The 63140-nt window shown below is 58.9% G+C and overlaps 2 protein-coding genes across 8 annotated transcripts; both read right to left on the reverse strand.

Moving 5' to 3' along the window:
* Positions 1 to 3728: 3728 nt before the first annotated feature.
* Positions 3729 to 20384, reverse strand: NUAK2 (NUAK family kinase 2). 4 transcript variants are annotated; one of them, XM_008268521.4, is made up of 8 exons: positions 20010 to 20383; positions 11530 to 11650; positions 9144 to 9295; positions 8834 to 8899; positions 6560 to 6679; positions 5955 to 6087; positions 4954 to 5535; positions 3729 to 4027 (listed from the first exon to the last, which is right to left on the reverse strand). In XM_008268521.4, exons 1-8 carry the CDS (start codon positions 20229 to 20231, stop codon positions 3843 to 3845), a joined length of 1581 nt encoding a protein of 526 aa, XP_008266743.2. In that variant the 5' UTR covers positions 20232 to 20383; the 3' UTR covers positions 3729 to 3842. The 4 variants fall into 4 exon arrangements, with proteins under 4 accessions (XP_008266743.2, XP_008266744.2, XP_002717609.2 ...); XM_008268522.4 differs by having other exon boundaries at positions 3729 to 4024; positions 20010 to 20382; XM_002717563.5 differs by having other exon boundaries at positions 3729 to 5535; positions 20010 to 20384.
* An 8372-nt stretch (positions 20385 to 28756) lies between these two features.
* Positions 28757 to 39967, reverse strand: KLHDC8A (kelch domain containing 8A). 4 transcript variants are annotated; one of them, XM_008268517.4, is made up of 6 exons: positions 39811 to 39967; positions 38565 to 39106; positions 36001 to 36165; positions 35597 to 35812; positions 34894 to 34995; positions 28757 to 33990 (listed from the first exon to the last, which is right to left on the reverse strand). In XM_008268517.4, the coding sequence occupies exons 2-6, from the start codon at positions 38938 to 38940 to the stop codon at positions 33797 to 33799; spliced, it is 1053 nt and encodes a 350-aa protein (XP_008266739.1). In that variant the 5' UTR covers positions 38941 to 39106; positions 39811 to 39967; the 3' UTR covers positions 28757 to 33796. The 4 variants fall into 4 exon arrangements, 3 of the variants coding, with proteins under 3 accessions (XP_008266739.1, XP_008266738.1, XP_008266741.1); XM_008268516.4 differs by lacking the exon at positions 39811 to 39967 and adding an exon at positions 39576 to 39747; XM_008268519.4 differs by lacking the exon at positions 39811 to 39967 and adding an exon at positions 39417 to 39555.
* Positions 39968 to 63140: the final 23173 nt, after the last annotated feature.

The raw sequence follows: 63140 nt of genomic DNA on the forward strand, positions 1-63140 counted from the left end.
GACCCAGAAGAAGTTCCTGGCTTCAGCCTGGCCCAACCCTGGGCATTGTGGCCATCGGGGGACCGGAGGATGGAAGATCTGTGTGTATGTCTCTCTGTGTGTGTGTGTGTGTGTGTCCCTTTCTGTCTTTAACTCCGCCTTTCAAATAAATAATTACAGTTTTCCAGAAGAAAAAGAAGCAGGAGGGTCCTGAGAAGTCCCTGTCCTGCATAGACAGAAGCGGAGTCCCGGGGCGGCCAACCTCTGGGAACGAAGGTCTCCCCCCTCCCCACCGGCTTGCTCCTCCCATCCTTGACAGCCAGGCCCAGCCAGGCAAGGCCTAACTTGGGCTCAGCATCACGCCTCCCCGGCTTCTTTACAAGCAACGAGCCAGCTGTGGAAGGAACTGCTTTCCTAGGTAATAAAACCCGAGAGCCCCTAGAGCGGGGAGGAACAGCGACGATCACGATCCTCGATGTTTCACACGAAGCAGTAACTCTTTCTAGCAAGAGCTCCCGAATCTCTAGCTCAAATCCTCCCCCAGCTCCAGCGCCTGTGTGCCTTTATCTTGTCAGTCTAAGTGCCCGGAGCCTACCCCACACCTCAAACCTGCGAGCAGACACCGATCCTCGCTCCAGGTTGCAAGCCGAGCCTCATGGAGCGACTCCGGGTCCCTGCCCTTCACTCCCCACGTCCAGTGCCAATGTCAACCCCTCACTTCTTTACTGCTTCTTCTCCAGTCCAAGTGCCATCGTCTCTTTCCAGGACGGGCTCCCTGCTGGGGCCACTTGCTTCCAAGTTAGCTCCTTGTACACCCGTTCACGACAAGCGGCTGGAGAATGCTTGGTCTCGGGGGCCTCCACCCGTGGGGAACCATGCTTATTCTTCCAGGCCACTACCACCCCACCCCTGCCACTTCCTGCTCCTGCTTCAGGAATGCCCAGGCTCAGGGCAGGCACTGTGGTGCCGTGGGTCAAGTCACCACTTGGGACAACTGCATCCTGTATTGGAGTGCAAGTTTGAGTCTCGGCCACTCCACCTCTGATCCTGCTTCTTGCTAAGACAAACCCTGGGAGGCAGCAGATGATGGCCAAAGTACTCGAGTCCCTGCCACCCACATGGGAGATCTACAGGGATGGAGTTCCTGGCTCCTGGTTTCAGACTGCCTCAGCCCTGTCTGTTGTGGGCATTGGGGGAGTGACCCAGTGATTGGAAGAACTCCTCTCTCACTCTCCCTCTGCCTTTCAAATAAATGAAAATAAACAAGTGGTAAATAGAAACACCCAGGCTCTTCAGCCAGTCCTTTGTCCTGGGCTGGTCCTGCAGGCGAGGTGTGCTCTTAGCTGAGTCACTCTGCCTGGCAGGGCAGAGGCTGCTCCAGGAGGCGCACAGCCCACTGCAGGTTCTATGGGGGCTGCTGCTTCCCACACATCCGGGCTGCTCTGGGCTCCCCTTTCTCCTCATCCCCCCGGGAGGGGGTCCCCCAAGGGTCGGCCGGATGGAGCAGAGGAAGTGCAGGTCCCCCTGACGTGCAGACCGTGCCTGCCTCCCTGTGCACAGGGAAGCCTCAGTACCGCCAAGCCAAGCTTGCGAGCTCGCGAGCTCCCATTCATGGCTGCCTGCGCCTGCACCTGCCCGGGGAGTTCAGAAGGCCCTCTCCTCCCCTCTCCCAGGTTGCCCTCCCACCGCCACTTGTTGTCTGCGTTCGTCACATTCCGGAAGCACTGATGTGGCACTAAATATTCCTGCAGCTTCAGCCTTTCCCCCTGGGGCCCAGCGTCCTCTCTGAGCCTTCTTTCTGGAATGTTTTTGGTATGAAGCATCCTGGCAGGTGAGGCTCAGGATCCAGCGGCCTCAAGTCCAGGTCCCTTTGGAGCTGAGGTCATAGATATTCTCTTCCCACTGGGACACACCTCCCTGCCCACCCCTCCCTTGAGGAGGTTAAGCAAACAGACCACAGGGGGACACAAACCTCAGGACCAAACACCTGGGGGCCCCCCAACCCCGCTGAGCCAGAGCTGGTGGAAGGGACTGAGCCCTCCTCCCCACCCCAATCCCGAACTCAGGTTTCCGTTGGACTCAGGCCCTCGCTTCGCTGTGAGCCCCCTCTTGTCACCCCCACCACCGCCCTTTCAGCTTCTCCCTGGGCCCACTCACTGCCCTCTTGCCTGGCTCCCTCTGGGGGGGTGAAATGGCTGTATTCCCGTGTCTGGAAAAGGGCTTGGCGTGTCAGAGAGGCCCAGTCAATATCTACAGTTCCATTCCCTTCTATTCCTTTATTCCATTCTCCAAACCCAAGCCCACTCTGTGGGCTCCGGCCCCCCAAGACTGGCAGCTCCCAGGTCTGGGTGGAGGCCTGGTGTTGCCACTTGCTCAGCCGGACAGCCTACAGAATGCTTTCCGAGCTGGCAACGCGGAGGTGAGCGTGCAGTGAGAGCCCTCACGAGCGGCCCCCAAGGGCACTCACAGCTGGCGGTGCCTGTGCAGTCCCGGGGCCTGGACTGAGGACGCTTAGCTCACTAGCCCTCCGGTGCACAGCCTCCTACCTTTGTGGTCCACGCCCACAGTAGGGCTTCATTCGGAAGGGGAATGAATGAATGAATGAGCACCTGACCTCTGCAGCTGCATGGGGTAAAGACCCACCCTGGGGCTTCACTGGGGTTGCCGGCAGCCTAGCCCAGAGTCCCAGCACTCCCGCATCGGACATGAGAGATGTCAGGCCCAGAACTCCCCGGGCTGTGGCCTAAGCAATTTCTTCTTGGTGCTGCCATCTTGACCCCACAGTTGCTTCGCCCTTCCCCAAACTCGGTGACTTTGCCAGCTCTCTGGGCAGACGGACAGGAGTGCTGTGGCGCAGGGCACAGGGGCTGGCCAGACCAGGAACCTGGGAACACCAGAGCAGGTCAGGGTTGGGGCTGGAGCCTGCTTGGGGCCGGAGCCAGCCGGCTGCCAGCCCCAGACTTTGTCCTCATCCTCTCCGGAGTCCACAGCCCTCAGAGCCTGGGAGTTTCTCAATGGAGCTGGCGTGCCGGGAATGCTCTGCAGGGGGCCGAGGGGGCGGGCTGTGGGGGGTGGACATTCCATGCATTCCTGACTTCCTCTAGGAGTCTGGCAGAGGGGTTGGGGGAGGGGAGAAGCTGCCAGGCACTGGAGGAAAAGGGGATTTCTGGGGGTGGATGTGAGAACAGAGGCTGTGGGAGACAGCAGGGGGCTCCAAGCCGGTGGGGGAGGGGCAGGAGGAGAGGAAGGAGAGGGTGGGGGCGGGGATCTAGTTGTCTCTTTAGAGCCCTGGGCTGCTCCCCCGACCACACCGCGCTGGGCTGGCTGACGCTGGAGCTGCTTTGGGCAGTTCAGAGCTGGGGGGCCTTTGGCTTTGTTTTGAATAAACCTTCTCTATTTCCCACGGGGCAGCCCAGGGGGAGGCTCACAGACCTGTGCCTCCACTCTCCGCCAAAGAGACAGAGGGAGGCCGGCTGCCAATTGCCTCTCTGGTTTTAATGGAGTGGCTCTTCCCCGTTACACAGCAAGCAGAGCGGGATCATTTGGTGGACAGTCAAGGTGTGGAGTGAGGGGAGCGGGAGGCCACCTCCCTGCCTCCAGACACCGCAATGGGACATGGGGAGTCCCGGACCCTCCCCTCCCCGTGCTCAGAGGGGAATCATCGCAACAATCTCCCTCTACACACGCAACTCAGATGTCTTCACGGGTCTCCCCAGAACGCGGCATTCACATTAATAAAATCAGCAAGATTCACTTTTTTTTTTTAATAACAAAACAGTTGAGATCATAAAAATAAATAAGGACACTGTAGGGTCTGAAAGCCCAGAGATGCATCCATCCATAGTCCAGAGTTCGGGAGCAGCTTAGAGGCAGAACTTGTGGGTCTCTGAGGTCCCAGGGGGCGTCCGGAGGAGTCCGGCCCCCTTGAGATGAAATCTGCACAGCAGCCCGAGCCTTGCCAAGCCTTTGAGGTCCATAGCAGCGACTGGAGGGGGCTCGGGCTCAAGGGGGAAGGGGAGAGAGCCGCGGCCGCTGCGCTCTCTGGCTGCTGGGATAAATAAGGAAGGGTTACTGCAGGCCACCCCCAGCACAGCAGAGGCGCCACGTTCCAGTTCTAGTGGCCGGCGGTGCGCGCGTATGTGTGTGTGTGTGTGCCAGCCCCACTCGGGCACAGGAAGAGTAGGGAAGAGGCTGCCCTTGGCAGGCGCCACCTGGAAAACTCATTCACAGCAGGTGAAAGCGACGGGCACGGCTAGGGCAGGCGCTCCTTCTAGGTCTCCCTGCTTGTCCCCTGTCCCCTAACCCGTGCACAAAACACAGGCAGAAGACGCCCAGGCCTTTCCCTTGCGCCTGCTTCTCCACTCTTTCTGCCTATCATCTTGGTTCCTGGGGCTGAAGGCATCAGACCCCTACCATGCTTCCTTTGCAGGCTGCCTGCCCGCCCGCCCGGGGCTCAGGCACCACCCCCTAGGGTGCCGCCAGTTCGTTGCATCTTGGAGCCTGCCGGGCACCCTCAGCTGAGCTTAGAGCAGACCCCCAGGGCCTGGCGGTAGGTCTGTGTCACCTCCTGGCAGTCCGTCAGAGAGAAGCAGCTTTCCCCCAGGGGGTCCTGCCTCCAGCGCCTCAGGCAGCTGCCAGGACCCCCCGCGGGGGGCTCCTCCAGCCCGGAGAGGTTGTCCACAGACACACAGCCCCGCAGCGGGGGCTCTGGGAGCCGCTCGGGCAGGTCCAGCTGGTCGAAGGACTCGGAGGACAGGATGCTGTCCTCACTCACGGCCCCTGAGGGCCGGCTGGCCCGGGGCGGGGCTCGTGGAGAGGCCAGTTGGTCCAAGGAGCCGAAGGCGGTGGGGGCCGTGCGATCTGAAGCCTCGCGGGAGAACTTGCCGTTGAGTTTGAGGATGCCCTTGGGGTGGAGCAGCCCTGAGGCTGGGGGGGCCCTCTGCACCGGGGGGTCCCCGCTCACAAACACGTCACCTGCATCCAGGAGATCCCCCGAGTCGCTGGGCTCCGGGGACGAGTAGTAGCCGGACTCGCGCTGCGGCTTTTTCAGGATGCCTTTCCTGGGGAGCAGGGGTTCCGCCCGCCCTGCGCTGGCGGGGCCCGGGCCGGGCTCCCGAGGATCCGAGGAGACTGACAGCTTCTTCTTCAGGATGCTCTTGGGCAGCTTGAGGTTGCTCTTGCCGGAGCGCGCGGCGGTGTCGTCGGCTGGGGCGCCCTGGCGGGCCTGCGCCACGTCGTTCTCCTTGCGCGACTTCTTGAGCGAGTGCTGGCGCTCCAGGCCCGGGCTGGTGCTCGCCGCCCCAGGCGCGTGCTGCTTGAAGAAGCTGCACACCCTGGCCCCGTTCCCCAGGAGGGGGCGGGAGGAGCGCCGGAGCCAGTCAGCCACGGAGGTGCGTGCAGAGTCGCTGCCCGGGTGTCCACCCTCGTGCGCGGCCTCCTGCTCCCCGACGCGGGTGGCGTAGCCCCAGTTGACCCACCAGTGACCGGCCACATCCTCCAGGGTGGCCCGGCGGGTGGGGTTCACCATGAGCAGCCACCGGATCAGGCCGCAGGCATCTGGAAGACGAAATGCAAAGGCATCGGTCAGTGGGTTGGTGGTCCTGAGAGCAGGACAGCAGGGGCCGACCAGCCCTGCTTGAACTAAGACAGTGCTCTTGCCCACTTCAGACATGGGCACTCCTGCCCCGGGCCCCAGAGGTGCCACGGCCCAGGCTGGCTCCCCACTGGGTGTCCCGGGATTGACTGCTGTCACCGCTCTGCTCCACCCCCTCTCAGGACGGTGACCCCGTCATTAGCCCTTGTCTGTGCACACTCTCCTCCTCTCCCCCATCATAAGACAAAGGATTCCTAGGGACGAGGACAGAAGCAATAGGAAATGGGGCAACTGTAGCAAGGAGATCTAAGCTAGACTTTAGGATGCACTTGCCAAAGACAATCAACCATGCCCATAAGGGAAGGAAGTGCCATCCACTCACCAGAGGGCTTCGGGGGCTCCCGGTAGGCCCCATCGCTGATCTGCTTCACCAGCGTCTTGTGGTCCTGCCCGTCGAAGGGCATGGTGCCGTGTACCAGGATGTAGAGGAGAACGCCCAGGGACCAGCTGTCCACCTGCAGGAGAGACAGAGGATCAGCCAGGATGCCCGAGCAGTGCCGGGCGGGTGGCCGCCAGCCTCACCCTCAACACCACGGAAGAGAAGGGACACGCTGGGACCGCGGAGTCGGTCACCAGAGGACGAGCACCCCCTCAAACCTGGGACACGGGGCACCGAGGCTCTGGGGGAGACGCTGTCTGCAGCCTCCCCTTCCCGGCCAGGGTGGGGTGGCTCTGACGGATGCCCCTCTTGCGTCACATGGGGGAGCTTGGACTGGAGGTTGGGGCGAAGTCAAAGGGGCAAGGGACCAGATGGGAGTCGGGGGCCTCCGTTCTAGTTCCAGCTTTGCCACCTCTGGGTTTCTGAGCAAATGCTGGCCTGGCAAGCAGCGGCTCTGGGGGAGGACCGATTGAGTTCCAAGTGGAAAACGGGCCCGTATCTGACGTCACAGCGGATGGCTGGGGCAGGCCGGCAGAGGACGCACTAACCTCTGGGCCCGTGTACGGCCTCCCGTTGACAATCTCGGGCGAGGCGTAGAGCGGGCTCCCGCAGAACGTCTGCAGGAACTTGCCTTGGTGGTAGAGGTTGGAGAGGCCAAAGTCAGCAATCTGTAGGGTTGGGTCAAACATGGACACGGTCAGGCCAAGGCGTGGGTTGTGCTGCAGCTCTTGGCCCACCCCTCTCCGGAGCTAGGGGAAACCGAGCAAGAGGAAACAGACCCCAGGACCCTATCCCACACCGGGCACTGTCCATGGAGCTCAGGCCCTGGAAGAATGAGCCCTGGGGAGCACAAGGTGGCAGAGTGGGGACCCCTGGCTCGTCACTGGCTCCCAGCTCCCTTTGCTCAACTATGGGCTACCCGAGTACTCCCCCTGCTCATGCACACCCTCCTGATCCTGCAAGCCCACCCCCCAGGGAGCCCTCCATTGCCCTGGGATCTTCCCCTGGGAAGCCCTCCAGGTCCCCCTGCTGCCCTGAGCCCCCGCTCATCAGTGCTGCCTCCCAGCCACAACTGCACACGCCCATGCTGTGCCCCCCTCCCCAGCACAGGCGAGACCCCTATGAGGCTCCGTGGGCACTTACTGACCAGAGGAGGGTCAGCCCGACGGCGGGGGAGAGCCAGCCCCTGGTGCCAACACCAAGGCCCTCAACAGCAAGCTGGAGGTAAGCAGGCTGGAACTGCCCCTCCTAGCAAGGAGCTCAGATCTCTGTCCACACCTGGGTGGGAACGTGGTGGCTGTGACCTGGGGTCAGCCCAGTATAGCCAAGAAGCAATGGTGAGGGCAGAACAAAGACCAGGCTGTGCCTGTGCCCAGGCCAAGGCCCCTTCCTGCAGGTTGCCGTGTTCTCGCTCCTTGGGGGACCCTTTCCCATCAGCCCTCAGTCAGAGGCTGAGGCCAATGCCCGGCTGCTCATCACCCCGCCACCGCACCACAGGCCCATGTGTGCCCAGGGTGGGGAGGGTGTTTGTGAGACTCGGGCTCCTTTCTTTATGGCTTTATTACTTGTTATCTATCCCAGCAGCGAGCAGGCAAAGGCCGTAGGAGGCACATGATGGGTATGGGTAGGAAAGCTCCTGACTGTCTACATTATGTGGGTTTATCGCTCTGGCTACCTTCCTCCTGGCTGGCATCAAAGCAAGCCCCACCTGCTCCGGGAATTGGCTGGGTAAGGCCAATGAACTCAGTACCAGAACTCATCAGGGCGCAGGTCAAGAACTACTGAAGAAATTGCATCCTGGAGGCTAGGGCTGTGGTGTGGTGGGTGGGGCTGCCACCTGCAGTGCCAGCATCCCCTGTGGGCACCGGTTCGAGTCCCAGCTGCTCCACTTCTGATCCAGCTCCCTGCTAATGCACGTGGGAAATGCCCAAGTGCTTAAGCCCCTGCGCCCACATGGGAGACCCAGAGGAGGCTCCTGGCTCTTGACTTTGGACAGGCTCAGCCCTGGCCATTGTGGCCATTTGGGGAGTGAGCCAGAGGATGGAAGATCTTTCTCTCTCTCTGTCTCTTTCTCTCTCTCTTTTTAACTCTGCCTTTCGAATAAATATATCTTAAAAAACAAAAACCCACTATGTCCTGGATTCAGGAGGACTCGGGGGGGGGGGGGACCACAGCGTACAGTCCCCCCAGGTGCCTGCAGGGCCAGTCTCCCTGCCTGAGACAGCTCTCGCCACCTGGCCCTGAGGTCTCAGCTTATCCTATCAACAGGAATTTTCTCCTTAGCTAAATTTCACTTCCCAGACATGGCAGCGCTGCGGCTGCATGAAGCAGGAAGCTGGTGTTCGAGGGCCTGTCCTTGGGGACAGGTGCCAAAGGGTTACCTTAGTGCCGCAGACTGAAGATGTGTGTGTACGTGCCAGTGTGCATGTATGGATGGGGCGGGGACGTCTCAGGCCACGCACCTCTCTCTGCTGGGCACAAGGTCACATCAAAGCTAACCTTTGATCAAGATCCACCAGCCTTGTGACATCAAAAGAACACATATCTGGGAGTTGGAAACTTTGGTCCTAACTAGCCCAGCTCGGCCACTCGCCAGCCCTGTGCAAGCGGCACCCTCATCTTGTGCCCTCTGTTCTCCAGCCGACAAATGATCTATGGTGCGGATGAATGAGGTCCCAACCAGCACCGACACAGAAGTCCGACCTGAGCAAATTCCAGCAACTGTAGGAGCCCGCTAAGAACCTAGGGCTGCCTGACTGGGGACAGGGCAGAAGAGCCAGGGAGGGGAGGGCAGGCTTCAGGAAACGCGGCAAGGGGCTCACCTTGACATTGCCGTTGGCATCTAAGAGGATGTTCTCCAGCTTGAGGTCTCGGTGGACAACCCCGTTCTGGAAGACGCAGGGGGTACAGTCAGGGGAGGGTAACCCGGGAAGGGACGGGGCTGAGGGGGTCTCATCTGAGCACAGGATGGCCCCCCATCCCGGCCGAGGGACTCAGAGCCAGAGAAACCCACGTTTCTCTGTCCCGGAGCCCAGAATCCAGTCTGGCCTGCGGCGCTGTCGCCCCGGGTGACCCTGGAATCTCTCGGGTGCAAGCCAGCCCCCGAGCCCCACGCACCGCACCCTGGCTCACCTGGTGGCAGTAGTGCACTGCGGAGACGATCTGCCGGAAGAAGTGCCGGGCGTCGCGCTCGCTGAGCCGCTGCCGCTGGCTGATGTAGTCGTACAGGTCGCCCCGGCTGGCGTACTCCATGACAATCACGATCTTGCTGCTGTTCTCGAATACTGTGCGGAGCAAGGACGCCAGGGACGTCAGGCCCTGCCAGAGCGCACTGTCGTCCCCACTCCCCACCCCGGTCACACACCAGACGCGACCTCCCTGTAGGGATGTCTGCTAATGGGGCCGCAGGCTGGCGAAGAAGGGGAAGCGAAGGGCCTTGGAGCAATGACCTCAGAAGGGTGGCGGTGGCACACCCTCTCTCTCCCTGGAAATTCAGGCTGTGAGGTTCTGCAGCCTCCCAGGGGGCACCGCTGGCTGAGAGCGGAAGGCTCAGAACTGCGTACTTTTTCACCATTGTGACATTGGGCAAATCTCTTCCAGGTGGAGCAGTACGAATGCAGCTTTGCTGGGCGATCTGAGACAAGCTACTCAACCACTGGGCCTCGGTTTCCTCACTGGAAAAGTGGGATAATCATGGCAACTACACAGGACCAAGATGGGAAACAGATTTAAAAAAAAAAAAGAAAGGCACCATGCAGAGCCCAGATACCCATTCCCCGCATTGGGGAGCATCCGGGCCAGGGCCCCGTGGACGAGGCCTCACTTACAGAAGCAAGCACTACACATTTGGTAATTAACAGACTGCCTGGGTTCCTGGCAGTCAGCCCACCCACCGCTGGCCCCCCTCCACGTGTAGGAGAGGGGCCTTCTTGCACTGCTGGCCCTGTCCTGGCTCCAGTCTACTGGTAACGTCGGGTGTGGTTCACCAAACTGGCCCTTCAACTGGGTGTGTGTCAGAACTTGTGGTCCCTGACACTGCATCTTCGTGCTAAACGGGTCCTAGGAGTTTGGCTTGCTCAGCCGGCCCCAGGGCCATTGCTCTGCGACCTGTGAGCAGGAGCTGAGAGAGGATCTTCCCTTCAGAGCAGACCCAGCTCCCAGGCAACAGGATCCAAGGCCGGAAGGGCTGTGTTTGCTTCCTTCCGGGAACACATGGGTAAGTGGCCCTGACCCATGGTGGCCCTGCCTCCTGGGGGTGCCTGGCTAAGACCCCACCCTGTGGTTCTAGATATCACTCGGGGGTGCATGCAATCTCTGTGCCAGGAAGTTGTGGGTCAAGACCCAGCCAGGGTGCATTTTGGAAAGCAGCAGGGTTAGAGTGCCTCGCTCCAGCCCACAGCGCTGCAGCATACAGGGGGTTGGGGATGAACCTGCGGGAGCCCTTCCACACACAGCTGCGACGACCCTGCGTCTGCGGAATCTGGGGTGCAAGGGAAGCCACATCCTGAGTTCAGAGCTCAGTTCCCAGACCCAGCCGTAGTGTGGGGGAGACGCCAGACACACAGGTGCACGCACACTGCCCGCCTGGCTTCGCCAATGCATTGTCGTCTACCCCCTCTTCCCTGAGGGAAGTCCCCAGAAAGACAATTAGCCTTCTCAGCCACTTGCCTGGACGCCCATGGACAGGCTCAGGTACCGGGGCCAGGCCAGTGGCTCTGCCCTGGCTCTTCCTATGAACAGAACCTGGGAGTACAGACTTCTTTGTCCTCCCCCCCCAGCCCAGAATATTCAGACAGAGGGGCCTCCTGCTGCCACTGTCACCCCGTGTTCCCAGCCACTTGACATTATGGAAAGGCTTGGCACAGACAGGTGTGTGGGGGAGGGCGCTGCCCCTCTTCCCCTCCGCACCCTGTCTTGCTCGCTTTGTTGTCTGGGCCACAGGGCGGAGGGCAGCTGGAGCGGCGGGACCAGCACTGATGTCAGAGGAGAGGAGGCTGGAGCGGCGCAGAGGCGCGAGCCAGCCCTGTGGCGGGAATGACTCAGAGCACGGGCCAGATTCGGGGAGGCCTGGCTCTGGGAAGCACAGCACCCACACGCCGGAGACGGGTGCAGTGTGTTTCAGAGGCCCCTGGACTGCTGGGGATCTCACCGGGCTGGGAGGCAGTGTTCAAAGAGGGAGCCATTCCTTGAGTACCTCCCAGGAGCGGAGCACTGGGTGACGTCATGCGGTTCGATGTTTGCAACCACCCCGTGACGCAGGTGGGCTCGTTCCTTCTTATAAACGAGGAAGCCGCAGGGCCACAAATGAGGAACCAAGGCCCAGGCGCATGCAATGAAATGAGCGGCCGGGGGTCAGACAGCTGGGTTTCAAATCCAGGTACTACCCAGCCTCAAAGCTCGTGCCTTTGTAGGTCTTTGAGTCATCTGCTCCAACCTCTACTGCACACGTGCACACACGCACACACACACGCACACACACACACCGCGGTCCCCAGCTCCACACGCCCCAGCGCCGCACCTTCATGGATGGCAATGATGTGGGGGTGGTTGAGCGACGACATGATCTCTATCTCCCGTCGAATGTGCATCAGATCCTGTTCATCTTTGATTTTGTCCTTCCGGATGGACTTGATGGCCACCTGGGAACAGAGAGCACAGGCGGCTGAGGATGTGCCTGCAGCTGCTGCAGAGGCCACAGGACACCCCCAGAGAAGTCCCCTGCCCCGTGCCCAGGGTGGGTGACAGACAGGCTGGGGAGCCCCTCTCTCCAGAGGTCCCCACCTGGGTTAGGTGCAGCGGGGCCACCGTACCCTCAGATGGACAAGGAAGGTGGCCTCCCGCGTGCCCGAGGCTGATGCTTCCGGGTTTACAAAGGCCACGTGCACCTCGAGCATAACACCGGGCTCGCTTTTCTCGCTGGTGGGTCCTTGGCGCTGAGCACAGGGCCCAGCACACAGTAGGTGCTGCACAACCATGGCATTAGAAAAATGCACTGGGCCTCACAGCAGCTCCGGGAGGTTGGCACAGCAAGCATGGCCAGTGCATGCGGGAAACTCCCAGATCAGGAACCTGGGACCCAGGGAGGTTAAATGACCTGCCCAGAGCCAGCGGGTCACTAACTGGCACCAGCGGGGCTGGGGTGGGGGTGGAGGGCAGTTAGATTACCGGCCCTCCGACTCCACGTTTGGTTGTTTCAGCCAAGTCACTCTGCCTGCTATAAACAACCAGTCTCTAGCCAAAAGGTGGAGACAACCCAAGTGTCCATCAATCAGCGAACGGACAAACTTGGTATATTTACACAGCGGGATATTACCCAGCCAGGAGAAGGAACGAAATTCTAACCGTTCCCAATGGACAAACCTCAGAAATGTTACGCTACATGACAGAAGTCGGTCACCCAAGGACACACACTTTATTATGCCACTTCCATGTGGTACCTAGAACAGGCAAGTCATGGAGACAGAGCGCGGGACATTGCAGGGGTGGGGTGGAGGGCGCATTGGGGACTTATTATTTAATGGCAACAGAGCTGCTGTTTGGAATGATGCTAAAGTGTAAATGGATAGTGGTGAGGGTTCACATATCAGGAATGTGCTTAGACCGCTGAATTTTTCACTAAAATGGCACATTTTATAATATACATATATATATTTATTTATTTTAAAATCACCTCTAATCATGGAAGAAAAAAAAAGAAAACACCAAGAGCAGTCTCTCCAAGCCAGGTGATTTCCCTGCTTCCGGGAGAAATGCCAAGTGAGGGTGAAGCCCTGGGCCGGCCCTGCGGCGGGGACAGGAAGGGCTGAGTGAGCCAGTGGGGAGTGCGGAACTGGGGGAAGAGCCTAGCAGCTCTAGGTGTCATTTCTGCTGCACCCCACCCAGCAGCAGGGGCGGCGACTGCCAGGAAGGGAGCTAATGACAGCAAGCGGCGCCAGGGGCCTGGAGTGCGCCACCAGGGGACCCGGGCTTCCCAGGTCCCTGTCCCCGTGGGCAGGACCCAGCCCGGTCTCGGAGCCTGTTTCCTTTCCTGTGGATTAGGCAGGTGCGCTAAAACGTCCGACGGGGCGTCCCTGCCCGGATTCTCCGAACTGAGCCCTCGGAGGGTCCCGGGCCCCGGGCGCGCGGCGTGGGGGCGGGGTGTCGGGGCCCGGTCAGTTCCCGGCAGGTGCTGCGCAAGGGCGCAGGGGTGAACACACGCGCGGCTCTGGCGCTCTGCAGACACCGCCCGCGGACACCCGCGCCCCCGCCGGTGCCCCCGGAGGGCGGGCCTCCTCTCGGGACTCAAAGGGACCCAGAAGAAAGGAAGGCCCGGCTCGGGGCGGCCTCTAATCCCCCTTTCACAAGGCTCCGGAGCAGACAATGGCTTCCGCCCGCGCTCGGCACAAGAATGCGGAACAGCCCTAATCCCGCCCGAGGAGCCGCTCACAAAGCCCCGGCCGGCCGTCACCCCGGCAACGCCAAGGCGGCGCGCCCCGCGCCCCTCGCCCCTCGCCCCTCGCCCCGCGCCCCGGAGCGGGAGCGCGCGGAGGCCCCGCGCTCCGCCCGCCCGAGAAGGGCAGCGAGGACAATGGCTGGTGGGAGGGATGGTCACCATGGAGCCTCGGCCCCGAGACGCGGGAGAGGCCCCGCTGCAGCTGCAGGGGACGGGGCTGCCCGCCCACCCCACCCCCCACCCCCACTCCCGCCTTGGGCTCCAGCCTGGCCTCTGTCCCCAGCGAGCTCGGGGCTGTCAGTGGGGCGGCCGTGTGGGGGGAGGGGTGAAGGGCTCGAATCCGCTGCTTCTCCCACGACCCTCTGCAGCCCACTGCCCCTCCTGGAACGGGAGAGTTTACTGAACTAGTTTCTCTGTAAAAATTCTTTGTAAAATCACAAAGTGTTAGGAGCTCTTCAGAAACAAAGGGCCATAAAATGTTTATCGGTGGATAGTCAAAACAATCGTGTCCAAGCAGGGATCTCATCTAGGCAATGAAAAGCATTTCAGATCAGGGGCATTGTGGAGCATCCCACTCGGAGCGCCTGGGATCCAGTCCTGCCTCCGCTTCCCATCCAGCTTCCTGCTGACGCGCACCCTGGCAGGTAGCAGGTGAGGGCTCAAGCCACCCATGTGGGAGACCAGCATGGAGTTCCTGCTCCTGGCTCCTGGCTTTGGCCTTGCCCCGCCCCAGTTGTAGCCATTTAGCGGGGGAATCAGCAGATGGAAAATCCCTCTCTCCTTCTCACTGCCTCTCCCTTTCTTTCTGTCACTCTGCCTTTCAAATAAATAAATCAACTAAAAAAAAATTGAGAGCTTGTGATGTACGCATATGCAAAACTAGGCACATCCTGCATGTACAGCGTGAGTGCACAAACATACAGTGAGCTAGTCGTCAGACTTGGGGGACAGAGCCCTGAAGGCAAAGCCTCAAAGAAATGAGTCTCCCTAAAGGAAAGGGGTGCTCAGGGTGACACCTGAGCCTGGCTGGGTGGAGGAGCGCACGTAGAATTCTAGGGTGGATCTCCTTCAACGCTGGAAGCCAGAGATTTTACACCAGAACTGCTAACCTGCAGTGAACACAGCCACCCTCCTGTAAGCCTGTATCCTAGCCTCAGGGGTAGGGGAAGGACCCCTACACACACACACACACACACACACACACGCCCAGCTATCGACACTTGGTCCCAGCTGGGCTGGACTTCCCAGGGAGGAACCAAGTTGTGTCATCAGGCCTCCACCTAAGCAGGCGACTGACGGATCACTGCCCTGTGGAGCTTGGCCTCTGCTCCCCAACCCATCCCAGCCCCACAGCCAAGCCTCTGGCTAGCTGCTGGCTCAGCCTGTCAAACTAAATTAGACACACCGCCAGCTCAGGTCTGGACAGAGCTCTGCATACGGCTGACCGGTGACCATAGGTCACAAATAAATATTTGTTGGGCTGATCTGTGACTGATAGGCACAGTGCCCAGATAAGATTTTCCCCTCTTCTTCCCAGCCTCGGGAGGAGTCGACCTTTTAAGGACCTTTGTTCTCATCTGCAAGGTAGCCGGAGAAACTATTTTCTAGAATAAAAATAAGCTGACGAAAGCCAAAGAAGAGGACAACAGCAGCTGCATGGATTACCCAGAAGCAGGAAGGGCACGTGCCCTGGCTTGTCCTCGTGTAATTATTAATATTGCCCCTTCTCTCCAGAGTATCGGAGTTTATGCAGTGTACTACGGGGCCTCCCTGCTCAGACTGGAGAGGACAGTCAGGCCCAAAGAAGCCAATGCAGGCATAAACACCAGAGCCGGGGAGCGAGCCACGAGCCCGGAGCCCTTATTTCCTCTATCGAGCTCTGCAACTCAAGACAAGGCACTTACGTGATCGGTTAATTGGACTGGCTGGCTTCAGTGTCCTCGTCTGACAAGTAAAGGGTTCTGACTCTCCAAGCAGCTGCTAATGCCTGCCGGGGGCTGGCACTGTGCTAGGGGCTGGAGATTCAGTCGCCGCCGGCCGGCCCTCAGCCCGGCGGCGGCAGAACCGCGCAGCCACCTCCGGTCCCTGTGAGCCGTGCCAGCTGGGGCTCTTGCTGCTGAGGGGCTGCGGAGGCACGGCCCGGAGCTTGCTTTGCTTGGAGGAGCATGGGAAAGCAGCCCTGGGAGAAGACGGGTTGAGACTTTGATGGATAACTGAGGTGTGCTAAGCTGAGGGTATTCCAGGCAGGAAGAAAGCTTTGAGCAAAGGATAGAAAGGACCGCCAAGCTCCCCTCAAACTCCAGCGTCTACGCCGAGTATCTTCAGAAACGGGTCACCTGAGGGCTGGCGTTGTGGCGCAGCAGGTTAAGCCAACACCTGTGATGCCAGCTCCCAGCCAGGGGCGTCCCGGCTGCTCTACTTCCTATCCAGCGCCCTGCTAACAGCTCCTAGGAAGGCAGTGGACGACGGCCCAAGTGCTTGGGCCCGGGCTGCCACCCACATGGGAGACACAGATGGCGTTCGAGGCTGGACCAGTCCTGGCTGTCACCAGCATTTGAGAAAGTAAACCAGCAGATGGAAGATTTTTTTTCTCTGAGTCTCTCTCTGTCACTCTGCTTTTCAAATAAATGAAGTAAATACTTTTAAATAGAAATGGCTCCCCTGCTACTGCTCCAGGACGGGGCCTGCTCAGAGCATCTATCCTGCGGCCACAGAACCCGAGCGTTAGTTCCCACTGATACCATTCCAATGACTTTCTTGCCTCTGTGCCCCAGCGTGCTGGAAAGGCAGCAGGTGTAACTCCCTGCGCCGCGGTGCGAATGGCAACACTGAAGGTCAAGAAAGGGCACCAACTTTCCCAAGGCTCCCAACACGCGCATCAGAGTCAGGACCTAAAACGGAAGGTGTCGCCCGCAGAAGATGAAAGTGGGTCATCCTTGGAGACACCCTGTCCGGCCTCCCACCCTGGAGAAAGGCGTGCTCCACATCTGGCCTGGGCCAGGCTGTGTGGGACCACCAGCCACCCCCACTCCACTCACAGTCAAACCTACCCGCTTCTTTGCAGAGGTGGGTGCTGGGGTTCAGCTGGTAAACACCGCCTCCCTCCCAAGAACCCAGGTACCAGGAGAGAGGCTGTAAGCTGGACATTGCTGGTCATAGTTGTTGCCCAGAGCCACAGCCAAAATTTTTGACTCCTCTCTGGCTTTTCCCAGAGCAGCTGCTGTCTGGGAGGTGGGGCAAGGAGGTGGAGGATGACCCACTTAGATAGAGGAGGAGAGGTTGGGCCAGGTTGGCCTAGACTGGGCAGAGTAGAGGTGGGCACGGGGGTGGCTTGCCACACCACCAGACCTGCCAGACGACAGGCCAGGAGCAGGAATGGGCTCTGAGGGGAGCCTGAGCCCCACAGTGTGCCGCCCCCCCCCCCCCCCCCCCGCCATGCTACTCTCCAGCCCCCTCTGCCAGTGTGCAGGCAAGAGCTTCCCTGCCCAGCCCTCTTGTGTGGCTTGGCTGGAACCCAAGGACAAGAGCCGCCTGCAGCCTCCCTCCCCAGTGCTGAGCAGGCAGGTGCAGGAGGAGCCGGGAGGGCAGCGTCCCGCCCAGCAAGCCTTTGGCAGCTGGCCAGGCCGGAGCCCTTCTCTGGAGCTGGGGCCAAAGGGGAGCTAAGGAGTCTGAACAAAGCAGAAGACAAGGCAGTGTGGCTTTGGGAAGCTGAGCACCGTCCACCCGCTTTCTCTGGGCAGGATGGATCCAGATGGCAGGGGCTGGGGGGGGGGGGGTGAGAACACTGTGCTGAGCACTGTACACAGATCACCTTTAACCCCCGGAGAACGCAGGACTCTTACAGCGCCACTTTACAGATGGGAAAACTGAGGTACAGAGTTCCCACGGCCGGGAAGCAATGGGGCTGCCATCTGAGCCCTCTTCTCTTAACCCTGAGCCTCCTAGACAGGCCTGATTGAAAAGCTGGTTGTGTAATTCCGCTACCCAGGATCCCTCAACAGAGTCTGTGTGTGTGGGGGTGGGAGGGGCGGTTCCCCGTGCCTCCTCCCACCCCGAGCATCGCCTGGGGCGCTGAGAAAGGCCGCAGAGTGGTTGGAATGACAGTGCGCAGAAGCAAGCCCGGGCTCATCTCAAGGCCAATTCCCAGCCCAGGACTCAGCCCCTGGTCATCCAGGGCCTCAGCTGGACACGGCAGGAGCTGACCATGCAGGCTTGCCACTAAGCAGACACCGGGCAGACACCACTCCTCTTGGTCTGCGTCCCCACCTACCAGTGGAGGAAACAGACTGCCTCATTTGCAATACTTTGAAATCCCACGGGGCAACTCTGTACATAAAAGGCAGAGGCGCCCTGGCATCGGAGCGTGCCCGCTTGCCCTGCCCTCATGGTGCCCCTGGGAGGTCAGACTTCCAGGCAGAGGGTCGCGGAGGCTTTGCCGGACTCTACTGATCTGGGGCCCAGGCACGTGTTTTTGTCTTTAGGGGGAGGGGAGCTGGGAGAACCACAGGAGGAAGTGTCATCTGGGTGCCAGGAAAATATCCAAGATCCAGAGCAAATATTTGTTTTTCCTTTGATGCCCTCCTGGAGCAGCTATTAGTCCTGTCCACCTGCCCCTCCTTCCCTCTGCAGGTCCCATCTGGCCCCTGGCAGTTCCACCCAGGCAAGGTGAGTGGGAGAGAACACGGGGTAGAAGCCACCCCGCAGGCTGTCCTCGGAGTGTGGGGGCCCCCCAACAATCTCGGGTAGTTTGGGAGGAGGTCTCGGGCAGCTTTCTTGTCTCTGATTCCCCCCACCCCGGAAGCACCCTGAGAGGTCTCTGCTCAGGGAGGGTGATGGGTGTGAGCGGGGGAGGGGGGGGGATCCATCGGAAGCTGCTTTCTGAGGGGAGGCCCCTAGCAAGTTCCTAGCAACAGTGCTGGGTGGTCTGCTGGTCTGGGAGGTTCAGAGGAGGTCCCCCGCCCACCAACCTTGGCTCCTTAGGCACAGCAAGAGGATGAGGCCAGGGAGTTTCTTCTGAATCCTCTCTATTCTGATGTAATAAGGGCTGGAATCCCGCCTAGAGCTACTGAGGTTTGAAAACTGAAAGCTGGTTTATTTCACTCCAAAGTCAAAGGAAAACTGTCTTTATCACACACACACACACACACACACACACACACACACACTTTCTCTATCACACACACACAGAGTGATGGGATCTCAGTGTGAATCCCAGCTCCTTGATTCTGGGCACGCCCCACCTGTCCCCTGGACCCAGTCCCCGCCCCCCCCCCCCCCCAGCAAGGGGCACCCAAGCCACGAGCAGCTCTTTTCCAGCTAAGCCCCTGACAAAGCCTGGGCCCAGCAGCCTCGGGCCTGCAGCCTCCCTGGGCCTTCGCACGTTCTGGAAAGAGAAAGAAAAGGAAAGCCAGGAAGCACACAATTGCCCAAGAGCTGTAACCTGGCAGCAGGCAGCTGGGGACCGTGCCAGGCGTTAGCCGGAAAAACACCCTCGGCCTCATTGATGGGGCCATAATCCAGCCCTTTCCCCAACATCGACTCCCTTCACCAATGAAACCACTTCTTGAGTTTCAAACCGGCTACTGGCTGCAAAAGCAAACACACGCTGGGAAGGCGGTGGCTGCCCTGGCCAATGGGACAAACCCTGGCCACACACACAGCCCAACCATCCTTACACCACCTGCTCTAAAAGGCTTGTTAAAAACAGGTTATATGGCCCTATCCTAGGCTTGTGAAGAAATTCCTCTGGGTGGGGAGAGAAGGAGTTTAAGCACAAACTCTAGGTGACTCCCATGCACACGGCACTCAAATCTGAGAGCCACAGGTAACCACTAGCTTTTGGCAAGTGTGCCATCCAGCCAGGCCCGACCTCGCCAGATACAAATACTAGTTCTCACGGCAAGGTCTACGTGTCAGCAACAGTTTAAGTTCGCTCGCCTATCTTATTCAACGTTCAGAGCAGCCTGTGAGGTAGGTTGTGTTTTCTCTGCTTTTGCTGAAGGGGAAAGTGAAAATAATACAGAGGGAATTGCTCCAGGGACACAGAAATTACTCTGACTGCCGCGCACACGCTCCAAATCAACAGGCCGAGTTCCTGAAAAGGCCCCAGTCCCGTAGGTTTCATATTTCCCAGAATCAAAAACCCCGTCCCAGTGAGCTTCCATTCAGTCTCAGAGCTGGAAAGCTGTCCACCTTGTGCACACTCAGCCCTGCGCACACCTCCGTGGCACGCGGGGCTGCCGGGCTCTTAGGGATGGAGAACTCCACGCCTCATCCACTCAGCCACACGCACGCACGCTTACCAAACCCCCGCTAAGAGCAGGTGCCTCCTGCTCCGTCCCATTCCACTCTGTTCCAAAAGAAACCCAGCCCAAGTCCCATCTTCCCTAAGGGGCACGCGGTCTGGTGTTGCTGAGGTTTTCGTCCCCCGAGCCCCGTCCCCACCTACAATCGCAGACCGCCGCGGCCGGTCCCCGCACGTGCACACACACACGCAACCCCGCGCGATGCAGCCGCGTGGCCCCCGGCTCGCCGCCCCCTGCGCCGCGAGAGGGAGCCGCACTCACCAGGCGCCCTGAGCTCTCGCGCGCCTTCTTCACCTTGCCGTAGGTGCCCTTGCCCAGGGTCTCCAGGAACTCGTAGCGGTGCCGCAGGTTGTGCTTGTGGTGGTGCCGTTTCACCGCCTGCTTCTTCATCAGGGGTTTGGGCGACTTGATGAGCCCGTCGGCCAGGATGGCGGCAGCCGAGGAGGCCGAGCCGAGCCTCCGGGAGAAGGTCAGCGACTCCATGGCGAGCAGGAGGCGGACGAGGGCGGGGAAGGCCTCGGTCGGTTTCGCCGGGAGCGCTGGAGCCCGCCGCGCAAGTCCCACACTCGGACCGCGAGCCCAGTGCCGCACCCGAGCGCGCTGGAGAGCGCCGCGTTCCAAGTGGCTATAAACGCAGTGAGCCCGAGGCGCTGGCCACGCCCCACAGCGCCCATTGGCCGGGCCTCCGGCGGCGCGTGACCAGAGCGGCCCTCATTGGCTTTGCTGGGCCCCGGCCCCGCCTCCTCCCCGCGGCGTGTCTAACCAAGATGTCAATGGGGCCAAGGGAGCCCTACCCCCCTGGGCCCCTGAGGGACAGAGACCAGGCCCCCGGGGACTGCAGTGGAGGCTGCTCGGCTGAAGGCCCTGGGACCGGCTCTCTGAGCCGCTGGGTCGGAGCCACCTGTTGTTCCACTGTGCTGCCTTCTCAGTTGGCAAGGGGCAAGGAATGAGAGGGCGCAAGAGGCCAGGGGAGCGCGTGGCTGCATCCCTCTGGGCTAAGTCGCTTGACCACTTTTGTAAGGAGGTGTGTGGGGGATGGATGGGACAGGCTGGGCCGGTGGAACAGAGGCCGACTCCAGGCAGGGGGGCATGATGCGGTGGGGAGCCGTTCCAGGGTCCTACTCCACTGGTCCGCAGTGAGACCAGCCTCCCCCGACCCTGCGAGCCGGGCAGGGCTCACGTCTTTTCCAAGGGGGCTCCCTCAAGAGGTGGTGGAGTTTATGAAGTGTGGGCAGGAGGTGGGGCCAGCCTAAGGAGATTTTGGGCTCCTGCTCTTCAATAGGTATCCCTAAATCTGGGAACATCTGTTCTCCCAAAGTCTTCTTCGCTGTTGTTTTGGAGATCTGGTGGTAGGTTGGGGGCTGTTTTGGTTTTATTTTTAATAATTAATTAACTAATTTGAGAGGGACAGAGAAAAAGAGAGAACGAGATCTCCCATCTGCTGGTTCATTCCCAAATGCCTACAATGGCCAAGGTTGGGCTGAGCTGAGCCAGGAGCTGGGGACTCCATCCAGGTCTCCAATTTGGGTGACTGGAACTCAGGACTTTAGCTGTGCGTCAGCAGGAAGCTGGATCAGAAGCAGAGTAGCCAGGACTTGAACCAAACCCTCCAATACGGGACATGGGCCTCCCGAGTAGTGGCTTAGCCTGTCGCATGACAACACTGGCCCCTTAACCAGCATCTTTATCTCTGTGCCAAACACCCACCTTCCTCCTCCCTCTAAATGGGGAGAAAGGGACATTTCCCTGCTGGCTTTTTTGATAACTTGATCATGCCCAAGCTCACACAGCCGGTGAGAAGCAGCAGAACCAGGGCCGCTGCTATGGCACACTGGGTTAAGCTGCTGCTTGTGATGTCAGCGTCCATGTGGAAGCACCGGTTCGAGTCCCAGCTACATCACTTCCCATCTAGCTCCCTGCTAAGGCAGCAGAAGATGGACCAGGCACCTGTGCTCCTGCCACCCACGGGGGAGGCCTGGAAGGAGTTCCTGGTTCCTGGTTAATGCCTGGCCCAGTCCCGACTGCTGCAGCCATCTAGGGCCTGAACCAACACATGGAAAATCTCTTTCTCCGTCCCTCCTCTCTCTCTGTTGCTCTGCCTTTCGAAAAAGAAAAGGATTCAGACCCCGCCTACGGGCAGAAGGGAGGACAGCAGGCCTTTGTCCCCTTCCCTGAGGGGATCCAGGCCTGCAAGCAGGCAGGGCCCCTGCTTGGATTGCCGCTTTGCTGGGCACACAGCCTTTGCCCCACACCCCAGAGGAAGGTGCCTGCAGCTGTGCAGTTAGGGCCTGCTCAGCATCCAGGAGGATGAGGGCCCCAGGGCTGGGTTTTCTGTGTCTTGTCCGCCCACGTTCCTGCTCCCACCAGCCCCTTGATCCCGTCTAGTGTGAGTAGCGGGTGTCCCACCCCCTCATGGGGCCCCTGCCTGCTTTGTGACCTTAGGCAGAAACTATCCCTCTCTTCCCCAGATCTGCAAGGCCTTGGGGGGCCAGAGCTAGTTTGGCTTTCTTCCCTCTACCAGACACACGCCACTGTTGGTCGGGGTTATCCATGGAAATGGAGTGAGGCCCAGTGGGCAGTTCCCTTGACCTGCTGCTTCCTTTCCTCTTGGGATCTGTGTCCATTTCTGGGGGCCCATCTAGACAGATTAGGACTCTTTAAACGAAGTGTGGGTAATGCTTAAAAACAAAGATTTATTTATTTTATTTGAAAGTCAGAGTTACACAGGGGAGGGGAAAGGAAGAGGAAGAGGGGGAGAGAGAGAGAGAGAGACCGAGCTTCCATCTGCTGATTTATTCTCCAGATGGCCATAGCGGCCAAGGCTGGGCCAGGCTGAAGCCTGGAGCCAGGAGCTTCTTCTGGGTCTCCCATGTGGGTGAAAGGGACCCAAACACTTGAGCCATCTTTTGCTGCTTTCCCAGGCCATTAGCAGGGAGCTGGATCAGAAATGGAGAATCTGGGGCAGGAACCAGCACCCATATGGGATGCCGGCGTTACAGGTGGTGGCTTTACCGGCTACACCACAATGCTGGCCTCCAGCAAGGGTAATTTAAGAGGAGGCACAAGGCTGAGTGTTGGGAGACTCAAGTTCTAATCCTGACTCTAATACCTGTTCTATGGCCTTCTACCAATCGCTTCATTCTACAAGTGCTGGTGAGCATAGGTGCTGGGCCTGGGGATATAACAGTGATACGATGGGCATGGCTTCTGCCTTCAGAGAATCCCCAGTCTTGAAAAAAAAAAAAAAAAAAAAAAAAACAAGCAAGCGGGTCCTCCATGGAGGGAGGAACGGAATGCCTTGGGGATGTATAAGAGGCGGGAGCTACTGGCCCAGAAAGGGAGAGGCTGGTCTGGAGGGCTTCCTGGAGGCAGGGCTTTTAAAGCTGAGACAGGTAGCAATTCACCAGCTGACCAACATTACCTCCTAAGAAAGGTGAAGAATCACACGGGTGAGCCCAAGCTCATTCCCGTCCAAGTTCAGCCTAGACTATAATGACTATTCCCCGAGGTCTGCAACATCTAGCCTACCTCTGGGCACCTAAAAGCTGCTCCGTAGATGTTTGTGGGCCAAAGGGATGCTCAGTGGAATCCAAGGACTGGAGTGAAGGCGGCTACCTGCGTCTGGTCTCCCTCCATGACCAGCACCCTGGTGACAGACAGCAGTGGGGGCCCAGCGCCTGCAACCTCTTGGACTTCCCTCACCCCCATTTCCGCTTCCGTGGCTACCATCTGCATCCCACAAGCCAAGGATGACTCCAGAGAAGAGATCTCCCCTGGCCCAGCCAAGGTGCAACCCTGGGCCTGAAGGGCAGGGTTGTCGTGACGTGGCGTGGCTGCTGTCTGTCCATAGCAGGCAGCGAGCGGGCCAGACAGGCAGACCCAGGGCCGGAACCGCACGCGACACAGAAACGCTCCTATCTGCTGAAACCCGACTCTGAAATTCCTTATGGGGTGGTCTGGTGTGTGGCAGGGCGATCGTGTCTGACGGGGACTGGTCTGTCTACTGTCTGGGTCTCGGGAAATTCCTGGGACACGCTTAGATGAGCAGATGTGCTGGGCTGTGTGGGCTGAGTGAGCTGCTCCATCCTGCCCGTGCCCCCATCCAGTCCTGGCAGGAGGAAGCCTCTCTCCACCGCCAGGCTCAACTGCTCCTTGATTTCCGAAAGCCATGCATTGGGCTGCGCAAGCCCCATCCCTGCCCTTACACCCTCTGAGTATGTGTACTGGGGTGGGGAGGAGCCACTCAGGGGAGGGTGCACGCAGGTGAGGTGCAGCAAGGCCGTGCTTTGGGAGTGGACTAGGGGTGGGACAGGGAAGGCCAGTGGCAGACAGGTCTGAGATGAGCCCGAGAGGTGACTAAGAATTAGTCCCCTGCTCTCAGGAAATGTACGGCTCAGTAAGGAAATAAGGTAAATCACCACGTCCCGGATAATGCAAGGCTACAAGTGGGCAGACCCGTAAGAGAGGTCCAGTGCCACTGGGGCTGAAAGGGGCTGGGGGGCTTAGCTTGGAGCTCCAGGGAGGGCCCCACTTGGGGCCTTGAAGGCTGGGTGAGATTTGGATGAGGGATGTGCTGGGGGGCGGGGAATGGGGTCAGGGGAGGAGATCCAAAGAGGGTGGAGGTCTGGGGGGAGGACAGAAGGGCAGACAGACCCACGCTCCGTGTTTGATGAGCTCTAGGGATCTGCAGGGCCCCAGGGCGTCTCTTCCCTCGGAAACATCTTAGTGTAGGTCCCTGGGCCCCTGCTCCCCTTTCTCTGGTCCCAGGCAGCACATTCTTCCCCCGCCCAGAGCTCCAAGGGTGTGTGAAGGCCCTTGGTATCCCACCCCTCCCCCAGCCCTGCCCCTTGGGGGACAGAGGGCAGTGATGACCTTCCCCTTCGGGGGCTACTGGAACTGCCTAAGTAGGAGCTTGCATGTCAGACCTGGCCCTCGCCCTCCAAGACAAGGAGGTGTAAATGCAAGACGGGCCTGGCAATCCTGGCAGGCTATGGCAAACCGGGCTGCCTGGCTCAAAGCTGCCCTCTTCTGGCCAAACTGAGCCTAGCAAGTTTTATGCTGTGGCCATGCACAGAGTCTGCTTAGGCAATTGGTTCCTTTAGTGAGCCACTCACTTGTTTGTTCATTCAGCAAACATGCACTGAACAACGGCAGTGACAGACATCACGGCACCTAACGTTGCATGAGCCATCCCTGGGTCTAAGGATCTTGGGTGCCCGGTCACATGCAAGACCCTCCGGCTGGGAAGTAGCCAAGCTGCAAGGCAAACCTCTTATCAGGCTGACATCTCAGCTGTGCCGCTAACCATTGCTTTGCTTTCTGGTGTCCCAAGGGGCTTGGGATACACAAGGAGACACAGAGAGTGCGGGGGACCGTGTGTGGAGGAACCACTGAGCTACTGACGATTTTACTTCTAGTGAATCTCACCAGGAGTTTGGAGAATTCCGCACTGCAAACGCTGAACACAGAGCGGTCAAGCTCTCCATTGCAATTCGGATTCAGCATCCAGGCCTGGGAGGGCCCTGTCTCCAGGCCAGAGAGCTTGCCCTGTCCTGCCCGTGGCTGTAGCCAGAGCATACCCAGAGGGGGGAGGCAGGAGTCCATGCACAGAGGGAGGCGTCCTAGGACCCAGCTCCACTCTCCCACCTGCCCACACAGTGGTTGTGGCCAAGGACTTTCTCTTCAGGGTGCGGTGTTTTGTCTATGAGAAGGGATCTGGAGACGTCAACTCTGAGTTCCGTTTCGCATCTGCTGTGAGTTCCTGCGATGGCTCAGCTGGGACACAGTAGAAGCCTTCTTCGGCCCTCCTGGCAATGATTCTCCATCTCTTGGATGTCCAGGAGCCACATTCCTTCTCTCAACCCCAGGCTGGCACAGTGTTGGTTCAGGCCTGGCTCCTGGCCTGAGCTCTGCCCTGTCGCGGGTGCACTGTGACTCCACGTCGTCTCTGCAAGTCTGAGCATGAGGATGGCGCTCTGTGCTAACACACTGGGAGCCGGCCACTGCCCCTACGTTACCTCTGCTCGGGAGTTCCGTCCTTATCACAATTCTGTGAAGCAGGGGCCAGCATGCAATTATCCCCACTGCACAGATGAAGAGACCGAGACGCAGAAAAATCAAGTAACTGCCCATGCAGGCTCACAAAGCTGGCAAGTGCTGGAGCCCCTGGGACTCCATCATGCTTTGGTATAGAAAGGATTCCTGGGGGCCCGCACAGTGGCATAGTGGGTAAAGCTGCCGCCTGCAGTGCCAGCATCCCATATGGCCATCTGGTGCAGGCAGGGGACAGATAGAAATGCCAAGGCTCGGGGCCGGCACTGTGGTGCAGTGGGTTAATGCCCTGGCCTGAAGCGCCAGTATCCCATATGGGCACCGGTTCAAGTTCCGGCTGCTCCACTTCTGATGCAGCTCTCTGCTGTGGCCTTGGAAGGCAGTAGAAGATGGCCCAAGTTCTTGGGTCCCTGCACCCACATGGGAGACCTGGAGGAAGCTCCTGGCTCCTGGCGTCAGATTGGCACAGCTCCGGCCGTTGCGGGCAATATGGGGAGTGAACCATTGGATGGAAGACCTCTCTCTCTCTCTCTCTCTCTCTCTCTGCCTCTCCTCTCTCTGTGTAACTCTGACTTTCAAATAATAAATAAATAAATATTTAAAAGAAAAAGAAATGCCAAGGCTGGAGCTCATGTTGGGAGAGAAGAGAAAGGACTCCCCAGTGTGGGTTTTCTTTTCTTTTTTTTTTTTTAAGATTTTATTTTATTTATTTGAAAGTCAGAGTTACAGAGAGAGGTAGAGAGAGAGAGAGAGAGAGGTCTTCCATCTGCTGGTTCACTCCCTAGATGGCCACAACAGGCGGAGCTGCGCCAATCCGAAGCCAGGAGCTTTTTCCAGGTCTCCTACATGGGTGCAGGGGCCCAAAGACTTGGGCCATATTCTACTGATTTCCCAGGCCATAGCAGAGATCTGGATTAGAAGAGGAGCAGCTGGGACTAGAACCGGCGCCCATATGGGATGCTGACGCTTCAGGCCAAGGCTTTAACCCGCTGTGCCACAGATTGGCCACACACCCCCCGCCCCAGTGTGGGTTTCTGATGCCAAAGCAAGGGAGGAAAAGCAGGTGGATGTTTGTGCAGATCTTTTTTTAAAAAAGGAATTATTTATTTATTTATTTATTCCTTTATTTGAAAGGCAGAGTTACAGAGAGGGAGAGACATCTTTCATCCATTAGTTCACTCCCCAAATGGCTGCAACGGCCAGGGCTGTGCCAGGCTGAAGCCAGGGGCCAGGAGCTTCACCCTGGTCTCCCATCTGGGTGCAGGGGCCCAAGAACTTGGGGTATCTTCTGCTGCTTTTCCCAAGCACATTAGCAGGGAGCTGGATTGGAAGTGGAGCAGCTGGGACTTGAACCAGCACCCATACGGGATGATGGCATCCCAGTGTCAGCTTAACCCGCCATGCCGCAATGCCAGCCCCACATTTATGCAGATTTGAAGCCTAGAGCATCCAGAGCTATGGGAGGAGGGGGGCTCTTTATCCCATTTGTCAGTGGGAAAGTGAAAGGATCTTCCTCCTCTTCTGCCCCTCACTCCTGGGTGGTTTTCCCAATCTCTGAGGCTGTGTAACTCCCAGCACCGTGGGGCTGGCAAAGCCGTGCTCACACCAGGGGTAGTGTTCTCATGGGGGCCCTCCCCGGGGCACTCCGTGTCTCCACCAACCAAAATGACGAAGCTGGGGGTAGAGTGAGGGTCAGAACAGAAGTCAGAGGATGGAAGGTAGCAGCTCTGCACCCAGCACAGGTCACACAGCCCTGGGTATCAGAGTCAGTCTCCTAGTCCCCGGTTCCTATTGGTCAAAGGAGTCCCCGGACACGGAGGTGATCTGCAGACCGCTATGAGCTCCCCAGTGGCTGGGGCTTATGTGCTGGGAGCTGTGGCCACTCCATCGGAATGCTGCTCCCAGGAGGGGGTGGCTGTCTTCCTCCTCCTGGCTCTGCCTCCACGCAGGGAGGCCCAGGACTGACAGGGCAGGGCAGGGCACGGGAGGTGTGCCCAGGAGGGAGGTCTGCCCGGGACTGCCTCCCTGCCCCGTGCCTGGCTCCTGCTGGCAACCTGAGCCCTTGGCCTCCCAAGCTGGTCCTGGAATGCAACCCCCAGCAAGGCACATTCTTTAGCCGGGTCACCAGCTCCTGGCCCTTGGAGAGGGAAGGGGGGGGGACTCACTTTTCTCTTGACCTAAATGACAGGAGCCCAGATCGGTGCTGGGGACTGTGATTACAAGGCTGGATTAATCAGCTGGTTGTCAGCCACAGCTCATAAAAAGCCTGAGCCTGCCCTGTCCCTCTCGTGAGAGCCCATGACAAAGGGGCGCAGGAACCCAATCCCCAAGCAGGGGGATTTGAAACATTGCTATTTCCTGGATCCAGCTCCCTGCGTCCACAGGAGCTGGCGGAGCTTAGAGACAAGGCGGCGTTGTAAAGCTGCCTCTCGAAGCTGCAGCCGCCTCCAGGCCTCGGATTCCTGGCCTTTACTCAGCTCAGGTGTTCGCGCCCTGGGATTTGGATACTGTAGGCCAGGCGCTCTGGGATGCTCTCGGTGAATGGCATCGTCCCAGGCCTGAGGACAGCTTCCTTAGCTGTGGGTGTAGGGAGTAGGGACAGGACCAGGAAACAGTGGCTTACATTCTCCACATGCGTCCAGGAGGAAGAGACATGGCCTGTGCAGGGCAGCGGGTACTGAGCTACTGGACCCGTTCAGGGAACAGTGGGCTGGAAGGGGAGGCTGGAAGGGCGCAACCCTTGGGAAGGACCTGAGAGACCCAGCTGATGCTGGACTCCCCTGGAGGGCCAAGCCCGTGAGGATGGAGTCAGATCCACAGAGAAGACAACTTCTGGAAGGGCACAGGAACCCTAGCAGCCCGGTGCAGGGCCAGAGGCGGGGAGACTGGAGGTGGGGGGGGTGCTACAGAAGTCGTCCCCACGCCAGGCAGTCAGGATCTGAGCTATGCTCTTGGCTCCGTGAGGGACAGGAGTGAAAGTGAGCAGGTCACTTGCCACCTGGGCTTGAGCGAGCTGCACGGAAGGCCTGGAAGCCGGGTCTGCGTGCCACGAGCTCCCGCTTTGGAAGCACAGCTCCAGCCAATCCAGGCCTCTTCTGAAAATGAGGACTTGGAATATGGAGCAAGGGAGTCTGGGAAAGAGACCCGTCAATTAATGCTCCCCAATAATGCTTGTTTCTTTAAGATTTATTTATTTGAAAGGCAAAGTGACAGACATGCATACATACGTGCATATATATCTCTCTCTGTGTTCTTTCCCCAAATGCCCACAACAGCCAGGATAACGCCAGACCAAAGTCAGGGGCCAGGAACTCCATCCGGGTCTCCTGCATGGGTGGCAGGAACCCAAGCACTTGGGCCATCACCTGCTGCCTCCAGGCACATCAGCAGGGAGCTGGATTGGAAGCCTGGGGCAGCTGAGACCTGAACTGGCACTCCGATTTGGCTTGTGGGGGTCCCAAGCTACAGCTTGACCTGAGCTGCCACAATGCTCACCTCCTAAATTTTTTTTAAAGATTTATTTATTTATTTGAAAGTCACAGCTACACACAGAGAGAAGGAGAGGCAGAGAGAGAGAGAAAGAGAGAGGTCTTCCATCCGCTGGTTCACTCCCCAATTGGCCGCAACAGCCAGAGCTGCACAAATTCAAAGCCAGGAGCCAGGAGCCAGGAGCCAGGAGCTTCTTCCGGGTCTCCCACACAAGTGCAAGGGCCTTAGGACTTGGGCCATCTTCTACTGCTTTCCCAGGCCATAGCAGAGAACTGGATGGGAAGTGGAATAGCTGGGTCTCGAACCAGTGCCCATATGGGATGCTGGCACTGCTGGTGGCTACACCACAACCCTGGCCCCAACGTTTGTTTTTGAAACTATGAATTGCTGAGATTAGAACCATGGCTGATTTTCTGTGGAACAGTGGGCAGGGTGTCCCCAGGTCCTTGTTTTGTGCTTCACGCAGGAGGACGGGGTGGTCAAGGTCAAGTATTAGGGGTCCCTAACCCTCCTGGCACAGCCACATCCTCCTCCCAGGGCTGCCCCGCGGTGGAGGCCCGACAGGCCAGGCACAGCCCTGCAGGCCAGAAGGCCAGGAGCTGCTGGCCTGGAGTCCTCTGTCCCCAGCCCTCCACGGCCCCGAGCTGGTGGGGAGGACGGGTTTCCTCTTGCCCAAAAGGGCCTGGGGCACCGAGTGTTCAGGTCCTTCTTCTGCCTCCAGCCCCTCACTCGTGGACCCTGTGAGTCATCTGCCAGTGATTTCCTCTCCCAAGGAGGGAGGTGGCTGGAAACTTCTGCAGGAAATGAAGAAACTGTCTCAGGAGCCGCGCGCGTCCAGGCAGACTAAATTAGGAACTGGGACTGGGCACCGGAATCTCTCCCCCTTCGTCCCCCGGTGAGCCATCCGTTCATTCCCTCAACGCATGGGCTGCAGGCACTGGCGCTGTGCCAGGCGCCACCAGGCACCAAGCAGGTGCAAACAGGTGAGGAGGACATGCCCCTCCCTCTTGCAGCCTGGGAGCCCTGGGGGAAGTTGCACGGCTCCTCTGGGCCTCAGTTTCCCCAGCTGTGAAACCGACCCGTCCCAGTCTGTACCAAGGTACCGAGGTCCCTCCAACCACATGGCAAACATGGCCCTGGGTTCTGGGAGAGCAGAATGACCTAAAGCAGCAGGTGGTCCTGCCTCGCCCGAGGGCAGTGACAGCCACAGCAGTGCACTTCCAAAGGTGAAGGAGTCTGTGCCTGGGCGCCCACACTGAGGGTGCCAGGGTGGCTGTGAGTGCGGCAAAAGCACGGGCACCCCCCACGAGACAGGGGTACAAATCTGATCGCACTGCTCCTCCACTCCAAACCCCAAGCGGCTGTCGGGCCACAGCCACCTGCTGAACACTCGCAATCGACCCACCTGGCCTCCTAAGTGTGGCCTCACGGTGCCCATTTTACAAATGAGAAAACCAACACTCAGAGAGGGTAAGCAGGATGCCCAAAATCAAGCAGTCCATGACAGTCACGACCTGGACCGGTCCCTCTCGCGCACGGCCTGTGCCTCTCTGCCCCGCTGGTCTCCCTCTTCCTTCAACATGCAGTTTGAGATTTTTTTTTTTTTTTTCGGAAAGCTGCCCTGTTCCCCTCGGTTCATCTCAGCTCCCTGGAGTCGTCCCGGTTTGCACCAGCCAAGGCTGACGCTGGCCAAATACCAACCGCAGGCTCGGTCTCCCGTCTTCCCCTGGACTGCAGCTGGTAGGGGCAGGAACCCAGGCCTAGCGTCATGCCAGCCTTCTAGACCAGGACCATTCTGAAGACAGACATGCTCCGTGGGGCAGGGGGCGGGGGGTGGGGGGGGATGGAGACCTGTAGCTCATCAGGTGTCAAATGCTGCCCAACAGTGTGGAATCAAAGATGGGACAAAAACCTTGGCAGGGAGCTTTCCCAGGGATATGGACGCAGGAATACTCTATGCTCAGTATCTGTTGCACAGTAGTGGCCCTCAGAGCTGCCATTCCTCCAGCCTGGGTATTTGGGACACGGAGTTGGTCCTCTCGCCTTTGCTGCTGCTGTCCCATGAGGAAGTGCAGAGCCATGCTCCCAAGTTTGGAAAGCAGACCTTGTTCAGTCACTTACAGCTTGTGACCCTGGGCAAGCTACCCCCGCTTAACCCCTCCGAGCCCGGGTCTTCTCCCCTGTGAAATGGGAGGGCACTCAGCGGTGGGGAGTGAGGCCTGGAACCGGGTCATCGGGCCCCAGGCCCCGTGCCTTGTCCAGGGCACCACGAAGCACAGGACCGCGTGGGCTAGCACTGACCTTCAGTACCTCCCCGAGTCCTCAGGGTGGTACCCCAAGCTTCTCCAGGGTGGACTTCTGAGAGCCGAGTCCTCGGCTCCGGGCAGCTGCAGCCCTGAGTTGCCCATACAGGGGTCAGAGGTGAACGCAGCCTTTCGGAGCTGGTGCCCCTAAGACCCCACCCCTCAGTTCCTATGATTTTAGTGTCTCGGTCCCATCCATGGATACGGGGCCATTTGGTGCACTTGGCTCTGTCCCCCGTTAGAACACACGACTCTTAGGGAGGGGTGGAGATGGGGGCTGTGAGGCAGAAGCGGGAGGGGAAGGGGAGACCGTACCAGGGCTGGCCTTCGGGGCAGCTTCTCCCGGCTGTGCCGTTGAATCCTCCCTAGCGTCAGCAGCACCTCCAGCCCCTTCGCCTAACGGTGACTTCTGGGCGGAACCACAGCAGGGCCTGGGCAGCAACAGGCCTCTCTGAAGTGTGCTCGCTAGGGGGCCCCCGTGGCCTCTGGACGCCTCCCGGTCAGGGCAGGAAGGAAAGGCTGGCCAGCAGGTGGCAGTGCCCTTCTGGGACCCAAGTGAGGAAAAAGTCAGGTTCCTGGAGGAAGAAAATCCCTAACTCCTAAAGACCCAGGTTTCGCTTGTGCTGGAAGACCTGGCTGAAGGTGGCGGCCCCCCTCCCCCAGGAGACCCCCTGCGGTCCCCAGATCCAGGCAGCTGATCCTCCAGCTCCTGCCCCAGGAGAAACCATCCGTCCGTGATGGAGGAGCGTTACCCACTTCTCCAGGCCCTTCACACCCTGCTGGCCCAGCTTTCCAAAGCAACTGAGGAGTCAGGGTCATGGCACAGAGGGCTAAGCCACCGTCTCCATCCCCGAATCCCATACTGGGGCACTGGTGAGTCCCGGCTGCTCTGCTTCTGATCCAGCTCCCTGCTGATGCGCCTGGAAAAGCAATGGAGGATGGCCCAGGCCCTTGGACCCCTGCCACCCACGTGGGAGACTGGATGACGGATGGCATTCCAGGCTCCTGGCTTTGGCCTGGCCATTTGAAGACTGAACCAGTGGATGGAGACAGGCTCTCTCTCTCTCCTCTCCTCTCTCGTGTGTCACTCTGAGAACCAGAGGTGGTATGTATGCTAAAAGGAGGCACATTCTTCAAGTCCCTTTTGCCTAGGTCAGTGAGCAAATCCCTTCCTACTTTGCATAAGAAAAATAGGAAGTCGGAGCTCAGGCTGACACAGGGAGGCACCAGATGCAGAAGACCCCGTGTGAACTTGACCTTCTCTGAAGACTCCTGGAATCTCAGTGCAAGAGAAGGAACTGCCTTTGCGGGGGTGGGGGTGGGGTGACCGGCGGCCGGGATCGCAGAGGCGGCACTGGAGGGGAACAGCCGAGACGATGGCCACATGGGACCCCATCTAGCCTCAGCGTGGCAGAAGGATTGTCACAGGGTCCCCTCTGCCCATCAGACACCCTTCCACTCCACCCTGAATCAAGGCACCACAGAAGGTAGGAATATAGACTTTCATCATTGTGCTGCTGCTGCTAACGGGTGAATGAACCCATCACGGTGGATTTCGATGGCACAGTGTAAATGAGGCGGCTTCGCACAGGAACACCCTGGGGACCATCAGTGACAGAAGGGCCAGGCCTCTGGTGGGGACAATAGAACGGGGAGAGATGTGGGGATCCCATTGCTTCTTCCCCATCATCATGCACCTGGCAAGGACCCCCAGAGGAAGCCCCTGGGGCCTGGACTGGCCACGTGAGCCCGTGTCCCTCCCAGTGTGCTTGCCTCTAGCTTCACATTCAACTCTGGCCAAGCAGCTGAGGCCCGCGGCCGAGCCCTACTAAAGAGAGATGTTGACCTCCATCTTTCAGGACCCTCCAAGTAGTGCAGCGCTGGGGAGACAGCAATCGCGGCTCAGTCCGTCAGAGCCGCCCTCTCAGGTGGAAGGGGGCGCTGCCCCGGGCCCTCCTGTGCCCGAGCAGTAAGTGGGGACCCTCTGCAGGGGACAGCCCGGTGGCAAGCTGGGCCCAGCAGGGTCATCTGCGCTCTGGACAGCGTTCTGGGACTGGCAGGGTTTGGAGGTGGTGGGGGTAGGTACAGCCCCAGGATCTGCACCTGTGGCTGCTGACAGGAGCTGGCGACCTGGGGAGCAGCCCGCATGCCTCACGTCAAGAGTAAAGGGACACGCTTGGGGGCCAGGGCTGGGCCCGGCCATAGCTAGGAGTCAGAGACACACAGGGCTTCCACCGCGTCGCTCAGGCCCTGGTTGACGCCCCCCACAGCCAGCAGGCAGTTCTTGACGACGATGCTGGAGCAGGCACAGCGCGGCGTGGGCATGGCGGGCAGCGCCTCCCACCTGTTCTTCCCTGGGTGGAACGCTTCCGCTGTCTCCAGGACGGTGGGCTGGTTTCCTGACAGCACCAAGGAATGGAGACCTTACCAGGGCGTCCAGCCGCCGATCCACACCCTCGGCCACCCAGCTCCCTCCCTGCCACAGGCAGAGGCCAAGCGGCTTCAACTTCCTTAGCCACAGGACCGCCACCGCCTCCTCCCTGTCCTGGCCCAGTGGCTTCTGTCACAGCCATTTCACCCCCCCCCCCAAGCCACCTTCCTCCTGTCTGTCCCCCGCCTTGCTTTCACCAGAAGTTTCTAGAGCACCATGGCCTCCCTCCCCCCCTTTCACTAAAAAAAGCTGCCTGGCTGGGGGCCCTTGCGTGGTCACATCCCACGTGGGGAGGTGGGAGCTGCCCACAGCGCCAAGCACTGGGAGCGTGACCACCCGTGTCGCCTTTCCCTCGCACTGTGGGCCTTTTCCCTCATAACAATCCCCGCCCCCTCCCTGGTGTCAATAATACGAGGGGCCGCCACAAAGTCCACGGAGAAATGGAATGAAAGGACACGTCTCCCTTGCTGCAGAGCGTTCTGGAAATGCACGCGTCGCTTCTTCGTGGCCTGTATTTTCATGAACTTTTTGAAGACCCCTCAAATATCAAATTCCCAGTGCCCTGAGAAGGCTTTATTTCATCGGGCTGCTTTCCTATTTCGCGGTGAGGCTGGGTGTCCAGGGAGAAGATAGATTAGAGCAGGAGGACCGTGCGACCCCTCCACACCCTGTCGCCAGCCACAGAGCAAGCCTGAGCCACACGAGACGTCCCTCTGTCGCCTTGGGCAGAGAGCACAGTGGCGCCTGGAACTCCTGGGCCCGTAGCAGTAGGCAGGTGGTGTGCCAGGAGCCGGCGAGTGCTCTCCTGCTCAGATCAGTGTCAGGGATCCCAGCACCACAGCCCACCCCTGCCCGGGGGCTCCAGCCTTACCCAGTCCACCAGCCACGACGACACGTCCACTCAGAGAGCCGGCCACGAAGTCTGCTCGCCGCTTCTTGAGGAAGAAGGAGCGTTCCATCTTCAGCCATCCCCCTGCAGGCGTGGTGGCCGCGGGACAGAGAGAGAAGGAGATGCTGCCCACCGCCACCCTAGATGGGGGCGCCACTCCATTTACCCTTTGTGCTCAGGGGTCGGAGGGGTACACAGCGCCTCCTGCTGTCTAAAATGACATTCTCTTGGGGCCTCCACCCTCTCCCACACCACTGCCGTGTGCGGGACCCTAATCCCTTAAGACAAATCACCTGGTTTCCACTTCTGTCCTCATGGCTCTACGGAGAGGAGGCTAACGAGAGGCAGTGAGTGGAGGAGGCAGGATCCCTCTGTTTCTGCATCACTCAGAAGTAGGGACCCCCCACACCCACACACCTGGGCCTGCAGGGGTATTGTAAGGAAACATACGAAAGGAGGCAAGGGCTTTGCTCACACCCAAGCAAGCGAGAAGGAGCCCTGAATGGAATAATCCCACACCAAGAGTAGCCCCAGGGGCAGGGGCTCCAGGCTCCTCTGAGCCCCCCCCCCCAAGGTGAGTAAGCGGCCCTGGGAAGCTGGATGGGCTGGCGGAGGGCGGGGCGTCAGCCAGAAGGGGGTGTGGTCAGTAGGGCATTGGTGGGGGCACCCTGGAGAGCCCGCTCACCCTGCTCCATGTCAAACATGTCCATGGTGCGCAGGAACTTGGGCCGCCGGTAGAGCCGCCCCTGCCGCAGGCCCCCCAGGCTGTACAGGTGGTCGCCGAGCGTCACAAAGCTGGAGAAGGCCCGCTTGCAGGGGATGTTGGGGAACTTGGTCCAGGAGCGAGTCTCGATGTCAAAGACCTCGAAGGCGTTGACCGCGTACTTGGACTGCCGTCCCCCTGGAGGCCGGAGCAGGGTGGACGGTGGGTAGGGGCTGAGGACAGGGGCTGGGTTACCCCTCACGTGGGACGCTCCCTGAGCGGTGGGATGGCATGCTGAGGACAGGCTCTGCACACAGGTACTGCTCCTCGTGGGAACTGACCCGAGGCGGGAGAAGGCATACAGACGGGTGGCGACTCCCCCTTACCCAGCACGTAGATCTTGGACCCTCGGAGGAAGGAGGTGGCGGCATATCTCGGGGTGGGCATGGGGGCTAGCGACACCCACATGTCCTTGAGCATGTCATAGTGCTGGAGGTGGCTGTGTGGACGGAGGTCCAGGCCCATTCCACCTGCTGCGTACACTCGGTAATCTAGGAAGGGAAGCAAGGCCACACACACCCTTGGCTCAGCTCCCAGGCAGCACGAGACCGACCACGGCCAAGGCCAACTCCTAACCGCTGCTCTGTAGGAACGCGCCCCAGCTGTGGCCGTGTGGCTGCCAGCACCCCTGCCCTGCTGAGCCTGGGTTCTCCTGCAGCTGTGGCAGGACCGCACCTGAGCCTTCTGTGGGGTCCAGCCCTTGGCTAAGGTCGTGCCCAGGGCAAGGCTGCGGTGAAGTCCAGGCCCCGACAGCCCAGGGCAGGACCTGCCCCCCACCCAGTCGCCCTCTTTCTGGGACAGCCAGCAGGAAGTCATTCTTCTGATGCCCCCAGCGGTGGCCTGTTCCCCAAGGTGTTCCCAGACCCGGAATTCTCTCCATGCAGCTGGAGGCTCCAGAAATGAGGCCAGTCGCAGCTGGCTGTCGCTGGCCTTGTGGGATGCAGAGCTGTCCACGGGGGGAGGCTGGTGGAGCCAGGAGGTGCCCTGCCCTAACCAGGACAGGACTAGGGGTGAGGGAGGGTGAGGCCTGGAGGACGAAGGCCTGGCCCCTTGGGAAAGCCGGCCCTGCAGGGAGCCGGCGTGCCAGCCAGCAAGTCCCCTCCCGTCCCGGCCGCTCTTGGCTCCCAGTGGCCCTGTCGAGGGGCTGCCCCGACACGCGGCCTCAGAAAGGATCAGAAGGCTCCTGTGTTCACCGGGGCCTCTCCTGGCTCCTGCCCGGGACTCGCAGGGCTCCTCCCTGCCCAGCATCCGGTCTCCCAGCAGCCACTCCTCATCACTCGAGGCTCTAACACCAGACCCCTTTGCTCCTCAAGGCTACCCCGGGAGTCAGCACTCTTCCTCTCTACTCCCCAAACCCAGCCCTAGGCCAAGGCTGGGGGATGCAGCCTGATAATGAGGACTTCACCTCCACAAGCGCAGCCCTCCCACCCACCCCCCACCTGAAGCACCTGCTCCCCACTACTACAGCGCTTCCACGTGCTGCTCCGCCTCCGTCTCTGGCTCACCTGGGTGTCCCTGAACTGCAGGTGGGGCAAGGGCACTGACTCAGGGTCCCCAGGGTGGCGGCACCTCCGTCACCCTGCTCCAGCACCCTGCTCGCCATGCATTACCAAAACTACCTTTGTTTCTGCCAGCAGGCTGTGGGTCCTCGTGAATTTGTTCAGCCGTAGCCCCCGAGTCTGGTACAACGCCTGGCACACAGCTAGCGAGTGCTTATTAAACCCATGGGATGCCAAGGTGAAGCGCCAGACACCATCATCACTTCCTAGCTGTGCAACCTTGGGCCAGCGACTTAGCCTCTCTGGGCCCCACGCCGCTTCTCTCTAAACAGGACAACAATAGCTTGGATCTCACCACACAGGCTGTGAGGATCAGTGGTGTTAACACTGGTAAAGACAGTCTCTCAGCAGCACCAATGGAGGGGGACCTGCAGACAACAGGGTCCTCTTTCCACTTCCTTGTTCCCCACGGGCCTCCCGGCTTTCCAACCCTCCTCCTGAGAGGCTGTGGAAGCCCCCTGGCTCCTGCCCTAGGGGACTGTGGGTTGGTGCTTCTCTCTGGCCACCTTCACTGGTCATAGCTCCAAGGCAGGGACCAGATCTGCCTCTTTCCTTCCTGCCTGGGCCAAGCCCTGTGTCCTGGACAGAGCAGGTGCTCAGGAAACCCCGGGTTCTGAGCCAGCGCAGTCTTGACAGGCAGCGGGATGGCTCAGCAGAAGCGGGAGGCAGGGACAGAGGAAGGGGCAAGGTCACCCGTCACTGCAGGCGTGTGGGAACCCGGGGGCTCCTAACTCGCCCTGGACCAAGTCCTGTAACAGCTGCGGGTTTATAGCCAAGAGTTCTAGGTCCCTGTCTGCGCCCTGGGCTGTGGCAGCCCTGAAAAAAATGGAATCAGGGGCTTAGGGAAAGTGAAATGGGACTCGAGAAACCAGAGTCAGCGCCTGCAGGCCCTGAGAACCTGGTGCCCTGGGCAAGCCGCGGCACAGCCCTCAGGGACAGCCTGGTCCCCATAAGCATCTCTGAGTGGGGGGGTGGGGCTGGGGTGGGGTGAGGACCTGGAATCAGGTCCCAGAGCCCTTGGCGGGGCTGACACCTGCAAGGTAGGTTTCAAGGGGTGGGAGGTGCTGAATGTAGGGGTCCAGGTGGACATGCACTGAAGCCCCAGCCCACCCCTCTGGCTCTGCCCGGGCAGCGGCCTGCCGGCGTACAATTACAGGCATTTCCCTTGCGGGAACCTCAGTCTTCCCATCTGTAGGTAAGGCCAGTGGGTCCCTAATTCTAGCGTCTACTGGTGGTAGTGGGCCCCAGGACTCAGGCTGGTCTCCACCGCTTGCCCGGCAGCCACCACCCCCCCCCCCGCCCCGCCACTCCCTTCTCTGCTCCCCACTTGCCTTTGGCCGTGACAGAAATGCCCATGGCAGCCTCTCGAAGGGCGCTCCGCTTCTTCCACTTGCCCTCGTCCATGTTGTACATCTCCACGACCTTCAGCGGCAGCTGGCTGGTGCCCACTCCCCCGATCACCAGGATCCGCTTGCCCAGGGCGGTGACCGCCACCCCGGCGCGGGCTGTGGGCATAGGGGGCAGGGCAGTCCACTGGTCAGCCTCGGGGGAGTAGACCTCGAAGCAGTCCATGGGGACCCCATTGTCGTCGCAGCCCCCGATGGCATACACCTGTCCCCCGCTCTCCAGCAGGGAGCAGTAGACCCGGCGGCTGGGCAGCGGGGCCAGACGCTTCCACTGGAAGTCCTTGACGCTGGGCACCTCCATGGCAGGGTGGGCTGGGCCCGGGTCCGCGGGCTACTCGGCGCCGGTTCCCGAGTCCCCTCTCGCCGCTGCCTCCATTGCGCTCCGGGGCGCCGGCTCCAGCCCGACGCCGGCCAGGGCTTCCCAAGTCCCTCAAGCTTCAGCGGCCGGCCGGCATACACGCTCGGCCCTGCGGGAGGGACCGGACAAGTCAAGGGCAGCAGGGGCAGGCCACGCGCGCTCGCGGGCTCCGCAGCCCCTCGCCAACTTTAAAGGAAGACGCGGAGGCGGAGGGCGCCACCCCGCGGCGGCACCACGCCCGTTACCGCCGTGGCCCCAGCTCCGTCCCCGCCCACGGCCCGGAAACCGCGGGGGCGCGCAGGCTTCCAGCGGGTGCGGGGAGCCGGCGGCTGCCCGCGCGCCAAGGAAGGAGCTGGCTTTGGCGGCGGCGCCTCTCCCCCTCCTCGCAATCCCGGCGCCCCCGCCCCCGCGCCACTTACGCGGCGAGGCCGGCGGAGCGCGTGGCGGGCGCCGAGTCCCCTCCCGGCTGCCCTGGAGCAGCGGGCCTCCCCCAACCCGCGCCCCGCCATCCCAGGCCGCCGCCGCGGGGGAGGAGGCCGGCGAGCGAGCTCCGCACACGGCCTCTGCAGGCGCCACACCTGTGCGGGAATCCGCGTGCGCCCCGCGGCGGAGCCAGCAGTGACCCCTTTACGGAAGCACGGGCCGCGCCCAGGCCGCGGGGAGGGCCTTGGAGCCAAGGGGGCCGCTCCCCGTAGCCCCAGGTCAGGAAAGCAGGCGGCAAGGCCCAGGCCCCAGATGATGACAGGGAACCAGCCTCCCTCCCTCCGGGGCGCAGGCGGGCGTTTTGGGTGAGGAGGCGGAGAGCCCGATTACCCGGTTTATCTACAGGACACAGGCTCCGTGCGCCACGGCCCGGCTCCGCGGCCCGCTTTGTTTGCGGGGAGGTATCATCACAGGGTGTACCCTCGTAGGAACAAAGGACGCGGGCGTGACTCCCGCAGAGCGGACACAGGTGCACCCCGACCCGCACTGAGCCGCGTACCCGCCACCGCCCCCCCGTGGACACACCCACCGAGACGCCGGCCGGCGCGCAGATGGGCGGACCCGCAGCCAGAAGCTGCCACCAGCATCGCCACCACCACCGCGCAGCCTTCCGCCCACGCTGCAGGGTGACCAGATCTCGGTTCTTGGCCCAAGCCGTTTTCTAACAGCCTCTGCGGGACACCACGGACCCGCCTGCCCCAGGGTACGGCAGGGCGCTTAGGGGCGTCCCCCTGTCTGGTTCTCTCAGCCACGGCCCAGTCTTGAAACCCGCGGCCGGGAGTCCCACTGACCTAGGTCTGAGTGCTGCCTCTGGAAATGAGTGAAGTATGCTGGGTCCAACTGTGTAGCTTTGACAAGACGTTTTTTCAAAACAAAACCCCTGTACGCGCTACCTACTGATGGCAACAGTGTAGGGAACTGTAGCGCAGTATCGCTGCCGGAGTGCTGACGCTGCACGGCGAAGACAAGCGCATTCCCTCACTGCAAAGACCCCTCTCGCTGCCCTTGCACACCCACACCTGCTTCCCTCCCGCCCCCACCTTCCCACGCCTTCCAGGCCCTCGCGGAGAACAGTCTGCAGGTCAGGAATTTTTGCCATTTCAAGGATGATATAGAAACAGATGGTGCTCTATGCAACCTTTGGGGATTGAATCTTTTTTTTTTTTTTTTTTTTTTTTTGGCCTAGCATAACTCCCTGGAGAGCACCCCAGTTGTTGCAGGGATCAGCAGGGCATCCTGTTTTATTCCGGAGTAGCATTCCACGACACGGATGTGTCCTTGCAGGGGTTGGTGATGAGCAAACGAGATTGTATTTGTAAAGTGTTCTGTGCACTTTTGGACCTTCGGCAAGGGCCCAGTGGACCCCTAGGAATAAATACCATTGCCAGCATCCATAGCCAGCAAAGGGAAAGTCGAGACGGGCACCAAGGCTGCGTCCCTGCGAGAAACGAGAGTCACAGCCTGCCGGGGACCTGGGCAGTGTCCTGAGTTCTTGGCGTAAGGGTTTCACTGTTGGGGTGGGCATGTGGCTTCCTGGCTTCCTTGTCCTGCAGCCAGTGCCTCGGTTTGGTTCTCGCTCCAGCTCCTGACTGAGGCTTCCTGCCACCCTGGTGGGAGACCTGCGCTGAGTGTGGGCTCCTGGCTTCAGTCCCTGGCTGTTGCAGACATCTGGGGAGTGTACCAGGGGGCGGGAGCTCTCTGTCTCTCTGCCTTTTGAAGTAAATATTTGTTAAAACTCCATTGCTTTTTATTTGAATTCTCTGTTGTTAAAAATAAGCTCTTCTAGAACCTTCCCAGAAGGCTGTGTTCCACTTTCCCTGTGCACTGAGAGCCTAGAAATCCCCAGAGAGTGGTCTGAATTAGGGAAGTGTTGCAGAAATCGCCCAACATTGCTCTTTCACCCTTGGGGTCCCAGCTTGCCCTGAAGGATAGTGAGCAAACCCTTCCACAAAACAGCACGAGGCCGGCACCGCGGCTCAATAGGCTAATCCTCCACCTAGCTGCACCGGCACACGGGGCGCCGGATTCTGTCCCGGTTGCCCCTCTTCCAGGCCAGCTCTCTGCTGTGGCCAGGGAGTGCAGTGGAGGATGGCCCAAGTCCTTGGGCCCTGCACCCCATGGGAGACCAGGAGAAGCACCTGGCTTCTGGCTTTGGATCAGCGTGGTGCGCCGGCCGCGGCGGCCATTGGAGGGTGAACCAACGGCAAAAGGAAGACCTTTCTCTCTGTCTCTCTCTCTCACTGTCCACTCTGCCTGTAAAAAAAAAAAAAAAAAAAAAAAAAGAAAGAAAGAAAGAAAGGCGGAGAGACAGAGACCATCCAGTCCCATGAAGCAAAAGCCCCATCCTGATCTCCCACTTGGGTGGGTGGCAGGGGTGCAGGTGCTTGGGCCATCTTCACTGCTTTCTCAGGTGCATTAACAGGGAGCTGGATCGGAAGCAGAGCAGCTGGGATTCAAACCAGCGCTTCCATATGGGGATGCAGGCATCTCCAGCAGCAGCCTAGCCCTCCCCGAGCCACGGGGCCCGCCCCATCCCGGGGTGGGGGGGAGGTTGCCAGGGCAGGAGTCGGCACCCAGGAGGGCAGACCAGAGACTCGGTGAAATGAGACGTCTTGCTGTGACAGGCAAGCCGTGCGGGGCGGGGCTCGGTTGTGAATTCCAGATCGGATGCTCTTTATGACGATGAAATCACACGTGAAAGACTCCTGCCCCATGGAGGAAACCAAGCCTGGCGGCTCCCTTGGCATCCAGCTGCGGTGAGGGACGCGCCCAGACCCGCACAGGGATCCCCTCCACTGCCGGTCCCCTCTGTTCTAACCCGAGGTTCCTGTATTTGCAGGGACCGCAGGCAGTGCAGGCCGTGGCTCTGGACACGTGGGCCCTAGGAAAAGCACCCGAGGGTGGGCCTGGGCCCGTGGCTCATTTTCGGGCAGTGCTGGCGTCTCTGCACCCCCTCCCCCTCCCCCACAGCCAGGTGACAGCCTTAACTCCTTCCACTGAGTGCACATGGAGGAAGCACGTAACCTAGCAACCGCCACTTAAGATTCCCTGAGTCACCTGCGGTTTCCAGGCCGGGGCTGAGCGTGCACCAAGTCGGGGGGGGGGGGGGGGGAGGAAGCAGGCACAGGGGGAGGGTCCCGTGACTCCTCTCATCCCCACCCCTACCCACCCCTAGTCTACTGTGTGGCCATTTTCCTGGTCAGGAAGTTCTTGCTTTAAAGATCTTGCATTAGCACTGGGCCCTGGGTTTCCCTTCTCAAGTGTTTGACTCTTGGCCTTGCTTAAGAGGTGGGAGGGGGGAAGGCCACGAAGGCCCCTGGTGCTGTGGAACCATCATCACTGTGATGTGGGTGAATCCAGGAAGCACAGGACGCTCAGCCCCAGGCAGGGCCCCTCCGCAAGGTGCTCTGTGTAGTTTTTGGAGAGACGCCTGGGATTGGTTGAGGTCTAATTTACGTAGGATAAAATGCAATTTCCCCAAGTACGCACCCAGCATCTGGTATCTGCAGCATCCTGCTTTCGGAGAACTCAGTGATAGGTTTAAGGAGAAGCTGGGGCGTCAGGGGCGGACAGGCCACAGCTGGAGCACCCATGAGGCATGGAGCAATTCCAAGAGTGAGCAAGAAGAGCTGTTGGGCCATCAGTCACTGTAGCTGTCCCTTCTCCCTCCCCGGTGGGCATCCCCTGGGGGCCCCTGCTGCCTGCAGGCCAGGTCTGCCTGCTCTGTGCCACCCTCTTGGCGCGGTGCCCCGGCATTGCCGGGGTGTGTGAGTGCTCTGGGCTCACACACACCAGGTCTGTGTCCTGGCTCCTCAGCGGGTGACCATGAGCAAGTCCCTGCGTCCCTGAATCTCAGCTGCCTCCCCTGGGGGAGGAGGGAGAAGGAAAGCCACCTTCCGTGCGAGAGAGCTCGAGGGGAAGGGGTACCTGGCGCCGTCCTGGGCGCGTCCTAGGGTCCTGAGAGGCCAGCGCCCTGGGGCAGGCGTTTGGCCTGAAGGGGAAGATGCGGGTTAGGACAGGGGCCTGGGTTCAACTCCCGGCTCTGGCTCCTGACTCCAGCTTCCTGCTAATGAAGACCCTGGGAGGCAGCTCCAGTAGTTGGGTTCTTGTCGCCCATGGGGGAGACCTCCACTGAGTGCACAGCTCCTGGCTTTGGCCTGACCCAGCCTTGGCTCTTTCTGGGGAGTGACGAGCAGGTGGGAGCTTGCTTTCTCGCTCCAGCTGTCTCTGCCTCTCTGCCTCCCTTTGTGACTGGCAAGTGTGTGCACCTCTATCTGTGTATTCAGGCCAGGAAGCCCCACAGAGCTGCTGCCGATCCCACAGAGCTGCTGCCGATCCCACGAGGCAGGTGGCACGACCAGAGACCACACCCCCCACAGGCAGCAGTCTTTCCTGGGCGTCTCTAGGACAGGAGCTCCCTTCTCCGAATTCCCTTTTGCTGCAGCCCCAGCTGCCTTCTAATCTGGGGAACAGCTGCTGTGCATCCCCAGATAATCACCTCCCGATCCCCAACCTCAGGCCGGCTCTGCCCTGGGGGAGTGGGGTGGGCGTGGGGGTGACTCATCCTATTAGGGCAGAGGCTGCCAGCAGGCCAGGGGAAGGGGAGGGCCTCCCACACCCCCACCCCACATGGAAAAGCCTCTTTTAGGGCCTCCTTCTGCCCAGCTCCATATCAGCGCAGGGGATTCTGGGCTCAAGCGGACTTGCCGGGGTGGGGTGGCTGGCAGCAGTCAGAACCGTCATCTGCATGTGTTCTGTGGCCCTGCCGCTCCGGGGGTGAGGTCCGCCCCCCCTGCAGCATTGCTATGAGTTGCTGTAGCCACATTCCCTCCCTCCCTCCCTCCTGTGCAGCGCACCCCAAGGGGTCTGGAACACGGAGGGACTTACTGGGCATCAGTTGAGGAATGAGCGCTGGAAAGTGGATCCCGGGGGTGGGGTGGAAGTGTCTGGCACTGAGTGGTGGGGGTCATCCTGGCCCTCACACTCATGCACAGTGCAGGACACCGAGGGGTGTGGCAGCCACACCCTGCCCCAGGGTTCGGTGAGCACGATGAGGGTGCCTATGGGAAGCGGCACCTCTGAAAGACCCCAGCTGCTGCCCTGTGCTTATGGAGGAAATGGGGGCTGATAACAAAGACAGGAGGTCCGGGTTCTGCAAAGGCAGCGTAGAGACTTAAAGCACAGCGTGTGGTGAGGTGGGAGGCCCAGGTGTCACCTCTGTTGTTACCCTGGGGAGACACCAGGAATGGGAAGGACCCAGTACTGCCAGTCAGAGAGCTCTGCTCCAGCCCCGGTTGGCCATGAGCAGGCCATGCACCTTCTGGGGTCTGGGAAGGCGAGGGGGACAGCGTGAAGCTGGGTGCTCCTTGCGTGTGTCACAGGGTGGGGGGCCCTGCAGGAGGAAGCCTTAGTCAAGCTGACAAAGCAGCAGCTGCCGGGATGGTGTCCTCCCAGGGCACGCGATGGCACAGAGGTCTGGCCCCGTCGGCTCTCACGGGCACTGCCAGCCACCACGCTCTGGTCCCAGAGGGCTCCTTAGTGGGGGCCTTTCCCTGCCCTTTGCTGCCACCAGCTTCATCGTCCTCCAGTCAGCCCAGCTGTGGCTGGTGGGCTGGCGCTCTGTCAGCCTCAGGTGCCTGCCCAGAAGCCCGCTCATGCTCACAGCTGGGTCCTGACCTTCCTGGGTGCCTGTGATCTCCGCCAGCTGCCAGGACTGGAGGCGGAGGACTTGGCTCACATCACAGCCCGAGCTGCCCCTTGCTCTGAAAGTGACAATGTGCCCATTTGTCCCCAGGCTGGGGCCTGCCTGGGTGCTGGGGCCACCAGGGGCCTTATCCTCTAGCCTGGCTAATGTTGAGGACAGCAGCGGCTTTGGGGGGCCTGGGACAGCTCTTGGGAGAACAGGGACTGCAGGCGGGGAAGCTGAGCGGACCCCTGGCGCACGGCTGTTTAAATGCCCATTAGCGAGTTAATGTCACCATTTCCAGAGCCGGCAGCACCCTCCATTCTTCTTAATTAAAAAGAGCTCCGTGCCCTGGCAGAACTGAGGGAGGGCTCTGAACGATCTACACGCCAGCCCTGCTGCTTCCAGATGGGAGCTCCACAAGGAGGGGTGATTGGCAGATGAGCCAGCCTGCCATGGATGGTGCGCGTGTGCACGTGCATGTGTGTGTGGGCTGTGTGCATGTGTGTGTGCTCTGTGCATGTGTGTGCACATATGGGAGCGTTGTGGTGTGCATGTGTGTGCATGTGTGTACACGTGTGTGCATGCGTTGCTGTGCGTGTGTATGTGTGTGCTCTGTGCATGTGTGTGCACATATGGGAGCATGTGTTGTGGTGTGCATGTGTATGCACACATGTGCATGTGTTGCTGAGTGTGTTTATGTGTGCGTGTATGTACATGTGTGGGCTGTGTGCGTGTGTGTGTTGTGTGCATGTATGTGCAGGCTGTGAGTGAGCAGAGCAGTAGGCCTGCTGAGAGCAAAGGGCTAAACAGGAATGCGGCCTGCCCAAGTCCCGCTGGGTCCCTCTTCCCAGCAAAACTCTTGTATCTGCAGGACCAAAGCTCAGGCCACCGGGCTGCTGCCTCATCTTTATCCAGGAGAGACAGGGGCCACTCCCTGGGGACGCCGCTCCTGTCCAGGTGCCTGCCAGTCACTGGCTGCCACTGGAGCTTACCACTTAGTGTGAGGGCAGCCATCCTCGGGGCCCGACTTCCTTCCCTGCCTCCCTCCATAGCAACAGATTTTGCTGGGTCAGGACATCTAGCGGCATCCAAGGCTCTGGATCCGTTTGTGGGATCAGAAGGAACGATGGCTGGGGGGAGAAGGCACTCACTCCTGGAGAGCCAGGATGTGTAGGCGGTCGGCCTCAGAGGCAGCCTCTTCTGCCTCTCCTCCTTCCCCACCCCATGGCCCTGCTCACCGCCAAGAGCCTGCCATCGTCCCGGGGCGCCAGAGCAGGTGCAGCTCGGCCTCCAGGTACAGAGGTAGGGCGTGGCTTTTCCCCCCCTCTCCTCCTCCCCTTCTCCTGCAGTGGCGCTCTCTCTCTCTCTCTCTCTCTCTCTCTCTCACACACACACACACACACACACTGGCTCCTCCCCAGAGGCTCTGGAGAACCGACCAGGCAGAGGCACGTTGAAACGAGGGGGTGGGGCTGCAGAGCAGGCATCAGCCAGCGCCCTGCTTCCGCCCCCGCTCCCACGGGAGACGGGCCATCTGCTGTGCTGACCTGTGTCCCCTGTGTGCTGGAGACAGAGAGCTGGCTGCAAGTGGGCTGTGTGTGTGTGTGTGCGTGTGTGCATGTGTGTAAGAATAGACAAGAGTCCAGGAAGGTGAGAATCAGCCAAGCTGTGGGTAAATCCAAGGGTCTGCCTGTGGGCACTCCCAGGACAGGCAGCTGCCTGCCTGCAGAGGTCTAAGGCGCCCTGGGAGCCGGAGGTGCTTTTCCAGCCGAGCACAGAGCAGCAAGGCCCGAGCTCCTGGGCATCTCCTGCCACCCGTCACCCTCAGAATGTGCCTTGGGGCCCAGGAGACACCAGTCCTTCCCTGGCTATTGTGAGAAGCAGAGTGACACTTCTGTTCACACCCTGACACCCGGGAGGCGCCACCTGCAGGGATCTTGTGTGTCCTTGTTCCTCCGCAGCCCTGGTGTAAGCACATGGATGACATCCGCCCCCTGCAGCCCCGGGACTTATGTTCCGGAAGCTCCTGGGCCCAGCCTCCCTCCGTGCCCCCATCCCAGACAAGACCTTAGTGCAGGGGCCCCGGGACTCTAGGGCAGCTCCCTGTCATTGCGTCACCCACAGTCTAAGAATGGGAAAAACATAAAACGAATTTGGGATACGTGAAAGTGACATGGAATCCATATTTCAGCGTCTATAAATAAAGTTGCGTTGGAACTCAGCCACGCTCACTCTTGTACGTGTGGTGCGTGGCAGCTTTCCCACTCCAGCAACAGAGAGCTTGCCTGAAAAGCACAGACTACTTACTGCCTGGCCCTTTACAGAAAAGGCTATGGAAACGTTGTTTATTTCTTTGAGACACACAGAGAGAGAGAGAGAGAGAGAGAGAGAGTTCCTAGCCACTGGTTTACTCCACAGATGCCTGCAACAGCCAGGGCTGGCCATGACCTAAGCCAGGAGGCAGAAACTCCACCCAGGTCTCCCACATGGGTGGCAGGAGCCCAGCTCCACAGCCTTCAGCCCTGCCTCCCAGGGTCTGCACCAGCAGGAAGCTGGAGTCAGGAGCCAGGGCCAGAACAGAACCCAGGCGCTCTGCTGTGGGCACGGGTGTCGCAGCCCTCAGCACTGGACCAAATGCTCACCCCCACCTTAGGCTACTTTACGGGAACGGGAGGGAGGGATGCCACCTTGTCCTGGACAACGTGGTTGACACGTGCCTGGTCATGTTGAGTTGGCACAGCAATATCTAGTGGAAGGAACTACCATTTGTCGGGTACTAACTGTGGGCCGGGCAAATGTCCTCTGTGTCTCACATAAACCTTACAGCCGCCTTGAAACAGGCAACAGCAGCTCCATTTGTGACATGAAGGCACGCAGAGAGATTAGGAGCTGGCCCGGGCTCTTTCAGCAGTCGGAGAGGAGGCTGGATGCAAGCAGGTGTGCTGAGCCCAGAGCTCATGAGGTTTTTAGGCCACCAGTGTTTGGAGATGCCTGCCCGCTTCTCCTCCCCGCCCCCACCCCCAGCCCTGGCCCTACAGCCCAGTGAGAATCCACCCCAAAGGCTGCTGGTCTGAGCATCCCATGAACAGATGCCGGAGCTGGGTCTCTGCTTCTTCAGCCTCAGAGCCTGGTCCCCAGGTGAGGGGAGTGCAGCCTGCAGGCAGCAGGTTAAGAAGATGACAAGAGCGACAACTCCAGGGGCCGGCGTCGTGGGGCCGCAGTTAAGATTCTGCTCGGAACCCTGGCATCCCATATCAGAGCACCTGGGTTAAGTCCCAGCTCTGCTTCTCATTCCGGCTTCCTGCTCATGTAGACCCTGGGAGGCAGCAGGTGATGGCTGGAGTGGCCGGATTCCGGCCACCCATGGGGGAGACCTGGATTGGGTTCCCAGCTCCTGGCTTTGACTGGCCTCAGCCCTGGCCACTGTGCACATCTGGGGAGCGAACCAGTGGATGGACTCTCTCTCTCTCTCTCTCTCTCTCTGCACATCAGTGCCACCCCCTTCTCCTTCCTCATACGTTGCTATCTATTTTCATCACTTAAAGAGTATTAGTTTTCCTTCCGGAAGATTCAATTTGCATTTAAATAGAATGGCTCTGATATGACATTAAGGGGCTGATGACAAATTCCTTCCTCTTTAAGCGTGAAGGAGCTTCAGCCCCTCAGGGAGGTGGGAGGCAGCCTGGCGGGATCTGTTTGCAACTTCCCACCAGCAGAGGGCAGAGAGGAGGCGTTCTCCAGATCTATGAGGGCAGGGGACACCTCTTGGGAACCTAAAATGAGCTATAAACAAGTGTGTGCGGCAGCAATAATACTTAAGGAAGCTGGGAGCCTGCCAGGGGATGGAAGCCGCGAGTGTGGGGTTCCCAGAAGTCCTCAGCTCCCCACGTTGCTAAGGGTCACCGGCCAGGGCCCTAACTCAGGACTCTTTCCTGCAGCCAAGCTTAACGCCTGGTGCTCAGCGGGGACTCCAGGAATACTGTTGAGTGAATGATGAATGGAAACACAGTGAATGAATGGGTCCTCAGTTACGGGGAGGGTGGCATTCAGCATCGGCTAGGAGTCTGGCGTTGCACGGGATGGTCTGCGGAGGCCTCCTTGTGAAGCGATGTGTTCCTTGGAATGTCCTCCTGTGCCCGTGGACAACACTGATTCTCCTCCATGCACTTTGCGTTTTGCATCACATGCCCAGGCTCCTGCTGGACCACCCTAGGAGGCCAACAGGCCCTTCAATCCGGCCCCTGCCCTTGACCCTGTGCTCTCGGCCTCACCTGCTCTTCCCTGCCCACAGGAGCCGTCTTCCTCCTTCAGGGCACAGCCTCGAGGCCACCTCTTCCAGGCCTTGCACCTGCAGGCAGGAGTCGCCCCATCCCATCCTGCCCAGAACTCCTCCTGTAACTGTGAGAGCCACCTCCAAATTCCTTTCATATTTTACACGGTTTGCACCTCCTTGAGATCCCGTCACAGTAACAACAGTTAGTAAGCGAGTGGTACTTCTATGTCATGAGCTGAACTGAATTTCACGTGTGTGCATAACTCAGCCTGTAAGACAGGCACTGTCGTGACTGGCATGTGGCAGACTCAGAGAAGTCTGACTTGCCCAAGGTCCCACAGCCAGAACGGGAGTGAGAGAGCCGCTTGCCCACCCCCGGAGTCTGCACACCCATCTTTCCTAGCCGACGGCAAGCATCTGAAGCAGGAGCCACGTTATGTCTCATTCTTGTCCAGCGTTGCCTTTAGAGCCAAGCACTGCAACTTGTACGAGACACAGACTCCCTGTGTAGCTTGAACGTGGCCTGCAAGCCAGGGGTCCTGGGCCTGGGCTCTGTGTTGATCAGCCTGGGCCCCGGATGGTGGTCTTGGTAGTTCCTTAGCTCGGCTACACTGGGTAGCAAGGAACCTTAACTGTAAAACCAGAGCTGTACAGCTGAGGAGCCAAGACCTTAGAGACCCCGCCCCTCCCGGCCCCCACGCCAGCCCCTCCGGGCCGGGTGGCGCTCCTCTCTCGTACACCGCTGCCTGTCTGCCGGCAGTGGGCACTCGGAGTGCAGAGACGCCACTCTGCAGGAAGAACCGCCTGGCCAGGGAGAGAGGGAGGCTGCCTGCTGATGGTGTGAAAAAGACAGGAGGGGGGTGCTGGCGAGGGTCAGGCGGGGGTGGGCGCTGAGGCTCGCTAGCAGCAGGGCTTCCTCCACGGCTGACCGCCCCTCTGCTGCTGCCTCCAGCTGAGGGACTGGAATCCAGCTAGGCCCCTCCGCCGCGGGCACGGAGCCAGCCCTGCCCCAGACGTGCGGAAGCGTGGGGGTCCCCGAGCTCCAGGAAGCGTGCCCCCCCACACACACACACCGAGAGGACAGCAGCCAGCTAGCAGAGCCACGGCGTCTTAGAGTGCCTCCCCCTCCTCTGAGCCCACATTGCGAGGAGAGAGGGCGAGGGGCAGGCGGACACGCTCTCACACACGCAGACAATGAATGCCATGGAAACTGCCCGACAAAGAGAAGATCGGGGAGCCAGAGTCCGACGGCAGATGGGAGAGAAAGGAGGGGAGAGGGGAAGGCGCTGTCCTTAGCAATGCTGCCAGCTAGGCCCTGATCCGCGCATGGCAGGTGTCCCCTACTGGGGTCGCACTGTGGGGAAGAAGAGGAGGTCAGCGACCTGTTTGCACGGGGGTCCCTGCCTGGATGAGAGCCACCGCTGGTGAACCTACTTGTTCTGCCGAGCTGCGTGTGCCACCAGGTCCCTCTGGACCTTGGATGGTTTTGCTTGGGAGATGGCGTAAAGGAGTTTCCCTGATGAAAAACCAAGTGTTTCAAGGGGTAGCAAAACCACCTTTCTGGGGCCACCATTGTGGCGTAGTGGGTAAAGCCGCCACCTGCAGTGCTGGCATCTCATATAGGTGCCAGTTCGAGTCCCCACTCCACTTCTGATCCAGCTCTTTGCTGTGGCCTGGGGAAGCAGTGGAAGATGGCCCAAGTCCTTGGGCCCCTACACCTGCGTAGGAGACCTGGAAGAAGCTCCTGGCTTCTGGCTTTGGATCGGTGCAGCTCCAGCAGTTGCAGCCATCTGGGAAGTGAACCAGCAGATGGAAGACACCCCCCCCCCCACACACACACACCGCTTCTCTGTAACTCTGGCTTTCAAATAAATAAATAAATCTTTAAAAAAAATGCCTTTTCTACCTGTGATGTCAGAGCAGACTGCGCAGCTTAAAAAACCAGGTGTGGGCCGGCACCGTGGCTCACTTGGTTAATCTTCCGCTTGCAACGCCGGCATCCCATATGGGCGCTGGGTTCTAGTCCTGGCTGCTCCTCTTCCAGTCCAGCTCTCTGCTGTGGACCGGAAGGGGAGTGGAGGATGGCCCAAGTGCTTGGGCCCCTGCACCCCATGGGAGACCAGGAGGAAGCACCTGGCTCCTGGCTTCAGATAGGCACAGCGCTGGCCATAGTGGCCATTTGGGGAGTGAACCAACAGAAGGAAGACCTTTCTCTCTCTCTCTCTCTCTGTCTAACTCTGTCAAATAAAAATTTAAAAAATTTTTAAAAAACCAGATGTGCGTGTGGAGGGGCGGGTGTGGGCACAGCTGCTCAGACACCTCTTGGATCTCATACTGGAGTGCCTGCAGTCAAGTCGCAGCTCTGCTCCCAGCTCCCACTTCCAGCCTCCTGCAAATGTGCATCCTGGGAAACACCCGTGATGGCTCGAGGAGTCAGGCCCCTGCCACCCACACAGGAGGCATGGATGGAGTTCCCGGCTTCTGGCTTGAGCCTGAACCAGCACCAGCTGTTGTGGGCATTTGGGGGAGTGAACCAGCAGATGGAAGATCCCTGTCTACCTGTCAGTCTTCTCTTTCTCTACATGTGTGTGTTTTCTACCTTTCAAAAACAAGGAAATGAAAAAAAATTTAAAAGGAAAACCATTTTTTTAAAAGAAAGCAGGTGGTAAGAGCATAGCTGTGAGGCACGTGGCTTCTCGCTTCTGTTTTTTAAAATGACTTATTTATTTATTTATATTTTAAAAACTGGTGTTGTGGCTTAGCAGGTTAACTCACTGCCTACGACACTGTCATCCCATATGGGCACGTGTTCGAGTCCCAGATGCTCCACTTCTGATCCAACTCCCTGCTAATGCACCTGGGAAAGCAGCCAAGGTTCTTGAGCCCTGCACCCATGTGGGAGACGTGGAGGAAGCTCTTGGCTTCAGCCTGGCACAACCCTGGCTGTTGCAGCCATGTGGGGAGTGAATCAGTAGATGGAAGATGTCTCTCTGTGTTTCTGTCTCTCTCTGTACTCTGCCTTTCAAATAAATAAAAACTAAATCTTAAAAAAAAAGATAGAATGACATAAAGGGAGAAACAGAGAGAGAGAGAGAGAGAGAGAGAGAGAGAGAGATCTTCCATCCTCTAGTTCTCACCCCAAATGCCCATAATAGCTAGGGCTGGGCCAGGGAAGCCAGAGGCCTAGAATTCAATCCAGGGTCTCCCACGTGGGCAGCAGAGGCCCAAGTGCTTGAGCCTTCGCCTGCTACCTCCCAGGGTGCACACGAGCAGGAAGTCGGAATCGGAAGCAGAGTCAGGACTCAAATCCAGGTGCTCCCTACGGACCACAGTGTCTCCACCACGGTGCCACACACCTACTCCCGCAGCTCCATTTTTAAAAGCATGAGTGCCTGTGACCATGTAAGCCAGTCGGTCTCCGAGGAGGCACACGGGAAGCATTTGCGCTGTGTTGTGCCCTTGCCCCCTCCCCAGGAGGAGAGGAGAGAGACGGCCACGCTGCAGAAGCGAGGAAGGCTGCGGGGAAGGGGAGGGAGGCACCTGTGCGTGGGCCATGTGGGCAGCGTAGGCAATGGGCCATTGATGGAGACTCAGACATCCGTCTCTCAGCTGCCGCGGCAGCACGGGGGTAACAGGCCGCCTGTTTTAATTTAGCTCCCAAGTTCAGGCCCTGCTGTGAGGACGTGGGCTGCGTTCCTGTGTGCTTCCTACATCCGTTGGGAAGCCTTCTCCGTCACCATTGCTGCTCCATCTCAACTCCCCTTCGTCTCCCTGGCTGCCTGCTGCGTTGTACTCTGTCCCTGAATGGGGCGGCCTGGTGGCCGTTGGCTGCAGGCTGTGACACTTGATGGAGCAGGGAGAGGTGGCGGAGGTCAGAGCCATGCTCCAAATGGCCCCAAACCATCAGCAACCCTGCTGTCCATCTCTGTGCATTCTACGGCGTGACACCTACAAACACATCCATGCGTCCCCGAATCCAGATCTGACAATAATTTTCAGCTCCATCTGGGATCACTCATTCTAAGAAACGGACGGTGGCACGTGCTTCCTGCTTCATTCGGGGTTGAGCTGAAGAGACAGAGGCAGAGACAAGGAGGAAGAGGTCTCGGGACTCCTTCCGTCCTCCCTCCGCCGATGCTCCCTTCCAGGGACTGGGAAGAGAAGGGGAGGAGTCGAGGTGGTGACAACTGTGATGGCCACGCAGACGACAGCGGTGGCCCTGGTCCTGTGCTGAATGAGGAGCTCCGGGCGTGAGCAGGTCTAACCTCCGGCCAGAACCTCTGCCGTGATAAAAACCAGCAATGGCTGTCCGGCAATGACCCGGCACTCGGTGACAAAATAGTTTGTCATAGCTAAAATAAGCAGGCTGGGGCCCCGGTTCAAAGGCAAAGCCAGGCCACAGAGGCCGCCGGATCTCAGGGAAACATGGGTAAGTCCCAAAGCTGGGCCTGTCTGCAGGGACTGGGGACTGATCAGCTCGGCGCACCTTCCCAGGGCTCCACTCTTCGCCCAGATGAGAGGCCCAGGCTGCCGTATAGCAAGGCGCCGGATCTGAAATCCTGCTCATGGAGGAGCCGGAGAGCGGAGGGAGGGGTGACAATCCAGTAAGTAAATGTCAGCCCTACAGTTGGACAGAAGCCGTTAGCCAAACAGAGCGGCCAGTTAGGGCCATTGAGACAGCACAGGGAGGAGGGGCTGGGCTCCCGGGCGCAGCGGGGCGGGCGAGGCTGGGGCCCTGCAGGATGTGCAAACGGCAGAGCAGGTGACGTCCTCAGGCCCAGCCATGCAGTCCAGACACCTTCCTGAGATGCCCACATGGCTCCTTTGTCCTTGCCCAAACCCCGTCTCAGGGAGCCCGGCCATCTCTCGGGCTGCTTTGGAAAAGCTTTCTCCCTTTTTCCTGAATCCAGAGACAAAACGGGCGGCGCTCAGCCACCCCTGGATTAACGCAGACGCACAAAGAAGGGGAGCAAATCCCTTGGCAAACAGTGCCGGGAGATTTCATTTTGCTGCTCTTCGTTCAAACCACCCAGAGCGAGGCTGAGATCCAGCGTCTGCCGGCGCGCACGGAGCGCGGATGCTTTCATTTGCAGCCATGACAGTTGCTTTGTTTTGTACCCGGTGATTGTCGAGGCCAAATCTCTTTTTCTTTCCTTTTAATACACGCTCATATCTGTGTTCCCCCGTTCTCCTAAATTGGAAGATTTCAGATTAAGTCCCTCCCAGGCCGTCTGATTTGCTTGGGGTGCCCAAGTGCCAGAAACCCCAGATTTGGGGGGGAATCCACCCTGAAACTCAAAATAGAAAGTGGCTTTGATTTAGGACAATCGAGGCTTTTTTAAAAAAATATTTATTTATTTGAGGGAGGGCCACGGGAGGGAGGGAGGTCGGGGGGGAAGCCACAACATTACAAAAGATGCATTTTATATTCTACTTAAAACTATTGGTTGAACTCTGTAATTAATACACAATTACTCTTAGGTGTTTAATTAATGCTATAACTAGTACTCAAATAGTATTTTACACTTTGTGTTTCTGTGTGGGAGCAAAATGTGGAAATCTTTGCTTAACATATGCTAAATTGATCTCCTGTATATAAAGATAATTGAAAATTTAAAAAAATATTTATTTATTTGAAAAAGTTACAGAGAGGGAGAGACACACAGAGAGAGAGAGAGAGGCCTTCCATCCGCTGGTTCACTCCCCAGATGGCCGCAATGGTCAGGGCTGGGCCAGGCAAAAGCCAGGAGCCGGGCGCTTTACTCAGGTCTCCCACTTGGGTGGCAGGGACCCACACACTTAGGCCTCCAGGCACATTGGTGGGAGCTGGATCGGAAGTAGAGCAGCTAGGACTCAGACCGGCGCCCATACGGATGCTGGTGTCGCAGGTGGCAGGTGCACCTCCCACAGCGTGGCGCCGGCCCCTGTGGAGTCTTATTTGCTTATTTAACAAAGAGCCAGCAGGCGCCTCCTAATGCAGAGCAGGAGGTGGCCTAGCAGGTCTGTGTGCTTGGGAAGCATGCAGGCCTGCGGGTGTGTGTGTGTGTGTGTGTGTTAGGGCGGGTCTGTTCCAAGGGGAAGGAAGTGTGGGTTGAGTGACAGGTGGCTGGTCTGCCCTTCGCACGTTAGGAGTGCAAGGGAAGAGGCAGTCACAGCTGTCTGAGGAGGCCCGAGAAGACCTCAGAGGAGAAGGGGATCTCTGAGCCCGACCTTCCAAGAGATACAAAAGTATGTCGGGTTTTGTCAAGGTAGCCTGGACGGCTGGCCAAGCAGAGCCGGCCGATGCACACCAGCCGGCAGGGATGTGGGGGAGCCAGACCACACATGGGGGGTCCAGGTACACTTGAGTCTCTGGGTTGTACCAAAGCTGTTCTGTGGTCTGAAACTCGGCTGGAAGTGGGCATGCTGTATTTTTATTTACTAAACCTAGCAACCCTAGACAGGAGAGGACCACGCCCACACATGGAGTCCCTGCAGGATTCCAGAGGCTTCCATGTGTGACTTGTCTTCACAACGTGAGCTCCAACGTGCCCATTTTGCAGCTGAGGAAACTGAGGCTGATCGGGTTTATGTAACTGGTGACTCGAGTTAAACAGTGATGAAGTGGCAATGCCGGGATTTCACCCTCGGCCTGCGTTGCGGCAGGCAGGTGAGGGCAGATTGGGCCTGCTGGAGACAGTGCCTGCTGGGATGCCGGGTTAAGAGGGAGGCTTCTCGGGCGAGTGAGCAGCTCCGGACTGTTGTGGAGCAAGGGGAAGAACACAGACAGTGTTTGAATGGAAATCTGGCAGCAGACTGGCTCAGGGGCAGAGTTCCGAGGCCTCGCATTCCACCGTGATCTATGGGACACCTGCTGCGGCCAGGCGCCCCCTCAGCGCTGAGGGCCTGCCGGGCAGTGCCCGTGCCAGCGAAGCTTATCGCCTGCTAGATTAACAGGCTGCAAATTCCAGCAGAGGGGACGCCTTCTACCAGTGATGGAGCTGGCGACGGAGACAGTTATCAACAGCACCTTCCGGTGAGGAGGGGGCACCTGATCAGGGCCTCAGAAAGGGCCATGCATGCTGCCTTTGCAAGCCAAGATTTTAGAGATTTAAAGACTCAGGACGTGACCAGGTGATGTGAATATAAATTCCAGGTACAGCAGAAGCAGGAGAAACACAGATCATTAAGATCCAACGCTAACCCCAAATTATTTTTTTGAAGATTTATTTATTTATTTGAAAGCCACAGTTACAGAGTAGAGAGAGAGAGAGAGAGAGGCAGAGAGAGAGAGAGAGAGAGAGAGAGAGGTTTTCCATCCACTGGTTCATACCCCAAGTGGCCGCAATGGCCAGAGCTGTGCCAATCTGAAGCCAGGAGCCAGGAGCTTCTTCCAGGTCTCCCACGGGAGTGCAGGAGCCCAAGTACTTGGGCCATCTTCTACTGCTTTCCCAGGCCACAGCAGAGAGCTGGATTGGAAGTTGAGCGGCTGAGATTTGAACCAGCTCCCATATGGGAGGCTGGCACTGCAGGCGGCGGCTTTACCCACTATGCCACAGCCCCGCCCCAACCCCCAAATTTTAATCACTGGACTCAAGCTTTTGTGGCCCTCCCACATCTGTGGGCCGTGGGTGTGTTTTTGTCTTTATTGATTCGCACATTAAACAGCGAAGTATAGCGTTTAAGATAAAAGCCTCAAAGATCTACATATAAGTGTTAAAACTATAATTTTTTTTTAAAAAAAGATTTACTTATTTGTTAAAAAAGCAGAGTTAGAGAGAGAGAGGGAGAGAGAGAGAGAAGAGAGAGAGAGAGATCTTCTATCCACTGATTCACTCCCCAAATGTCCACAAATGGCTGGGCCAGGCAGAAGCTAGGAGCCAGGAGCTTCTCCTGAGTCTTCTATGCAGGTGACAGGGACCTAAGCACTCGGGCCATCCTCTGCTGCTTTCCCAGGAGCATTAGCCGGGAGCTGGATTGGAAATGGAGCAGCTGACACTTTAATCGGTGCCCAAATGGGATGCTGGTATTGCAGGTGGCGGCTTTATCCACTTCAACTATAACACTCTTTTTTTTTTTTTTTTTGACAGGCAGAGTGGACAGTGAGAGAGAGAGACAGAGAGAAAGGGCTTCCTTTGCCGTTGGTTCACCCTCCAATGGCTGCCGCGGCCAGCGCACGGCGCTGATCCGAAGCCAGGAGCCAGGTGCTTCTCCTGGCCTCCCATGGGGTGCAGGGCCCAAGCACTTGGGCCATCCTCCACTGCACCCCCTGGCCACAGCAGAGAGCTGGCCTGGAAGAGGGGCAACCGGGACAGAATCCGGCGCCCCGACCGGGACTAGAACCCTGTGTGCTGGCGCCGCTAGGCGGAGGATTAGCCTAGTGAGCCGTGGCGCCGGCAACTATAACACTCTTTAAGGTAAACATGGGGGCTAGCGGCGCCAGCACACAGGGTTCTAGTCCCGGTCGGGGCGCCAGATTCTGTCCCGGTTGCCCCTCTTCCAGGCCAGCTCTCTGCTGTGGCCAGGGGGTGCAGTGGAGGATGGCCCAAGTGCTTGGGCCCTGCACCCCATGGGAGGCCAGGAGAAGCACCTGGCTCCTGGCTTCGGATCAGCGCGGTGCGCTGGCCACAGCGTGCCAGCCGCGGCGGCCACTGGAGGGTGAACCAATGGCAAAAGGAAGACCTTCTCTCTGTCTCTCTCTCTCTGTCCACTCTGCCTGTCAAAAAAAAAAAAAAAAAAAAAGTAAACATGGGTTTAAACCTCCATGATCAGAGCCAGTGTTGTGGCATAGTAGGTTAAAAAGGAATGGAGAAACAGAACCAGAAGACATCAGAGTTAAACCAATTTTGGTTAAAGGTTTTACAGCCTAAGCAGGTGGTGGGTGTGGGAGTGGGGGTGTTATATGAACTTCACACCCCTTGAGTGCAGGTCTATGAAGATATCTTAGGTAGGTGTGTGATTGATGGAAGGATGGTATAACCAGGACCAAGAAAAGTTCTGCCACATATGTGTATTTTTCCGTAATTTATTTATTTATTTAATTTGAGAGACAAAGAGTGAGCGAGGACTCTCTTATCCACTGGTTTACTCCCCAGATGTCTTCAACGACTAGAGCTGAAGCAGGGAGTCAGGAACTCACCCCCTGTGGGTGCCACGACCCAGCCACCTGAGCCCTCACTGCTGCCCCTCAGAGGTGCATTAGCAGGAAGCTGGAGTGAGGAGCCCGCGCTGAGGCCCGGCCCCGGGCACGCCGACCTGCGACACAGGGGTCTCGGCCACGAGGCTACGTGCCTGCTCCTACTTTCTCCATCGTTTTCGCCTGAACTCTGAAAATGCAATGCTTGCAGTCACCCGTACCAGGTTCAGCTGTGAAAGCTGCGTTGCCTGTGAACAGGTGAAAAGACTTGTTAACTAACTCAGTTGGATAATAATAATAATAATAATAGCAAAACTACAGTGAAAACAGAAGGCATCCTGAGGAGCAACTTCCGCAGCTTCAGTTTCTTCTATCGCCCATCTTGTCGAGTTAAATGGGCAAGGCCTGCGCGCACAGAGAAGACAAACAAGCCAAGGGACTGGGCCTCTGTTGGACCAGCTGCATTGATGATATCCACTGGGGTAATAATAGCTGTATATTAACATTAATATCCAAATGCCATACAAGGCATTTTATACATACAAACAATCTCCAAAAAGTTCATGGGAAATGCAAATTGTGAAAACACTTGGACTTCAAAATGTTTTTGTACCTAAGTAATCTTTTTTTTTTTTTTTTTTTGACAGGCAGAGTGGACAGAGAGAGAGACAGAGAGAAAGGTCTTCCTTTTGCCGTTGGTTCACCCTCCAATGGCCGCCACTGCCGGCGCACCCCGCTGATCTGATGGCAGGAGCCAGGTACTTATCCTGGTCTCCCATGGGGTGCAGGGCCCAAGCACTTGGGCCATCCTCCACTGCACTCCCTGGCCACAGCAGAGAGCTGGCCCGGAAGAGGGGCAACCGGGACAGAATCTGGTGCCCTGACCGGGACTAGAACCCGGTGTGCGGACGCCGCAAGGCAGAGGATTAGCCTAGTGAGTTGCGGCGCCAGCCGCCTTAAGTAATCTTCTAATTCCATTTTCCCCAGATTTTTGGAAGTCTCTCTGTATTATCTACCATAAAACCCATGTAAGGGAGGAATCCTTTTTTTCCGAAAAATGTATTTATTTATTTGGAAGCAATGTTACCGAGAGAGCTGGAGTCGGGGGGGGGGGGGAGAGAAAGAGAATCTTCCATCTGCTGCTTCACTCCCAAATAGCCACAATGGCAGGGGCTGGCACAGGCCAAAGCCAGGAGCATGGAACTCTGTCTGGGTCTCCCACATGGGTGGCAAGGGCCTGAGCATGTGGGCCATCTTTGCTGCTTTCTCAGGTGCATTAGCAGGGAGCTGGATCAGAAGTGGAGCAGCCGGGACTTGAACTGGCGCTCATATGAGATGCTGGCATTGCAGGTGGCAGCTAAACCCGCCAGCCCCATAAGGGGTGGGGACATCTTAATCCCCCTTTTTAGGTGGGAAAATGGGAGCCTGGAGTGAGTTTCCCCAAGTCCGGTGGTGAGTAAGCAGCTGCAACAAGCCCAAGCCGCAGTCTGACTCCAGGCAGAAGGTGTTCCTGTGGCTGCACCTGCCCAGGCACCCTCGGCCCAGGTGCCAAGGCAGAAGCAGCTTAAAGGCGCTTGCTCTCCTCTTCTCTGAGCTCTGTCATTTGAAATCGTTCAGCCCTCTCTAAAACGGTCGTAACCCCAGCAGTTCACTCAACCCTGGCTACACACGGATGCCTGTGTGCCTCCCCCAGAGACGCTGATCCCGATGAGGTCTCCAGGGGCTCTTGTGGGCAGCGGGCCAGAGAGCTGGTAGGTTGGGGAGTCTGCGTGGGGACGCCCTGGGCCTTCCATCCACCCGGTCTCCAATGAACCTGTGCCAGAGCAGAGCTGCCCGTAGCCGCTGGGACTTGACGATAAAACAGGAAAAGCTCATCTTACTGGGCCGATGGCAGGGACTCCTGCATTGCAGGCTCCCGGTGGACAGATAAGAGGATCAAACCTGGGCTCTCGGCCAGCCATCCGGGGGTCAGGCCGTTGTTTAACCAGTTTAATTGTTGTGGGAACAAAATGTACCATGGCAGCAGTTTCTGGAATTTGATCTTAGAGCAAGCAGCTCGCGACTCATCCGTGCCCCGTGGCCCAAGCAACACCGGCAGCTGATTAAGCATCCCAGCTCTCTCACTTCTGTTCAGCCATCCAAGAACAAAGGATGGCCCAGCCCTAGCCCGGGCGGGAGACAGACAGGGAAGCCGGCGAAGCAGAGGGCCCTGTTAGGTGTGTGGTCGGAATTTGAACCTGGGTCTCTCTCTTTCCACTCCAGCCCCCAAATGATGCTGACAGCTATGACGTCACAGATACCGCAGAGTTGGCAGGGAGAGCATCTATCTCGGAAGCTGAGCGGGAAGTCACTTGAAACTACGCAATATTATGGTGGCGATCTTTTGTTTAAAACAGCCAAAGGAGGGGGCGATGTTTCAGGGAGATTTCTACCCAACACCGGCCCCATGGCACTGTCAGAGATGGGACCTGCAGGAGCAGGCCCTGGGACAAGGCACCCATGGCACGAGTGCACCTCAGAGGGCCTGCAGCAGGAAAGGCGGCATGAAACCAGCTCTGGCTTGATCGCCAGGGGTGGGGTGCTTTGGGGGCATAAATGACATTGAGGAGCTATCTGGCCAGCGCTGCGGCAACATAGGCTAATCCTCCGCCTGCGGCGCTGGCACACGGGGTTCTAGTCCCGGTCGGGGCGCCGGATTCTGTCCCGGTTGCTCCTCTTCCAGGCCAGCTCTCTGCTGTGGCCAGGGAGTGCAGTGGAGGATGGCCCAAGTCCTTGGGCCCTGCACCCCATGGGAGACCAGGAGAAGCACCTGGCTCCTGGCTTCTGATCAGCGCGATGTGCCGGCTGCGGTGGCCATTGGAGGGTGAACCAACGGCAAAAAGGAAGACCTTTCTCTCTGTCTCTCTCTCTCACTGTCCACTCTGCCTGTCAAAAAAAAAAAAAAAAAAAAGGAACTATCCGCTCCCCACCTTGATACCCAGGGCTCTCCGCATCGGCTGGCCTGTGAGCTGCCCGTCGATGAGTACAACTGACCAGGACAGAGGTCCCTAAGCTGGACACAGCTGTCGGGAGGGGGCGCCACGAGCCCCTAGCAGCCCTTTCACACCGCAGGCTGGAGGTGCCAGCCCAGGGGGGCAGAGCACCAAACAGCCTCCCTCCGAACACTCTGGATGCTGATAACCGCCTGCTTACGTCTCTGCTTCCCCTGCTGTTCTGTGAGTTCCTCGGGGGGAGGGGGTGGCATTGTGCTTGTCACCATATGGCAGCCCCTCGCACAGGGCCTGGCACACAGTGGAGCCCCCACCCATTAGAACTGAATGATACGCAGCTGGGAGAGAGGCGCAACTCAACCCTAGCTGGGAAGAATTGCCGTGCACCGTGGCTCACTTGGTTAATCCTCCACCTGCAGCGCTGGCATCCCGTATGGGTGCCAGGTTCTAGTCCCGGTTGTTCCTCTTCCAGTCCAGCTCTCTGCTGTGGCCCGGGAGGGCAGTGGTGGATGGTCCAGGTATGTGGGCACCTGCATCCGCGTGGGAGACCAGGAGGAAGCACCTGGCTCCTGGCTTCAGATCGGCACAGTGTGCTGGCCGTAGCAGCCATTTGGGGAGTGAACCAATGGAGGGAAGACTTTTCTCTCTGTCTGTCTCTCTCTCACCGTCTAACTCTGCCTGTCAAAAAAAAAAAAATTGCTGGCTGAATGAGGCATCGCTGGTAGGAGGCAGGTAGACATTTGGCACAGCGGTTAAGACCCCACTCGCGATGCCTGCATCACATGTCACAGTGTCCAGGGTGATGTCTCAGCTCTGCACCACCTCCTGTTAAAGTGTACCCTGGGAGGCAGCAGGTGAGTCCTTAGGTCCCTGTCCCCTGTGTGGGAGGCCTGGATGGAGCTCCTGGCTCCAGGCTTTGGCCTGGCCCTCCCCTAGCTGTTGTGGGCATTTGGGGAGTGAACCAGCAGATGGAAGATCCCTTTCTCTGCCTTTGAAATATAAATAAATAAGCAGTTAAAGGCTACATGGATCGCAGGAGTGGTCAGGCAGAAAGACCCACTGGACATGGGCCGCGACCTCCATGGCCGGCAGGGTCTGCTGAGGGCGCTGCTCTGCTCAACCACGCAAACTCCCGCTTCCTGCCCCGAGGGGCACAGTAAAGGCAGAGCCTTCTGAGGGCTGTGTAGAAGCAGGAGACATCCGCGCTGTCCCTGGGACTTCGTCATAGAAAGCCCAGCCCAAGGAAACACTCGAACTCCTCCTCTGTGCTGGCAGATTTGGGACAAGCCGGCCGCGGACTGGTGGGCGAGTGTGATGTGTTCCCAACAACTCCCCAAATGGCCTACTTTCGCCTTCAACATCCCACCTCCAAAAAAATCTGCTGGCAAGCGCGGATCACAGCGTGCATTCTCCTGCCGTGCTGCTGTGCATGGGGCTCAGGCGTGAATGACAGCACTCCGTGTGCCTGCCGCTGCCCCAAGGGAGTGGAACCCCTGGCCCTGAGGGGCAGCTGCTTCATCCAATTTCAATTAAGAAAATAATTTTAAAAAATTATTGCAATCGGGGTCTGGGTTGTGGCGTAACAGGTTAAGTGGC

The sequence above is a fragment of the Oryctolagus cuniculus genome, chromosome 13 (assembly GCF_964237555.1).
Source record: "Oryctolagus cuniculus chromosome 13, mOryCun1.1, whole genome shotgun sequence".
In the NCBI taxonomy this organism is placed as follows: domain Eukaryota; kingdom Metazoa; phylum Chordata; class Mammalia; order Lagomorpha; family Leporidae; genus Oryctolagus; species Oryctolagus cuniculus.

Bases quoted from the DNA above. Each gene is read 5' to 3' on its own strand.
- KLHDC8A (XM_008268517.4), bottom strand. From the start codon at position 38,940: ATGGAGGTGCCCAGCGTCAAGGACTTCCAGTGGAAGCGTCTGGCCCCG. The intron at 36,166-38,564 runs GCAAGTGGGGAG...TTCCCTTCCTAG, and splicing joins CATTTCTGTCACGGCCAAAG to ATTACCGAGTGTACGCAGCA. The intron at 35,813-36,000 runs GTAAGGGGGAGT...TCCGGCCTCCAG, and splicing joins GTCCAAGATCTACGTGCTGG to GGGGACGGCAGTCCAAGTAC.
- NUAK2 (XM_002717563.5), bottom strand. From the start codon at position 20,231: ATGGAGTCGCTGACCTTCTCCCGGAGGCTCGGCTCGGCCTCCTCGGCT. The intron at 8,900-9,143 runs GTGAGCCAGGGT...TGCGTCTTCCAG, and splicing joins CAGTGCACTACTGCCACCAG to AACGGGGTTGTCCACCGAGA. The intron at 5,536-5,954 runs GTGAGTGGATGG...TTCGTCTTCCAG, and splicing joins GGAGCCCCCGAAGCCCTCTG to ATGCCTGCGGCCTGATCCGG.